Raw genomic sequence first — 53,983 nt, 5'->3', positions numbered from 1 at the left:
CAAGTCACCTGGCAGGGCAGAAGTGGCTGGACAGGTAAACATCACAAAGCTGTTATGGACATCTGGCAAGCAGCATCATTTCATGTCGAAGTAGTACCCAACAGCCTCCACAAGAAACAAACTGAAGAAGCAGCCTCAGTGGTAACCAGAGTCACAATGAAGTAAGTCCAGCCTGAGGGATTGACCCCTAACAAATGATGCACCACACTGCTTGGATTGGAGGTTGGTTGTTGCTGCCAGTCCTCATAGTCAACTGGTCCAGTTTCAAAACCATCCCACTAAAGTACAAAAGAAAGCAAGGCTAAGTTACAATGGGAGTGTGTACACTGCCCGCAATGGAAAGGAGGGCACCACTGGAGCACCCAACTCCGGTGAACAGGGAGCCTGTGCCAGTGGATTCTGTAGGACACTCACTACATATGTCCACTCTACAAAGGCCAAGCAACATAGCAGCTCTACCCTATATATAGAAACAAACACAGGGAGGTGACCAAAATAAAGATTAACCTTGTCCTACCTGATGGAACACAACTTAGAGACTTGGAAATTGAGAACAACATGAGAATAACCAGAGGGGAGGTAGGAGGGGATAATGGGGGGAAAGGGGAGAAGAGTTTGCAGGAACAACTATAAAGGACACATACAGAAAAGCAAAGTGGGGGTGGAATCACAGGAGGGAGATGGGGATGACTGGAGTGGGGGGAGTGGTGGGGGAGAAATACAGCAACTGTACTTGAAAAACAACACAATCAAAAATGAAAAAAAAAATGAACCATTTCATTTTTAATAATGGAGATAATGAGTATTCCGTAAGCAACCAGATGTCAGTACTACACATCTAGAATGTAAAATTAAATCCAGATCTAACCTCTTTGATTCCTGTGTCCTGTCAAATGGTGTCAGCATAGAATAGTCCAGATTTATTGCATGATAATATGAATCCATAAAAAATAAACTCTATTCTCCACATCTTAACTGGAACATGATTAACAAACAAAAAAGCAAACAAAATATAACCAGAGACATTGAAATTAAGAACATTGTAACAATAGTCAGTGGGGAGCAGGGCGGGGACAGTGGGGAGAGGGGTCTATAGGAGCTACTATAAAGGACACAAGCACAAAATCGAGGGGGAGGATGGAAGTTGGGGTGGGAGGTGGGACTGGCTGTGGTGGGGTGGAGGGACGGGGAGAAAATGCAGACAATTGTAACTGAATAAAAGTAAATACATTTAAAGAAATAAACTTTATCATAGTAATTAAAAAATATTAATCAGAACTCTGAAATTATACTTGTTTGCACTTACAAACATTATTTTAGTGTTGTTCAAGAACAGTCGTCTCCACTTTAAGAAATTAGCATTTGCCTTGCTGGTGTAGCTCAGTGGGTGGAGCATGGGCTGTGAATCAAAGGGTGGCCGCTTCACTTCCCAGTCAGGACACATGTGTAGGTTGTGGCACAGGTCCCCAGTGTGGCCATGTGAGAGGCAACCACACATTCATGTTTCTCTCCCTCTCTTACTCCCTCATTCCCTTCTGTCTAAAAATAAATAAATATTTTAAAAAATAAAGTAAAATTTGCATTTGTTAGCAGAGCACTCTCATACTGGATAGTGAGCACCAGTTATATAAAAGGCCACCAGACGAATTGAAACAGACAACTTTATTCCCTCGAGAAGTACGCAGCGGACCTGAAACAGCTACACGTGAGGATGAAGCCAGATCACTCATCTGGGAGACTGTATGAGTTCCTAGGATATGTGATTTTATACAGGTTCATGTGCAGAGGACTTTGGGTTTCTCAAGCTAAGTTGAGATCATTCCAAATAAACCAAAAAAACCCTAGGTCTTGCTAAGGTGTGCAGATATCTTATTTAATGGCCATGCATGGTGAAAGCCTGGGTTGCAAGGAAGCAGCTCTCAGCTGCTCCCAGGAAGTCAGGTGAAGAAGGTACATTTAACTGTGACTGTCAGATGCTGTCTAGTGCTGAAATTGCAGGAGAAGGAACCCACTTCAAGGCTCCTAGGTACAGAAAATAAATGCCACTGCAGCAATATCATAAAGTAGCTTAACTGAACTCTTCAAAAACACACATATCATCTATTGTAATTATTAGAATGGTCCATCAGGTAGAATAAAATATATCAATACTGGAGAATTTTTCACGATTTAATGTCCAAGGACACCAGGGAAAGAAACTTTGAAGCCCATAATTGTACTACATTGCCCAATTACACATTGTTATCCACAAACTTGAGTGGCACTAAAGATGTAAGCATGTTCCAGTATATTCAACTTTATTAATAAAAAATATAAAATCACACATCATCTAAATAAAGAATCACAATACAATTGTGCTACCATTTGTCAACACACGCATTGCAAACATTTGGGGAGTGTTACTGTTCTTGTATTGAATGACCCCATAGTGCAGTTTTCTTTGGTTTTCTTACTGGAGGCTACCTGCTTAGCAAATGGGGACATACAAGAATGTTAGGCACTGAGGGATGAAGTGTCCACATTCCCTCATATATCAGTGATGGCTTTCTAATTGAAACCACATCAACTAAGAATCAACTACGACTACCATGGAGACACACCAGGATTTTAATATATTGACATTTTCTTTAAAGGCAGGTTGAGAAAAGTACTTACAATTTATAATATTCCTATGTCTTACTATAACTCAAAATAGGATGACTTTCATCAAGACATGCAACAAAATTCTGAGTAAGCTAAAACCAGCAACTTCATTTAGATTTCTTCACACATTGTGCATTACAGTAACCTCAATCTTCTATGCTAATGCAATTATCAGTGATTCTCAGCTCATATACAACTGTTCACAGGTTAACGTAGCAACAACCAGCCCACTGATTTCACACACACCAGGAATAAAATCATAGTAGCATCCACTGACAGGAGACTGGACTCAATTTAATATTTCCTTCACAAAGTATTTCAAATGCTGTCAATATACAATAGTTTATATTCTGAGTAATTATATATATCTAGACATCCTACCCTTTACATTTTGAAGCATTCTGAAAAGTAAGGATTGCTGTTTTTAAACTTTGGATGATTGTCTATAGGAAGTATTCTGATTTTGAGCAATATCTGCAACCTATCCTTAACTTTCTACTGTGATTATGATGTTTTGAGATTCTTTTCCAATTACATACATTCCTGATATTTACACCTTGCAAGCCACTTTCAGGTATAAATTCTTGGGCTTATGGGAACTGTGTAATTTCACAAAAGTCATTTGTTCTTTATGATTGTAGAAATCCTCACCACGGTGCATTCCTTGATATACAATGAGACTGCTGGTCCACGTATACCATTTTCTAAAATTTCTCTTTTCATGTTTTTAGTGTGAATTATCATATGCCACATAAGCAGTGAATGTTTAAAAAAAGGTGCTTTAAAACATTGAGTACATTTTGAATATAAGTTAAAATCTTGCCACAATCTCTACATTTGTACAGTTTTTCTCCAGATGGATGTCTCTCCAATTGGGTAAGGCAGCTCTGATGAATAAAAGACTTCTTATATACACTACTTTTATTTATTTATTTATTTATTTATTTATTTATTTATTTATTTATTACACTACTTTTATTCGGTTTCTCTCCAGTACAAATGACCTGGTGTCAAAAAGTTTTGCTGCATAGTCCACATATGTAAGCCTTGTACGCAGTATGAATTCTCTGAAGTTTAGTAATGGTAGGAAGTGGCTAAAGGCTATATCCCATTGAATACATTTAAAAGGCTTCTCTACAGTATAAAGATATTTTATGGTGAATGTTCATTGAGGACTGTTTAAAGCCTTTACCTTGTAGGGTATAGAAGTAGGGTATTCCTGAGTGTGAATTATTGGAAGTTCAGAAAGGTTTGAGGAGTGTAAAAGGGCCTTATCCCATACTCAAAACTAGCAAGGTTTGCCTCCAATATGAATTTTCTGATGGGAAGAAAGTTTACAGGCCTGGTTGAAGGCTTCAGTACATATTTTACATTTATAAGGCTTTATCCCAGTATGAAGATTCTGAGGCTGAGTAAGGTTTGAGGCGGACCTAAAAGCTTTCCCACATTGTGTACATTCATAAGGCTTTTCTCCAGTATGAATTTGCTGATGACGAATAAGGTTTGAGGACTGTGTAAATGCTTTGCCACATTGTGTACATTCATAAGGCTTCTCTCCAGTATGAATTTTCTGATGTTGAGTAAGGTTTGAGGACTGTGTAAATGCTTTCCCACATTGTGTACATTCATAAGGCTTCTCTCCAGTATGAATTTTCTGATGACGAGTAAGGTTTGAGGACTTTGTAAATGCTTTGCCACATTGTGTACATTCATAAGGCTTCTCTCCAGTATGAATTTTCTGATGTTGAGTAAGGCTTGAGGAATGTATGAATGCTTTCCCACATTGTGTACATTCATAAGGCTTCTTTCCAGTATGAATTTTCTGATGTTGAGTAAGGCTTGAGGAATGTGTGAATGCTTTCCCACATTGTGTACATTCATAAGGCTTCTCTCCAGTATGAATTTGCTGATGATGAATAAGGTATGAGGAATGTGTAAATGCTTTCCCACATTGTGTACATTCATAAGGCTTCTCTCCAGTATGAATTTTCTGATGACGAGTAAGGTTTGAGGACTGTGTAAATGCTTTGCCACATTGTGTACATTCATAAGGCTTCTCTCCAGTATGAATTTTCTGATGTTGAGTAAGGCTTGAGGAATGTGTGAATGCTTTCCCACATTGTGTACATTCATAAGGCTTCTCTCCAGTATGAATTTGCTGATGATGAGTAAGGTATGAGGAATGTGTAAATGCTTTCCCACATTGTGTACATTCATAAGGTTTCTCTCCAGTATGAATATTCTGATCCCTAGTAAGTGTTGAGGGCCAGCTAAAGGCTTTGCCACATTGTGTACATTCATAAGGCTTCTCTTCAGTATGAATTTTCCTATGACGAGTAAGGTTTGAGGACAGTGTAAATGCTTTGCCACATTGTGTACATTCATAAAGCTTCTCTCCAGTATGAATTTTCTGATGATTAATAAGTGTTAAGGACTGTGTAAATGTTTTCCCACATTCTGTACATTCATAAGGCTTCTCTCCAGTATGAATTTGCTGATGACGAGTAAGGCTTGAGGAATGTGTAAATGCTTTGCCACATTGTGTGCATTCATAAGGCTTCTCTCCAGTATGAATTTTCTGATGTTGAGTAAGGTTTGAGGACTTTGTAAATGCTTTGCCACATTGTGTACATTCATAAGGCTTCTCTCCAGTATGAACTCTCTGATGGCAAGTAAGGGTTGAGGAGTGTGTAAATGCTTTGCCACATTGAGTACAACTAAAAGGCTTCTCGCCAGTATGAATTATCTGATGTCGTGTTAGTTGTGAGGACCACCTAAATGCTTTCCCACATTCTCGGCACATATAAGGCTGTTCACAAGTAGGAATATTGTGATGCTGGGCAAGATTATAGGACTCTGTACAGGCACTGCCACCTTCACTACCTTGGAAAAATTTCTCCCTTGTATGAATTTTCTGATTATCTCTGAAATTTGAGGACTGGGTAAAAGCTTTAGCACATTCTCTACATTTGTCAGGCTTGTCTCCAGTGTGGATTTTGTGATAATTAGGAAGGGCTGAGGTAATCCAAAATGCTTTTCCACATTCATTACAAATATCAGGATTCTGTCCAGGATAACCTTTTTTATGTAGAGTTACACCTGAAAACCAATGACCTGAGTTACCATAGTCTTTACATCTGTGTTCTTTCCCGGGACATGTTTTGTCAAGTGTGTTTAGGTTGGATATTTGATTGAAGAATTTTATGCATGGTAAATATTTGTAAACTTTCTCGCTGAAAGTAATATTCATTGCTTCAGTGCTATTTGAAGATTGCTTTAAACGTTTGATGTTTTTACTTTGCTGGATTGTCTTCTCCACAATAGGATAAATGTGATGAGTACTCTGATTTGACATTTGGTCAAAGACTTTTCCACCCTTGTACTGGCTGTCTGGAAGCTGACTCTTGTGATGTACATTAGGATTTGACACGTGGGTAAAATTCTTCCAATGTTCCTTCCATTGACTACTTCTGTCCTCATCACATGCACTCTGGTAATCATTGAACACAGAAAGGCCGTCAGTGACATCCATAATTTCATTAAACATGTACCCTTGCTCCCAAATAACAATTCTGTGATCCCTATTACACGATGGTTGTTGTATTAGAACTCACTCCCAAGTTCATGAAAATAGTATACACTGCAAGAAAATATTTTTTATAATAGCGTATAGTATTTCCTAATTGTCAAATTAATCACATTTAACCATATAAATGCATAGGAAATCAATACATTTTACAAATTATTGAATGATAATTCACTCCTACTCTACATTTTAAATATTTCAAATGATTACCCACAGCACAAATTATGAGATTTCCTAGACTTTCCAGACTGCGTTTACAACTGGGGTGTCAGGCGCATTTTTACTGGATCAACACATCAGTGTTGTAGTTGCCTTCCATGGCCTGAAAGTAATTTTAGGGCTGTATAAATGTAACTACTCCTTACCTAGGGGAAAGGAACTTGCAACTGTTGCCAGGTAGAAGTAAGATGCAGAGCCAGATAATACAAGGTGGAGGGCCAGAATTGGCCCACAGGCATGGTTTTCGACATGTGCTTTAGAAGAATACCTACACTTAGAATATTGTATGCAGAGCAAACAAAATATAACCAGAGACATTGAAATTAAGAACAATGTAACAAGACCCACAGGGGAGTGGGGAGGGGACAGTGGGGAGAGGGGTCTACAAGAGCTAGAATAAAGGACACAAGGACAAAATGGTGGGGAGAGTAGAGGTGGGGGAGGGTTGTGAGACTGGCTGGGATGGGGTGGAGGGATGGGGAGAGAATGCAGACAATTGTAACTAAATAAAAAATTAATTAATTAATTAATTAATTTTAAAAAATACTGTTTCAGTCTTCTTACATGGAACCAATGATCTGCAAATGTAACTGACTAAAGTGGAAGTTTCCCCAATATGTACTATTTTACATGTCTTTAGATAAAAATGATTTTATCATGAATAATTTTCCAAAGTTAGGTCTCTCCATTTAAACATCCTTTCTTTACTGTAACACACTTCCTTATCAGTATCAAAGGCACACCTCTCATATCTTACCAGTGTTGCTCTAAAGAATAAATCTTCCATGCTTGAGCTTGGCAAGAAGTCCTGGTTGTCTGCAGGTGACACAGCTGAAAGACACAAAATAAAGGTTCACAGGTATGATATGCACGTCAATGTACATTGAACTGACAAGGAAGCTTTAAACAAATCACATGCTTGAGAACATCAATAAACTTCATATACTTCCAGCAGGACCAGGTGTGGTATTATCTGCAAAAATCACACAAAACAGGAACAACAGTTCCTAACGCTTCGCAACCACTGTGCTCACGTCCCCTGGCACACAACAGCAATTGTACAAGAATACTCCCCATTCCCAGTTGTCTTCTAGACAAATATAGGGTCCAGTGTGTTCGATGATCTCACTGTTTTCCTGCATCTTCAGAATTCAGGTTCCTGTTTTGCAGGACACAGAATGATCACACCAGAACAGCACATGGTGCACACATTAAAGTGCACACTAAAAAGAAGGCTAATAGGGGAAAGACCACAGAAACCACTGGACTGAAGACCAATATCAAGCATAAAAAAATATCATGGGCTTTTAAAAAGAAACAGACAGTATATTAATCTTGAAACTTAAACACAGTAAAAAACACACCCGCAACCCCCTGTGTTTACAAAATTAGAGTTTAAACTAGGGGTGATTGTTATTTCTCTTTCTCTTAACTTGGAGAAAAAGCAAGTTCATAAAGCCTAGTTGTTTACAATTTTGAACCTTAACACATATATCAAGACAGGAAACAGAAAACCAAGGTCAAATCACAAAAACTGAAATGTATCTACAAACCGACACTCCCGGTATTGAAATATATATTAATTTAAATTCACCTTCAACTTGATAAAGAAATGAAAATAACCACCTGAAAATAGAAACATAGGAAAATAAGACAACTACTTAATATGACTACATCTGTGAATGACCAAAATGAAAATGAAAACAGAGAAAACATAAAAATAAGGAAAGCCAACCAATATTTGTTGAATAAGTAACTAAAAGGCTCCATTGTATCATCACCATAGGTATGAATTGTGAACAGGTGATAAGAAAAGATGTTTACTTGTATAGGCAATTAGCATAATACACAACAGAAATAAAACCATCAATGTAGTTAAAAAAAAATAAAATAAGCCAACAGAAAATAGGAAGCTATACAACACAATACTCAAATATAAAAATACATTAAAATACAGAAACATCAATGTGTTGCCACTTCATGTCCCCAATCAGGGGCCAGGCCCTGAAGCCAGGCATGTTCCTTGTCCCAGAAGTGATCCAGCAATCTTGGCTTTAAGGGAAAACATGCTAAATCTCTGAAATGGGCTGTATCTGTCCTCTGCATGCCCTATACCTCTCACTCAGTAACCCAGGAAAAGCAAAAGGACATTTTCTTTCCACATTTTTTTTGTTGTTCAAGTACAGTTGACTCCATTTTCCTCCCATCAGTTCACCCAACCCAGCTATTGGAACTAACCCCCTTGATCCCACCCCATTTGGTTTTGTCCATGTGTCCTTTATATATGTTCCTCAGAAGTCTTACCCCTTTCCCCCCATTATCCCCACCAAACCTCCCTTCTGGTTGCTCTCAGTTTCTTCTTTTTTTTAGTTTTAATTTTTTTTCCAAAAGTGACCCTTTGGCTGGTTTTCGTTTCATTTTCAACTTAACCTATTGGTTTTTTCAAAAACTAAGTTTTGACAATATTGCTTCCTGAACTGAAAACAGTGGAATCCCTAGAATCTTGTTACTAATGTGGCAAAGCGTGTTCTCATTGTGTTTAAAAGATGCACTGTTATTACCACTTTAATTATACTCGTAAAATAAATCTGCATGAGCAGGAATGCCTTTAGCTATGTTGTTGTTTTTTTTTTTTGAAGATGTTCTTTTTTTTAAATTGTTATTCAATTACAGTTGTGTGCCTTTTATCCCCATCCCTCCACCCCACCCCAGCCAAACCAGCCTCCCTCCCCCACCTCCACCCTCCCCCATGGTTTTGTCCATGTGTCCTTTATAGTAGTTCTTATAATCCCCTGTCCTCAGTGTCCCCTCCCCACTCCCCCCGGTCCATTGTTAGATTGTTCTTAACTTCAATGTCTCTGGTTATATTTTGTTTCCTTTTTTTTTTTTTCCCCTATTTATTATGTTCCAGTTAAAGGTGAGATCATATGGTATTTGTCCCTCACCGCCTGGCTTATTTCGCTTAGCATAATGCTCTCCAGTTTCATCCATGCTGTTGCAAAGGGTATAAGCTCCTTCTTTCTCTCTGCTATGTAGAATTCCATTGCGTAAATATACCATAGTTTTTGGATCCACTCGTTTGCTCATGGGCACTTAGGCTGCTTCCAGTACTTGGCTATTGTAAATTGTGCTGCTATGAACATTGGGGTGCACAGATTCTTTTGCATTGGTGTTTCAGGGTTCTTAGGGTATAATCCCAGCAGTGGAATTGCTGGGTCAAAGGGAAGTTCCATGTTTAGTTTTCTGAGGAAATTCCATATTGTTTTCCACAGTGGCCTCACCAGTCTGCATTCCCACCAACAGTGCACTAGGGTTCCCTTTTCTCCGCATCCTCTCCAACATTTGTTTGTGGATTTGTTTATGCTGGCAACTCTGACTGGTGTGAGATGGTACCTCATTGTGGTTTTAATTTGCATCTCTCTGATGGCTAGTGATGCTGAGCATCTTTTCATATGTCTCTGGGCCCTCTGTATGTCTTCCTTGGAGAAGTGTCTGTTCAAGTCCTTTGCCCATTTTTTAATTGGGTTGTTTGTCTTCCTGGAGTGCAGTTGTGTGAGTTCTTTATATATTTTGGACATCAGGCCCTTGTCTGAGGTATCATTGGCAAATATGTTTTCCCATTTGTTGGTTCTCTTTTAATTTGGTGCAGTTTTCTTTAGCCTTGCAGAAGCTTTTTATTTTTATGAGGTCCCATTTGTTTATTCTTTCCTTTACGTCCGTTGCTTTAGGGGACATGTCTGTGAGGATGTTGCTGCGTGGAATGTCTGAGATTTTCTTGCCAATGTTTTCCTCGAGGACTTTTATGGTGTTACAACTTATATATAAGTCTTTTATCCATCTTGAGTTTATTTTTGTGTGTGGCGTAAGTTGGTGATGGAGTTTCATTTTTTTGCACGTAGCTGTCCAGATCTCCCAACACCATCTGTTGAAGAGGCTGTTTTTGCTCCATTTTATGCTCCTGCCTCCTTTGTCAAATCTTAATTGACCGTAAAGACTTGAGTTTATTTCTGGGCTCTCTGTTCTGTTCCATTGGTCTATGTGCCTGTTTCTATGCCAGTACCAGGCTGTTTTGATTACAGTGGCCTTGTAATACAGTTTGATATCAGGTATTGTGATCCCTCCTGCTTTGTTCTTCTTCCTCAAAATTGCTGCAGCTATTCGGGGTCGTTTATGGTCCCATATAAATTTCTGAAATGTTTGTTGTATATCTGTGAAATACGTCATGGGTACTCTAATAGGGATTGCATTGAATCTATAAATTGCTTTGGGTAGTATGGCCATTTTGATGATGTTAATTCTTCCAATCCATGAGCATGGTACATGCTTCCATTTGTTTGTGTCTTCCTTAATTTCTTTCTTCAATGTTGTGTAGTTTTCTGAGTACAGGTCTTTTACCTCATTGGTTAGGTTTATTCCTAGGTACTTGATTTTTCTTGTTGCTATATCAAATGGGATTTTTTTCCTGATTTCTGTTTTTGCAGTTTCCCTTTTTTTCTTGATGAGCCTACTTAAAGGCTTGTCGATTTTATTTATCTTTTCAAAGAACCAGCTCCTGGATTCATTGATACTTAGAGTTGTGCTTTTAGTCTCTAAGTCATTGAACTCTGCTCTGATCTTGGTTATCCCTTCCTTCTGCCTGCTCTGGGCTGTCTTTGTTTTTGTTCCTTCAGTTCTTGTAGGCGTAATGTTAGGTTGTTCCTTAGAAATGTTTCTATCTTTTTAAGGTAGGCCTGTATTGCTATGAACTTCCCTCTCAGGACTGCCTTTGCTGTGTCCCATAGGTTTTGGGTTGTTGTGAGTTCATTTTCATTTGTTTCCAGGAAGTTTTTGATTTCTTCCCTAATCTCGTTCCTGACCCATGGATTGTTTAATAGCATGCCATTCAGTCTCCATGATTTTGAGTGTTTTGGGTTTTTTCCTTTGGGGTTGGCTTCTAGTTTCAGTCCCTTGTGGTCAGAGAAAATGTGATATGATTTCAATTTTCTTGAATTTGTTGAGGCTTGCTTTGTGTCCTATCATGTGGTCTATCTTTGAAAAACTTCCATGTACACCTGAAAAGAATATGCATTTTTCTTCTTTGGGATGAAAAGCTCTATAGATATCAGTTAAGTCCATTTCCTCTAGGGTATTCTTAAGTGACACAATATCCTTGTTGATATTTTGTTTGGAAGACCTGTTCATTTTTGACAGTGGGGTGTTAAAGTCCCCTACTATCATTGTGTTGCTGTCAATATCTTTCTTGAAGTCCTCCAAGATTTTCTTTATGTATTTGGGTGCTCCTATGTTGGGTGCATATATATTTACAATGTTTATGTCTTTTTGGTGGATTCTTCCTTTGAGTACTATGAAGTGACCTTCTGGGTCTCTCTTTATGGCCCTTCTTTGGAAGTCTATTTTGTCTGATATGAGTATTGCTACCCCTACTTTTCTTTCCTGTCTGTGTGCTTGGAAAATTTGTTTTCCGCCCTTCACTTTCAGTCTGTGTAAGTCTTTTGTCCTGAGATGGGTCTCTTGTAGGCAGCATATGTGTGGGTCATGTTTTCTTATCCATTCAGCTGTTCTGTGTCTTTTGATTGGAGCATTTAATCCATTTACGTTTAAGGTTATTATCGATAGGTAGTTATTCATTGCCATGTTTTCCTACCTGTGTTCCTCTGTCTTTCTCTTTTCCTTCCTTTCCTTAAAGCAGTCCCTTTAGCATCTCTTGCAGAGCTGGTTTGCAGGAAGTGTATTCTTTTAGACTTCTTTTGTCTGGGAAACTCTTTATTTGACCTTCTGTCTTGATTGAGAGCCTTGCTGGGTAAAGTAGTCTTGGTTGCAGGCCTCTGGTTCTCATTATTGGAATATTTTTTGCCATTCTCTTCTGACTTGGAGCGTTTCCATTGAGAAGTCAGTTGCTAACCTTATTGGGGCTCCCTTGTATGTTACTTGCTTTTTCTCCCTTGCTGCCTTTAAGATCCTGTCTTTGTCTTGGAAATTTGCCATTTTAATTATGATGTGTCTTGCAGTGGGTCTCTTTGGGTTCCTCTTGCTTGGGACTCTCTGTGTTTCCTGGTTTTGGGTGACTTTCTCTGTCATCAGATTAAGGATATTTTCCATATTTTCCATATTTTCCATATTTTCACTACTTTTTCAAACAGGTTTTCTATCCCTTGCTCTTCTTCTCCTTCTGGTATTCCTATTATATGGATATTTTTACGTTTATATTGTCCCTTATCACCTCTTCATTCTTTCTGAGCCTCTTTTCCTTTTCTTGCTCTTTCTGGGTGTTTTTTCTACTTTGTCCTCCAGCTTGCGTATCTGATCTTCTGCTTCATCAAGTCTGCTTTTCATTCCTTCCACTGTGTTCTTCAATTCAGAAATTGCATTCCTCATTTCCTCTTGGCCCTTGTTGATAGTTTCTATTTCCTTTCTCATGTTGATATAGTTTGCAGTGAGTTCCTTGTAGTTTCCCTGTAGTTTCTGGTACTTCTCTGTGAGCTCAGAGAGCTCAGTGAGCTTCCTGATAACCATTGCTTTGAACTCAGTATCTGATAGTTGACTTGCCTCATTTTCAGTTAGCATTCTTTCTGAGGCTTCCTCCCTTCCTTTCATTTGGGGATTGTTTCTTTGTCTTCCCATTGTTTGTGAGACTCTTCTTGTTAGCCTCTGTTCTTAGATTGATGTATTCTGACTCCCTGGGTTTATGGTATGAACTTCTATGGTAGAATGCCAAAGGGATTCAGTGGTACTGTCTCCTTAATCTCCTGTGCTCACTGGTCTTGAGCTGATGTTTATGGGTGTAACACGGTCTAACTCTGGTCTTTTCAGCACTCCAGGTTTTGTTGTCTCACCATCAGATCTTTCAGTGTCGTCTATCTTTGGTCTCTGATCTTCATATATGCTGGAATACTGTTGGCTGTTCACTCTGCTGCTCAGATCAGCTGGGTATTTCACTGGTGTTGAGGGGAAGTGGACTCTGCTCGCACCATCTCGCCACCATCTTTTCAGTAGTGACAGTCTTGACAGTAAGAAATATGAATCTCTTTCAAGTAATCAACAGAATAGGCAAATGCTGGAAACAACCTAAGTTCCCATCTGTAAATGAATGGATCAAACAACTATGCTACATTCACAAGCATAAGGCATTCCAAAGTGATACAGAGAAGTAGAATGTCTCATGTTGTGGAGGTCCATTGTGTTATGAGAAAATCACTGAGTCCATCCTTTTAGGGTCTTCTTTGAAGTCCCCATTGGGTTAAAAATTATAAGTCATAAAACATGAATACCGCCCCCCAGGTTCCTGGGATTTCTGTGACAAATTCCTGGATCTCAACCACTTCCTTCATGAACCCCATCCATGGCACAAAAACAAAACAAAACAAAAAAAGCTTAAGGTACAATTTATGAGTAACAAGCAGATTTTCCCAGGTCCTTGAATCAATGCAAGAGGAGCCAGACCATGGTGGCCGCCAGAGTCCAAGGGGAGGAGTTTGACACCAAATGCTAATGGGATGACAGAGGCCACTGGAGTAAAAACAGAATTCTGAAGGCATGTAGGACACTGAGACACTGTTGGAGACCAGCTGGTCCTGTATGACAGCAACAGAAATAAATCTGGGCTTTGCAAAATCCTTTGCACTGAAGCACAGCTTCCCAAACAAACTTGAACTTCTTGCTTCCTCTGAGACCTTTGGGTTTCTCACCTGTGACATCTGCATCTCCATTCCCACCTACCTGGGGGGGCAGATACTGACTTTCTTCTGCAAACATCCCAGCGATCCTTCATTTGCTCCAAGAAGGAGACCAGGACTGACTTAGAAACAAGACCTGTGTACAAAATAAATATTATTAGTTTTTGAAGATTCCCCATTTCAAATAAATGTTGTGGTCAGGGAGGAACAGTGCAGGAAAATTTAAATTTTCTAGAAGTTCATTTTCTAAAATGCTGTATCCTGATAGCACCTTAATTGTTCTAACAATATGTAAATTTTTCAGACAATGAGATGCTAGGGACCATAATTCTTGAAGCACTTGTTTTCCACACGAGATCACCACCAAGTTCTCCCTTGTGAGCATGAGTCTGAGTCTGCCATACAAAATCAAGTCCCCAGAAGATGTTAAATAAACAATATTCTGTGGGTCGAGCAGGAACTCTGAGGGAAGTTATCCTCACCCAGGGAGACCAGGTTGCTGTAGTTCTCCAACATCACATCTGAGTACAATTTCTGCTGAGCTTGGTCCAAGCAATCCCACTCCTCCCAAGAGAAGTCTACAGACGCGTCCTTGAAAGTCAAGGATGGCTGGGGGGGGAAAAAGGAGGCACATTTCCCAAGGAGACACCAGCAGAGTTCTCACAGTCATCTAACATGAAAAGTGTTAGAAGTGGGTTTGACCTTGGAGATATCCTGTATCATTTCCTAAGGTCATTATGACCCTCTTACACTCCACTGTATTTTCTAATACTGCAAAAGGAGGATAATACATGCTCACAAATCCACTGCACAGACATCACTTTTCAGGAAAATATACTTTAAAATGAACGAACCGACAGAGGCATATGGATTGTTGAGTTTTGTATTTGTTTCATTCAGAATCAGCTGTGTATACTTCTAAGCTACAAAAGGCATGGTGAGTTGTAAGTGTAAGTAACTTCTTCAGGTTTCACTCAGGCAACAAGAAATATAGTTTTGTTAAAATGCAGATTCTGATTCAGGAGTTGTGGAAGGGGCCTGTGTTACCACATTTTTCACAGGCTCACTTGTTTAAGTATGTTTTATTGATTATGCTATTACAATTGTCCTATTTGTTTCCTCCTTTTATCCCCTTCCACCCTGCAATCACCCTGCTCTGTAATTGCACAACAAAGTTCATGTGCATGGGGCATACAAGTAATTCTATGACCTCTCCATTTCTTATACTCTACTAAATGGCCCCTATTTTGTACCCACCATTTATACTTCCTGTTCCCTGTATCTTCTCCCCCATTCTCCCCTCACCTCCACCCAGCTCATCACCTTCCATATGATCTCCATTTCTGTGATTTTGTTCCTGATCTAGTTGTTTGCTTATTTTGATTTTCTTTTGCATGTTTTTTTTTATAGTTTCAGTTGTTAAAGTTATTTTTAGAGAGTGGGGAGGGAGGGAGGAAGAGAGTCAGAGAAACATCAATGTGTTGCTGCCCTTAGCATGGCCCATACTGGGGACCTGGCCGGCAACCAAGACATGTGCCCTGACAGAGATTTGAACCTGCAACTCTTTGGTTCACAGGATCCTTTATACATCCATAGTAAATCAATACATTTTACAAACTGTTGACTGAAAATTTACTCCTACTCTACATTTTAAACAATTCAAATGATTACCCACACCACAATTATGAGATTTCCCAGATTTTCCAGACTGTCTTCAGAACAGGGGTGTCAAACTATTATCACCAGGGGCCACGTCAACCTCGCAGTTGCCTTCCATAGTCTGAATGTTATTTTAGGACTGTATTAGTGTAACTACTCTTCCACTAGGGGAAAGGAGCTCAGTCCTGTTGCCTGGAAGAAACAAGGTGCTGGGCCAGATGAAATAAGGCGGAGGGCCAGGTTTGGCCCACAGGCATTGTCTGTGCCAACTCTGCTTTACAAGAATACATACACTTACAATAATGTTCTCAGTTTTCCTACATGGAAGCAAGTGATCTACAAATGTACCTGACTAAAGTGGAAGTTTCCCCAAATTTGTACTCTTTTTCATGTCTTTAGATAAAAATGATTTTATCATGAATAATTTTCCAAAGTTAGGTCTCTCCACTTAAACAACCTTTCTTTACTGTCACACACGTCCTTATCAGTATCAAAGGCACACCTCTCATATCTTACCGGTGTTGCTCTAAAGAATAAATCTTCCACGCTTGACCTTTGCAAGAAGTCCTGGTTGTCTGCAGATGACACACCTGAAAGACATAAAATAAAGGTTCACAGGTATGACATGCAGGTCAATGTACATTGAACTTACAGGGATTTTTAAACAAATCACATGCTTGAGAACGTCAATAAACTTTAAATGTTTGCAGCTGGACCAAGTGTGGTATAATGTGCAAAAGTCACATGAAACAGGAACAACAGTCACTCACACTTGGCAACCACTGTGCTCACGACCCCTGGGACAAAACAGCAGTTCTACAAGAAAACTCCTCATTCCCAGTTGTCTTCTAGACAGATAGAGGGTCCAGTGTGTTCGATGATCTCACTGTTTTCCTGCATCTTCAGAATTCAGGTTCCTGTTTTGCAGGACACAGGGTACTTCCACCAGTATACCACACGGTGCAAACATTAAAGTGCACACTAAAAAGAAGGGTAATAGTGGAAACACCACAGAAACCACTGGACTGAAGACCAATATCAAGCATAAAAAAATATCATGGGCTTTTAAAAGGAAACAGACACTCTATTAATCTTGAAACTTACACACACACAAAAACAAAGGCACAACCCCTTGTGTTTACAAAATTAGAGTTTAAACTAGGGGTGATTGTTATTTCTTTTTCCCTTAACTTGGAGAAAAAGCAAGTTCATAAAGCCTAGTTGTTTACAATTCTGAACCTTAACACATATATCAAGACAGGAAACAGAAAACCAAGGTGAAATCCCAAAAAATTGAAATGTATCTACAAACCAACACTCCCAGTATTGAAATATATTAATTTAAATTCACCTTCAACTTGATAAAGAAATGAAAATAACCACGTGGAAATAGAAACATAGGAAAATAAGACAACTACTTAATATGACTACATCTGTAAATGACCAAAATGAAAATGAAAACAGAGAAAACATAAAAATAAGCAAACAGAAAATAGGAATCTATACAACACAATACTCAAATATAAAAATAGATTAAAATACAGAAACATGGATGGTTTGCCACTTCATGTCCCCAACCAGGGCCCAGGCCCAGAACCCAGGCATCTTCCTTGTCCAGAAGTGATCCAGCGATCTTGCCTTTGTGGCAAAACATGCTAAATCTCTGAAACAAGCTGGATCTGTCCTCTGCATGCCCTATACCTCTCACTCAGTGGCCCAGGAAAAGCAAAAGGACAATTTCTTTCCACATTTTTTTCTGTTGTTCAAGTGCAGTTGACTCCATTTTCGTCCCATCAGTCTCCCCACCCCACCTCACCCCCTTGATCCCACACCATTTCCTTTTGTCCATGTGTCCTTCATACATGTTCTTCAGAAGTCTTGCCCCTTTTTCCCCCATTATCCCTACAGACCTCTCTTTTGGTTGCTCTCAGTTTCTTCTTTATTTCAATGTTTCGTGTTATATTTCGCTTGCTCCTTTGTTTTGTTCACTAGTTGCCCCTTATAGGGGAGATCATATGGTATTGGTCTTTCACCTCCTGGCTTATTTCACTTAGCATAACGCTGTATAGATCCATCCGTGCTGTCAAAAGGGTAGGAGCTCCTTCTACCCTAACCCTGAAACACCAACTCAAAAGAACCTACATACTCCAATGTTCATAGCAGCACCATTTACAATAGGCAAATGCTGGAAATAAGCTAAGTGCCCATCAGTAAATGAACGGATCAAAAAACTATGGCAAATGTATGATCATAAGATATTTTGAAGTGAAATACATAAGTACAATGTCTCAAATTGTGGAAGTGCATTGTGCTATGAGAAAATCACTGAGTCTAAAATTTGTAGGGTCTTCTTTGAAACCCCCACAGGGTTAGAAATTATAAGTTAGAAAACATGACTACTGCCCCCGGGGTTCCCAGGATTTATGTGACAAATTCCAGGATCTCACCCACTTCCTTCATGATCTCCATTCATGGCACAAAAAAAAAGGAAAAAAAAAAAAAAAGCTTAGTACAATTTATCAGTAACAAGCACAGAATTTCCCAGGTCCTCACATCAATGCAAGTGGAGCCAGCCATGGTGGCACCCAGAATCCAAGGGGAGGAGTTTGACAACGAATGATATTAGGATGACAGCGGCCACTGGAGTAAAAACAGAATTCTGCAAGCATGTAGGACCCTGGGACAGTGTTGGAGACCACCTGGCCCTTTGTGACTGCAACAGAAATAAACCTGGCCTTTGCGAAATCCTTTGCACTGAAGCACAGTTTCCCAAATCAAACTTTAAGGTCTGGCTTCCTCTGTGACCTATGGGTTTCTCACCTATGATATCGGCATCTCCATTCCCACTTACCTGGGGGGCCAGATAGTGAGATTTTTCTGCAAGCATCCCAGCGCTCCTTCATTTGCTCCAAAAAGGTGACCAGTGCAGGCTTAGAAACAACAAGCCCTGTGTTCAAAATAAATATTATTAGTTTTTAAAGGTTCCCCATTTCCAATCCATGTTGTGCTCAGGTAAAAAGAAGGCAGGAAAATTAATATACTCTACACGATCATGTTCTACAAACTATTTGTGCACAGCACCTTAATTTTTCTAAGAACATGAAAATTTTTGGACAATGAGGTCCTAAGAACTATCATTCCAAAACCTTTATTTTCTACACAAGATAACCTCCAAGTTCTTCCCTGTGAGCATGAAACTCAAAGTCTATCAAACACACTAGAGCCCCCAAAAGATGTTAAAGAAAGGGAACAAATCTTGTGGGTGGAGCGGGAACTCTGAAGGAAGTCTGCCTCACCCAGGGAGACCAGGTTGCTGTAGTTCTCCAACATCACATCAGAGTACAATTTCCGCTGAGCAGGGTCCAGGCAATCCCACTCCTCCCAAGAGAAGTCTACAGACACGTCTTTGAATGTCAAGGATTGCTGAAGAAAAAAAGAGGCACATTTTGCAAAGAGACACCAGCAGCTTTCTCACTGTCATCTAACATGGATAGAGTTACACTGAAAAGAATTACACATGGTTTTGACCTAGGAGATAATCTGCATCATTTTGTAAGGTCCTCATGACCCTCTAACACTCTAATGTATTTTCTAATATTGAGAAAGTATGATAATACATACACACAAATCTACTGCAAAGACATTACTTTTTAGGAACATACACTTTAAAATGAAGGAAGAGACACAGGCATATCGATTGTTGAGTATTGTATTTCTTTTTATTTTGGTGTGGGTTTTTTTATTAGGATTATATATATATTTTTTTTAATTTTTTATTGTTATTCAATTACAGTTGTGTGCCTTTTCTCTCCATCCCTCCACCCAACCCCAGCCAAACCCCCCTCCCTCCCCCACCTCCACCCTTCCCCTTGATTTTGTCCATGTGTCCTTTATAGTAGTTCCTGTATTTCTATCATTCAGAATCAGCTGTGTATACTTCTCAGCTACAAAAGGCATGGTGAGGTGTAAGTGTAAGTAACTTCAGGTTTAATTCAGGCAACAAAAAATGTAGTTTTGGTGAAACGCAGATTCTGATTCAGGAGTTGGGGGAGGGGCCTGTGTTTCCACACTTTTCACAAGCTCACTTGTTTAAGTATGTTTTATTGATTATAGTCCTACAATTGTGCCATTTTTTCTCTCCTTTAAGCCTTCCACCATGGGCCCCCTCTCCCTCCATAATTCCCACACTAAGTTCATGTCTGTGGTCATAGCAATAAATTGTATGACTTCTCCATTTCAAATGTTATTTTGAATCCCCATATATTTTGTACCCACCCTTTAGGCTTATTATTCCCTCTGCCTTCTACCCCACTTTTCCCCTCACACCCACCCTGCTAAGCACCCTCCATATGACCTCCATTTCTGTGATTGTGTTCCTGTTCTAGTTGTTTGCTCATTTTGTTTTTCTCTCAGTTATGTTTTTATAGGTTCAGTTGTTAATAATTGCGAGTTTCTTGTCATTTCACTGTTCTTATTTTTGATTTTCTGTTTGTTAGATTAAGTTCCTTGAGCATTTCATATAAAGGCTTGGCAATGATGAACTCCTTTAACTTGAACTTATCTGGGAAGTACTTGATTTGTCCACCCATTCAAAGTGATAGCTTTGCTGTTTAGATTAATCTTAGATGTAAGTCCGTGCCTTACATGACTTTGAATACTTGATTCTAGCTCCTTGTCTACAAGGTTTCCTTTGAGAAATCAGCTGCTACTATTGAGGGTACCCCTTTGCAGGAAACTCTCCTTTTGTGTTCAGGCCTTTAGGATTCCTTCCTCATCTTCTATATTTGGTAATGGAATTATGATGTGTCATGGTATGTTCCTCCTTGGGTCCAGATTCCTTGGGAGTCTGTTAGCTTCCCTCACTTGCATGTCTATTTCCTTAAACAGACTCGGTAAGTTTTCCTTCATTATTTTTTAAATCAGTTTTCCATTTTGTGCTCTTCCTCTTCTCCTTCTGGTACCCTGAGGATTAGGATGTTGGAAGGTTTAAAGTTGTACCAGAGCTTACACTACCTCTCCTTATTTTAGTGAATTCTTGTTTCTTCATTCTATTCTGGTTGAATGTTTATTTCTCCCTTCTGGTCCACATCATTGAGTACAGGTTTCCTCCTCTCACTGTTGTTCCCCTTATGTGTTTCTGTATTTCACTTTGTACAGCATGCACCATTTCCTTTATTTTGTAGCTCTACTCAATCATTTCTGTGAGCACCCTCATTACCAGTGTTCTGAACTCTGCATCTGATTGGTTGGCTATCTCTTCAGTGCTTAGTGCATTTGTTTTTAATTTTTATTTTTAGAGAGTGGGTAGGGAGAGAGAAAGAGAGTAAGACAAACATCAGTGTGTGCTTGCCTCTTGCATGACCCATACTGGGTACCTGGATGGCAAACCAGGCACATGCCCTGACGGGGAATTGAACAGCATCTCTTTGGTTCACAGGCTGACACTTTACCCACTGGTTAACAGCAGACAGGCATCTTTGCTGTAATGTTGAACTGCTATATCATTTGGGCCAAATTTCTTTGTCTCATTGTACCTCCCATGTTCCAAGGGGTGGAGCCTTAGGTATTTGCCATGGCAGGACAACCCACTTTGCTGTGTTATGGTGCTGTTTGTGGGGGAAGGGTCAGGGAGGGAATAATCCTGCTTGTTCATCTCAGCGCCAGCTTTCAGTCAATTCTCCCTCTACATTCAAGCAAACTGTCCTTTGTGGTTCTAATTCCGTGGAGAGTTGGCTTGTGTACCTCCTGGCATTTGAAGAAACCCTGGAATGGACTCTTGTGTGAGACACAGTATTCCCCACTGCTGCAACCTCTACAGGTTTTCATAGGCAGAAGTTTTATGGCTTTAGTTTCCTGTGCTGGAAGCTTGGATTGTGGTGTCTGTCTCATTTTCCCATTGTTCTCCATGTTTATCTGTAGTACTGCCTGGTCTATCAACTGCTGCCTCACTACCCCCGTGAACCAGCCACTGCCTCACACACTTGGTATGCCACCTGCCGCCTCGCTGCTCATCATCTTCACCCTGACTGCCTGTCTCTGTTCCTCCTATCAGTCTGGATGAATGTTTCTTCTTTAACTGCTTGGTTACCATACAGTGTAATCTTCTGACACTTCTAGTGCTTTGTTGTTTTCAAGCTGGTTGTTATTCTTCTTTTGTTTGTGCTAGGAAGCAAAGCATGTGTACCTATGCCTCCATCTTGGCTGGCACTGAGCAGCTCACTTTTTACTAATGAAGCCATGGTCTCTGGATCATTTAGCATACTTTTGAGCAGGAAAAAACGGAAGACACAGAAAAGAAGTCACATGTGATTTTGAGTTAACCATATTTTATAACATTCACAATTCTTAAGCAGTAGGAAACACAGCAGCCACAATTTTATTTGAAAATTTACTACTTACTTTGAGAATAGGATTATTCTTGATATGAGAATATTATCTGAAACATACAGTAGAAGGGAGACCTTGAGTTTCATTCCAAACTTGAACTACAAGTTTCAATAAAACACAGACAAATACACTTAGAGACCTCATGGATGTTCATTGCTGTGATTGTAACTGACAAGAATGAAAACATCTTAGGAATGAAAAGACAAAATAACTGAATTGTTAATATTTTATGCACACAGTCAGACATACTCGTACATATGGAAAGCAGGTGCAAATGAAAAATAAGCGAGCACCGAATTTCTATAGCAATTTAATCAAGGTTATTTTGTGATTCCGTAAATCTGGTGAATCTCTCTGTGAAACACGCTCTTTGTGTTTTATAAACACAATAAAGAGAAATACACCCATAATGATAGAGAAGCAATTACACCTATTGTTTCTCAAGTGCTTTATTTCTTTGAAAATGTTTCTGTATCATTAGACAGCTAGATCTTACCAACTGAACTGAATTCAACCTGAGTTCATAATATGATTCTTGTAAAATTACCTGAAAATACGAAAGGTTGTCATGTAGAGTATGTCTGTGACATAAGTGTGCAATATAACAAAACTGTACAGTAACAAGGCATCACTGACAAAATCCTTCACGTCAAAAGCCAATAATATCTATGAAATAAATGTAGGGCCTTCATTTTCCAAAGCAAACAGAAGTTAAAAAGACAACAAACGTGTCCAGATGCAATGTGACAGTTTTTTCACATCCCTCAATAATTCCGTCCTACATCTTGTTAATGATAAAAGAAAACTATTAACTCTACACTGAAGAGAGTACCTCAGCCAAGTGACTATCAGGTGACTAGAACAATGGATATTTGCTGAATGATGCACACAGAACACATGTCCTTATCGGTGTGTAACTACTGGCAAAATAATAAATAAGAAAGTCATTATGTGAAAATAATCATTAGTAAATATTTATTTTTTTCAACATCAACCCACAGGTACCTCTCATGTTCAGTACAAGAATCATGTATTTAAATATTAAATAGCAAGACTGTCTTACCAATCCACGGACAAAGTGTACTCTACTGACTCTTCCATTTCAGAACATTCAGAGCGATTCTCACTGGAGAATCTGCATTTCCTTACCTCTGATGTACAGAGGTGATGCTGCAGCCACATCAACTTAAACATTTATTTCCCTTCTCCACCAATACCCGAGCTTCTGAGCCCATCCCAACAAATATATTGCACATGGGTGCCTTCCAAGCTTGATCTGTCACAGAGGGGATGTGCTCAGTGTTTAAAGGTTATTAACTAAAGGCAGCAACTGCTGACCTCGTGCAGCTGAGATAAAGGTAATGCAGAGAAGGCCCTGGGAAAAAGGAGAGAAGTACTGTACATAAACTACTGCCTCTGACAATCATAAACACAAAAGGAAATAAGTACATTAAAACAACCTCACTATCCAAGAACATCAGAGAGAAGAATAAAGGTTGCTGGTTTTTAAGCCAATCATATCAGGAGGATAAGCAAGCACAGCTTCTGACCCAGGACTCATCTTTTACCTGAGAAGCTGCCATGTCCTCCTGGTCCTGCTCCTCCTCTGGATTCTTTTCTCAGGCGACCATATGCTGAGGAGTCAAGTTTGCACTTTGAGAATGTGTCTTCAAACACAGCGCTTTTCTCTACTCCCACCACAATCACTGGCAGACCGAGCTGGAAACAGTGAATACCCCATCCTTTCCTCTCCTTAGACAGCGGGAGGTACAAGAATCTGCTACATGGACACATCACTGAGATTGTTTTCTGTCTTCATGTGCTCTCTCCTCCCACAGATGTCCACAAACTGCTACAGCAATAAGAACGTGGGCTGCTCTCCTGAACCCCACATCCAACAGAGCATTTCCTTATGTCCCCTGAACAAAGCCTGCTCCTCACTCTCACACATGCATTCCAGAGCCCTCCTGCTAATCAGTGGGTTCACCTGAGCATCACCCAGGCACCTCATTCAACAATGATGCCCCACTGGAGAAGTTGACTAACTCATTGGGGGAGCACACAGCTGCTGTCTTTTCTTAGATCTCCTCACCTGATCTAATAACATCCCGAAGGGGTACAATTTAGCCCTAAAAACCATGCAGAACCCATCGGGTTGAAAGCCCTACTTGGCATCTGTAATCTGCTTGCTGCCCCTGCACTCGCTGCCACGACTCCTCTCGTCAAAGCACTCACTCTGTCTGAAGTGCATCGTATTCAATAGGGAGGATATCAAAGGGGGCTTCCAAACATCTGCACCCTGGGGAGCAATTCCCGATCCATGTGCTGCAAACCATCAGGCACACGGATTGTTTGCTCTACCTGACTTATGACTTGAAATGGTGAGGGCTGGCCCGGCTGCCCAGGCCACGTCTCTCAGGAGAAAATCCACAAAAGGAAGGTGGACAAACCTCGGGCGGGGCGGAAGGGCGTCAGAGTTTCGGTGAAAATGCCCCTCCGCGCGCCAGTGAACTGATCAGGGTGTGGGGGCGTCTCACCTGTGCTCTGGACTCACGGCTATTTCAACGGCAGTAGCGACGGTCTGGTTTCTCCTGCAGAGGAATGTGAACTAAGAGATTTAGTAGTGAACCGCATACACCCAAACGAGGAAGATTTGCAGGACAAGCACGGCTCTACCACTACTTCCGGGAGTCTCACGAGTGCACATGCGCAGTTTCTCCAAGCAGCTGGGGTGGGAGTCTGAGCAGAGCACTTCCGGCGATGGGCGGGGTCTGAATACAGGCCTCGGGGTGGGGAAGACATGCCTGGCGCAGCTATGAACAGGTCTTCGGGTTGAGGCCAGGTCTCCTTTCTGCATATTTCTCCTTGGTGATATTCTTCACCTGATCACCCCATTTGACTTAGGAACCATTTTGTACGGCTTTAACATTATTAGAAACTTATGAATTTCTGTCAAAAATTATTATGATACTTCTATAGTAAAATTTCAAGTGCTTGTTTGACACGTTATATTTGTAATTTTTCTTTTACATTTATATTCACTGTAGTTTAATACTTTATGAGTCTCAGTTCAATATGTTACCGTATACATTGATTCCCAGCTGGTGTCGAAGGGAATTGATGGGTGTGGTGGGAAATCCCACAATTTGGTGACCCAAGAGTGTTAGATTTTACTTTGATGGTGGGTAGGATAATATTTGTCCAAATGGGTCATTGAGGAGAAAAAACACTAGGAATGTTTCTCCACAACAGCAGAGGAAAACTGCGTTATTTCTCCATAGAAAACTCTGCTTATCAAAAGAAAAATACGCACATAAATATGCACATAGTGCTATAGGAAGACCAAACATTGTCTGTGCCCCCAGCAATTCTTGATAAATTTTACATGAATTCCAATGATAGATAGGTTTTTTTGAAAGTTTTTCCTATGTATGACTACTCTCACAAATGTATAGAAACATTCGATGAGATTCCTCTGGTTCAAAACCCTTCGTACGGTCCTCCTCACATAACACGTTGTGCGCAAACACAACAATAATACCTCAATATTGTTCCCACTCAGTAGAAAAAGTTGGTACCCATAGTACTCTGGTCCACCACAAAATTGCAGTTTTTCCGGACATAATGTAGTTTTGGGACCTATATCTAGGGGCCAGAGGAAGGAATGATCCTTTTCTTGACATCAGTTGTGCTGAGAATAAATATCTAGCCCTTCTGGTTCCTTGTTCCTGATTGAACCTAATCACTTGTACTATGAACTATGCCTTCCTACTGTACTAAGCAGCTTTGTCCAGCTCCTTTCTACTAATAAATATTTATACTTTCACTGGGTATTTTAAGTAAGTTTCTGAGGTTATAGTGAATGTTCTGATACAACTTTGTGCAACTGTAAACAACACACAGTGTATATGTTGCAAAACAAAACAGCACTTTGTGTGGAACAAGAGAGCTCCCTTTTTTATTACCTACACTCATCATTTTTAGCAATTCCTGACCAGATTTTTAGGTTTATTCCTGGATCCTTTTGCTTCTCAGTTCTCCCTGGAAGAACAAGTATAGTTTCACATCACTAGTATATTGTAATTATAATATGGAATTTCACTGGAGGCATTGAAATTAACTGGACCCTTATTTCAAAGGGCCTGAGGGCCATGTCCTTCATTTAGAGTGTGCCAGGGATTTCTGTTTCAACTTCAAGTGGACTCCCAAATTATTCCCTAATGGTTCAGTTTAGGAGTCAGGGATGGGTCACAGTTCCACTCTTGAAGTCCAGCCTGCAAATCAGTTCCTTCATTTTTGAATTGAGGACTATTGAAACATGGTGTTAAATGCAATGGAAAAATTAAAATCACCTATAAGACAAAAATATTTTGGGGGTGGTTATGGGAACAAATTATAGGTGGAGGACATCAGGTGTCAGTTGCCATGGTAACAGCACTGCAAACCTCACTTTTTCTGGTAAATATGCTGGCTCTGAATATGCATACCAGTCAGGAAGTAATGGCCCAATAGCCTACAGTCATTTGGCAATGGAGATTGTCTCCTTCTTTAAAAACACACCTGCAATCCTGAGATACGTTTTCTTCATCACTCTATTTACTTTTACTTTACTGTGTGCTGCTTGATCTACCCATAGTTGATTCTCTAGCACCTGAGCATACTCAAGTGACACACAAAGAGTCTTCCTTTGACAACCTGTGTTATTCCACTTCTTTCAGTAAACCCAAGTCGTACAGCAACTCTTTTTCTTCTTATCTATAGAGCACTTACTTTGTCTCTTTGTTGTATGTTCCTTTCCATTTCCAAGGAAAAAATGCTATGAAAATGCATTAAATAAAAAATATTTTAATACAGTTCTACATGAACCATCACACATATTGCTTCCTATCCAAATTTTCTTTAATATATTTTTGAATAGATTTTGTTTATATTTAGAGGGGAATTGAGAAAGTAAGAGAGGGATTGTAACATCAGTGTGTAGTTGTGCCTCGAGCCTCCCCTGCAGGGGATCTGGCCTGCAACCCACACACGTGCCGTGACTCAGGATCAAAGTGGTGACCCTGTGGTTTGCAGGCCAGCACTCTATCTACTGAACTACACCAGCCAGGGCCTATCTAATCTTGAAATCATGTTTCATTCCTTGGCAATTTTCTCATTGAGTAAAATTGTGCCTTATGTTTCTAGCCTAAGAAACATGACAGAGCATTATTTTTCCTTCGAGTGGTGGAAAATTACACTATGCAATTTATACACATATTTTACTAACATTTTCAACAACTATGTCCTACAGTGGAACCCATATGGGCATCCCCCACAAAAAAGATACTGAAATGAAGTATCTGAAGGATGAAAATCACGGTCTTTCTATCCAAGAAATCAGCATTTTCAAGAGTAAACATTCATCAGAGTCTTAGGACAAACTCTGAGTCCATTTGTGAACGCCTGACCATTCATACCTTTAAAGTCTTGGTACATCTGCGACCTATTCTGACCATCGAGAGAAACTGGAAATGGAGTTCCTGGATTTCATAGTCTGATACCAGCTGAAGCGTCATACCTTCAGCAGATCACTGCACCCCAGGCCCACCCTGGACAAATCCTAACACCTCTAAACTCTCATCATCTCTATTCTCGGAAGCTATGTGTTTGACCATCAATGGATGTCCAGCCTGTTCTCCGTTATAAGTTTTTTTTAAAATTTATGAACATTGGGGTGCATAGGTTCTTTTGGATTGGTGTTTCAGGGTTCTTAGGGTATAATCCCAGCAGCAGAATTGCTGGGTCAAAGGGCAGTTCCATTTTTAGTTTTCTGAGGAAATTCCATACTATTTTCCACAGTGGCCTCATTTTTTAATGGTAGTATCTTAACCCTCCAGTATATGGCCTCATCAGTTTCAATATGCAAACCAAGTACTGGATGTTTTTCTATTTCTTCCAGTATAGTGCCTACAAGTGGAAATTAAAACTAAAAAGTTTTAGGTGAATATGTGTGAAATTTCTACTTTAGTAAACAGAAAAATACGCTCCCATTGTGTATTGGTCACCACAATGATTTTCCTCAGTTCTCCAAGCTCAGAACAAGTGTTTTATTATTTCTGTTATTCTAAGTGAAATAAGCCAGGTAGTGAAACACAAATACCATATGAACTCACCAATAAGAGGAACCTAAGGAAGAAAACAGACAAAGAGGAAAACAGAGCCAGAGGCATGGGAAGAAGGAAAAGACTGAGAGCAACCAGTGGACAAGGGGAGGGGGTTAAGAGTGAAAACAAGGGGAAGTAACTGGTGAAGGAACATGTATAAGAGACCCAAGGAAATGGAATAGGGTGGAGATTGAGTGTGGACTTGGGAAGGGGGACAGTGCAGTATAGCAATTGGAGAAACACTGGAGAAGTGCAATTGAATAATAATAAAATATTGAGGCATACAACTGTAACTGAATAACAATAAAATATTTAAAAATAATACTAAAAAACTGAAGCCCCCCAAATAATAATTGAAATGCCAAAGCAATGTTTCTTTCTATCTCTGTCCCTTCCTCTCTCTATAAAAACCAATCAATCAATAAAAATTAATAAAAATGTAATAAAAACTGTCTTAGTAGAGTAAACATTATGCAGGGTTAGAAGTCATGGTTAAATTTTATTCATTAAAACAGGAAATCTAAGATATATTGAAAATAAAAAAGTGTACGCCTACATTGCAAACAAATAAGCATACAAAAAGGCACATAGAAATGGGTGGAAGGCGGAAGGATATGAAAATTGTCGGTCCCACATGCCCAATTTTGTGTGGTGCTTAAAAACTGGGAGACATGACTTGGCTACAGAAGTTCCCGCTAAAGTGTGAGGGATCCCAGCGTGACACCAGAACCTCCTGCCCCACATGCACTGGTGGGAAGACAAGTACCCATAAACTCTGGCTGTAGAAACCAGCGAGGGTTTGGTGGAGGGACACAGCAGGTACCGGGAGTCCCATGTGTTCCCATTAAAGGGCCTGAGAACAGACTTACATGGACTCAGTCATTCTCAGCTTCAGCATTGTGGCAGCCATTGGACATGCATCATGCATCATCTGGCATGATGGTGGGAGCTGGAGGGGATACTTTCTCAGACAGGTGTGCTGTGAGAGGTAATTGTTTCTTTTCCTCAAGATCACCCACCACCTCCACAAGACTCAGTAGGATAGCCACCACCTGAGTCCCCTACCACCTGGCTACAGCTCTTAGCTCTGCTCTGCTGATTCCCTGATATTTGCCCCAACAAAACCACAGGCCCACCCAAGCTCTTTCCAGTAGCTTTTCCACATATCCGGCCCGTATCGGATCCTGCTTCAGACTTTCCTAATATCTATCAAATATGCCATGTGACTTTTGCATATTCTGTAACACCTGGTATGTGGCCTTTGGCTTGATGCCATCACCAACAGGCCATTTTTCACAGCTTGACTTCTCCTGGGCACCTCTAAGACAATCTAAAGTGGCATCCACCTGAAGGCCTTTTTGTATGCTATAGCAATTCACCTAGCAGGGCAGAAGTGGCAGGACAGGTAAACATTACAAAGCTAGGACATCTGGCAGGCAGCATCATTTCATGTCAAAGTAACACCCAACAACTTCCACAAGAAACAAAGTGAAGAAGCACCCTAAGTGGTAACCAGAGTCACAATGAAGTAAGTCTAGACTTGAGGGATTGACCCCTGAACAAGTGATGTGCTGCAGTACTTGGCATTGGAAGTTGGTTGTTGCTGCTAGTCCTCATAGTCAACTGGTCCAGTTTCAAAACCATCCCAGTAATGGGAGAGGGGTTTTCAGGAACTACTATAAAGGACACATGGACAAAACCAAGGGGGAGGGTGGAGGAAGGGGATGGAGGTGGGTTTGGCTGGGGTGGAGTGGAGGGGTGGGTAGAAAATGCAGACCACTGTAATTTAACAACAATAAAAAATGTTTAATAAAAAAGAAAAACCCATCCCATTAAAGTACAAAAGAAGCAAGGCTAAGTTACAATGATAGTGTGTACACTGCTGACAATGTAAAGGGGGGCACAACTGGAGCACAGAGCTTGGATGAACAGGGAGCGTGTGCCAGTGGATTCTATAGGACACTAACTACATATGTCCACTCTACAAAGGCCAAGCAACATAGCAGCTCTAACCTATATATAGAAACAAAGACAGGGAGGTGACCACAATCAAGATTAACAACCTTGACCTCCCTGAAAGAACATAACTTAGAGACTAGAAATTAAGAACAACATGACAATAACCAGAGAGGAGGTGGGAGGGGATAATGGGGGAGAAGGGGAGAAGAGTTTTCAGGTACAACTATAAAGGACAAATGCATAAAAGCAAAAAGGGGGGTAGAATCAGGAGAGGGAGATGGGGATGGCTGGGGTGGGGGGAGTGGTGGGGGAGAAATCCAGACAACTGTACTTGAAAAACAACACAATTGAAAATGAAAAAAGAAATGAACAGTTTCATTTTGTAATAAAGAAAGGAGATAATGAATATTCAATAAGCAACTAGATGTCACTACTGCACATCTAGAATCTAAAATTAAATCCAGATCTAACGTTTTTGATTCCTGTCTCCTGTCAAATGGTAACAGTGTAGAATAGGCAAGATATATTGCATGATAATGTGAATCCATAAAAAAATAAACATTCTTCTAGCAATTTAAAAAATATTAATCAGAACTCCAAAATTACACTTGTTTGCACTTAAAAAATTATTTTAGTGTTGTTCAAGAACAGTTTTCTCCACTTTAAGAAATTAGCATTTGCCCTGCTGGTGTAGCTCAGTGGGTGGATCATGGGCTGTGAATCAAAGTGTGGCCGCTTCTCTTCCCAGTCAGGGCACACGCATAGGTTGTGGGACAGGTCGCCAGTGTGGCCATGTGAGAGGCAACCACCCACTGATGTTTCTCTCCACCTCTTACTCGCTCTTTCCCTTCTGTCTAAAATTAAATAAATATTTTAAAAATAAATTAAAAAGATGGCGATGAGATAGGTGGGAGCGGAGTCCACTTCCCCTCAACACCAGTGAAATACCTAGCTGATCTGAGGAGCAGAGCAAACAGCCAACAGTATTCCAGCATATATGGAGATCAGAGACCAAAGATAGAGGACATTGAAAGATCTGACAGAGATGGCGGCAACATAGGTGGGAGTGGAATCCACTTCCCCTCAGCGCCAGGGAAATACCTAGCTGATCTGAGGAGCAGAGCGAACAGCTAACACTACTCCAGCATATACGAAGATTAGAGACCAAAGATAGAGGACATTGAAAGATCTGACGGTAAGAAGAATGCTCAAGGACAATAAGGTCCCCGGGACCCGGGAACGCGTGGTACAAGGGCGGCAGAAGCGCCAGCCCTGGCGCAGGGGCGGCTGCAGGAGTCTTGAGAGAGGGCCAGGCTGCGCTGTGAGCACCCAGGTGCTTGAATGGACCAGGGGAGCTTGAAAAGGAGGAATTTCTCAAAAAGAAAAAGAAAATAGAGACACTCAGGGGCTAGTTAGAGAACTCTCGGTAGTAACCGAGGCCACTGGCGCCCCTCCCCCTCTGCCCCTGGACTGCGAGCGGGGGGGATAAACAGCCCTGGAGTGACGGCGCTCACCTGAGGTCCGGTCCCGCGTGCGCGCAGATTAGCAAACGGGGCCCATACATGAAACCCCGGAGGGGCGCCCACACCTGAAACCTCCGAGATCATTTGCAGCTGAGGCTAGCTGCTCCACCCACAGGCCCAAAACCTCGGAACCGAGTGCTGTGTGATTCAGTCCCAGGGCGGCCCCGCCCGCTCGAGAGACTCAAGCCAAGGGCGGCTGGATGGGGCCCCCATGCATAGAACCTCAGGCGCGGCGGGTTGCGTGCTCACCAAGCGCAGGGCCGGCTGGGTGCGCGTTTTCCAAACACAAAGCTGCTGGCAAGTGTACTAACTCCAGAGTCCCAAGCCCGGGCGGCTCGATTGGTCGGCCAGCGGCGCGCTCAGGGCACAAAATACGTCACAAACCCAAAGCGGCTGGATTCCCCGGCTGCGCGCGCACGCGTACCAAGCCAAGGTGGCTGGAGCCGCCTCTTGCGTGTCCCAAGAACAAAGCTGCCTGAGTGGCTGATCAACGGCCTGATTGACTGCCAGGGACCACACCTACAAAACAGCGAAGAGTGTGACCCAGGAAGGGAGAAAAGTGAAACCAATCCTTCCAACCACCCCCTCCCGTTGCACAGACAGGACACCAGCAGATATAACCTGACCGGTTTAAAGCCAACAGAAGATTTTTTTTCTTTTTTTTTTTAATCTTTTTTCTTTTTTTTCCTTTCCCCCTGAATTCCTTCTTCCTCTCTCCTTTTTTTCTTTTTTTTCATTCCTACTTCCTCCCATCCTTTACCATTTTTATGTCTTCTTCCTGCCTTCTTTTATCTATTTCTATGTTTTAATTTTTGTTAAAATTCCTTCTTATCTTGCCTCCGATCTTTCTTTATTCCTTCTTCCCTCCTTCCTTCCTTTCCTCCTTTCCTATTTCCTTTTTCCCTCCTTCCCATCTTTGTTTTGGTTTTTTTTTGTGTTTTTGTGTGTGTGTGTGTGTTTTTTTTCTTTCTCCCCCCCTTCCTCTTTTTCCCACAGGTGCGACAACAAAACCTGGAGTGCTGAAAAGACTAGAGTTAGACCGTGTTAAACACATAAACGTCAGCTCAAGACCAGTGAGCACAGGAGATTAAGGAGACAGCACCACCGAATCCCATTGGCACTCTACCATAGAAGTTCATAGCATAAACCCAGGGAGCCAGAATAGATCAACATAAGAAGCAGAGGCTAAAAGGAAGAGTCTCACAAACAATGGGAAGACAAAGAAACAATTCCCAAATGAAAGGAAAGGAGGAAGTCTCAGAAAGAATACTAACCGAAAAAGAGGCAACTCAACTATCAGATACTGAGTTCAAAGCAATGGTCATCAGGAAGCTCACTGAGCTCTCTGAGCTCAAAGAGAACTACCAGAAACTACAAGGAAACTACAATGAACTCACTGCAAACTATATCAACATGAAAAAGGAAATAGAAAATATCAACAAGAGCCAAGAGGAAATGAAGAATACAATTTCTGAATTGAAGAACACAGTAGAAGGAATGAAAAGCAGACTTGATGAAGCAGAGGTTCGGATCAGAGAGCTGGAGGATAAAGTAGAAAAAAACACCCAGAAGGAGCAAGAAAAAGAAAAGAGGCTCAGAAAGAATGATGAGGCAATAAGGGAAATGCAGGACAACATGAAACATAACAATATCCGTATAGTAGGAATACCAGAAGGAGAAGAAGAAGAGCAAGGGATAGAAAACCTGTTTGAAAAAGTAATGATAGAAAATTTCCCTAATCTAAGGAGAGAAAAAATCACCCAAATCCAGAAATCACAGAGAGTCCCAAGCAAGAGGAACCCAAGGAGACCCACTGCAAGACACATCATAATTAAAATGGCAAATTTCCAAGACAAAGACAGGATCTTAAAGGCAGCAAGGGAGAAAAAGGAAGTAACATACAAGGGAGCCCCAATAAGGTTAGCAACTGACTTCTCAATGGAAACGCTCCAAGCCAGAAGAGAATGGCAAAAAATATTCCAAGTACTGAGAACCAGAGGTCTGCAACCAAGACTACTTTACCCAGCAAGGCTCTCAATTAAGATAGAAGACCAAATAAAGAGTTTCCCAGACAAAAGAAGTCTAAAAGAATACAGCTCCACCAAACCAGCTCTGGAAGAGATGCTAAAGGGACTGCTTTAAGGAAAGGAAGGAAAAGAGAAAGACAGAGGAACACAGGTAGGAAAACATGGCAATGAATAACTACCTATCGATAATAACCTTAAACGTAAATGGATTAAATGCTCCAATCAAAAGACACAGAACAGCTGAATGGATAAGAAAACATGACCCACACATATGCTGCCTACAAGAAACCCATCTCAGGACAAAAGACTTACACAGACTGAAAGTGAAGGACTGGAAACAAATTTTCCAAGCAAAGGGACAGGAAAAAAAAGCAGGGGTAACAATACTCATATCAGACAAAATAGACTTCCAAAGAAGGGCCATAAAGAGAGACCCAGAAGGTCACTTCATAATACTCAAAGGAAGAATCCACCAAGAAGACATAAACATTATAAATATATATGCACCCAACATAGGAGCACCCAAATACATAAAGAAAATCTTGGAGGATTTCAAGAAAGATATTGACAGCAAAACAATTATAGTAGGGGATTTTAACACCCCACTATCAAAAATGGACAGGTCTTCCAAACAAAAGATCAACAAAGATATTGTGTCACTTAACAATACCCTAGAGGAAATGGACTTAACTGATATATACAGAGCTTTTCATCCCAAAGGAGCAAAATACACATTCTTTTCAAGTGTCCATGGAACTTTTTCAAAGATAGACCACATGATAGGACACAAAGCAACCCTCAACAAATTCAAGAAAATTGAAATCATATCAAGCATCTTCTCTGACCACAAGGGTATGAAACTAGAAACCAACCCCAAGGGTAAAAACCCAAAACACTCAAAAACATGGAGACTGAATAGCATGCTATTAAACAATGAATGGGTCAAGAACGAGATTAGGGAAGAAATCAAAAACTTCCTGGAAACAAATGAAAATGAACTCACAACAACCCAAAACCTATGGGACACAGCAAAGGCAGTCCTGAGAGGGAAGTTCATAGCAATACAGGCCTACCTTAAGAAGTTAGAAACAGTTCACACAAACAACCTAACACTACGCCTACAAGTACTGAAGGAACAACAACAAAGACAGCCCAGAGCAAGCAGAAGGAAGGAAATAACCAAGATCAGAGCAGAACTAAATGACATAGAGACTAAAAGCACAATTGTAAGGATCAATGAATCCAGAAGCTGGTTCTTTGAAAAGATAAACAAAATCGACAAGCCTTTAAGTAGGCTTACCAAGAAGAAAAGAGAGAGGATCCAAATAAACAGAATTAGAAATGAAAGTGGAGAGATTACAAATGATACCACAGAAATACAAAGGATCGTAAGAAATTACTATGAAGACCTATATGCTAAGAAATTTGAAAACCTAGATGAAATGGACACATTTCTAGAAAAATATAATCTTCCAAAACTGACTGAAGAAGAAGCAGAAAACCTGAACAGACCAATATCAGCAAAGGAAATTGAAGCAGTCATCAAGAAACTCCCATCACACAAAAGCCCTGGACCAGATGGCTTCACAGGAGATTTCTACAAAGCATTTAAGGAATAACTAACCCCTATCCTTCACAGACTATTCGAAAAAATCCAAACTGATGGAAGACTCCCAAACTCTTTTTATGAAGCCAACATCATCCTAATCCCAAAACCAGATAAAGACACAACGAAGAAAGAAAACTTCAGGCCAATATCGCTGATGAACATAGATGCTAAAATTCTCAACAAAATATTAGCAAACCGCATCCAGCAATATATTAAAAAGATCATCCACCATGACCAAGTGGGATTCATCCCAGGGATGCAAGGATGGTACAATATTCGCAAATCAATAAACATAATACATCACATCAACAACAGCAAAGACAAAAATCACATGATCATATCAATAGATGCGGAAAAAGCGTTCGATAAGATACAGCATCCATTTCTGATAAAAACACTCAGCAAAGTGGGAATAAAGGGAGCAGTCCTCAACATAATTAAGGCCATATATGAGAGACCTACAGCCAACATCATACTCAATGGACAAAAACTTAGAGCTTTCCCACTAAGATCAGGAACAAGACAAGGATGCCCTCTCTCACCATTCCTATTCAACATAGTATTGGAAGTCCTAGCCACAGCAATCAGACAAGAAAAAGAAATGAAAGGCATCCAAATTGGAAAGGAGGAAATGAAACTGTCACTGTTTGCAGATGACATGATAGTGTACATGGAAAACCCTATAGACTCCACCAAAAAACTACTCGACCTAATAAATGAATTTGGCAAAACAGCTGGATACAGAGTCAATACTCAGAAATCAAAGGCATTCCTGTACACCAACAATGAAACTGCAAAAACAGATATCAGGAAAAAAATCCCATTTGATATAGCAACAAGAAAAATAAATTACCTAGGAATCAACCTAACCTAGGAGGTAAAAGACCTGTACTCAGAAAACTACACAACACTGAAGAAAGAAATTAAGGAAGACACAAACAAATGGAAGCATGTACCATGCTCATGGATTGGAAGAATTAACATCATCGAAATGGCCATACTACCCAAAGCAATTTATAGATTCAATGCAATCCCTATTAGAGTACCCATGACATATTTCACAGATGTAGAACAAACATTTCAGAAATCTATATGGAACTATAAACAACCCCTAATAGCTGTAGCAATTTTGAGAAAGAAGAACAAAGCAGGAGGGATCACAATACCTGATATCAAACTGTATTACAAGGCCACTGTAATCAAAACAGCCTGGTACTGGCATAAAAACAGGCACATAGACCGATGGAACAGAACAGAGAGCCCAGAAATAAACTCAAGTCTTTACGGTCAATTAATATTTGACAAAGGACGCAGGAGCATAAAATGGAGCAAAAACAGCCTCTTCAACAGATGGTGTTGGGAGATCTGGACAGCTACATGAAAAAAAATGAAACTCGATCACCAACTTATGCCATACACAAAAATAAACTCACGATGGATAAAAGACTTAAACATAAGTTGTAACACCATAAAAGTCCTTGAGGAAAATATTGGCAGGAAAATCTCGGACATTCCATGTAGCAACATCGTCACAGACATGTCCCCTAAAGCATGGGACATAAAGGAAAGAATAAAGAAATGGGACCTCATCAAAATAAAAAGCTTCTGCATGGCTAATGATGACAGCACCAAATTACAAAGAGAACCAACAGTATGGGAAAACATATTTGCCGATGATACCTCAGACAAGGGCCTGATCTCCAAAATATATAAAGAACTCACACGACTCCACTCCAGGAAGACAAACAACCCAATTAAAAAATGGGCAAAGGACTTGAATAGACCCTTCACCAAGGAAGACATACAGAGGGCCAAGAGGCATATGAAAAGATGCTCACCATCACTAACCATTAGAGAGATGCAAATCAAAACCACAATGAGGTACCATCTCACACCAGTCAGAATGGCCAACATAAACAAATCCACAAACAAATGTTGGAGAGGATGTGGAGAAAAGGGAACCCTAGTGCACTGTTGGTGGGAATGCAGACTGGTGAGGCCACTGTGGAAAAGAGTATGGAATTTCCTCAGAAAACTAAAAATGGAACTGCCCTTTGACCCAGCAATTCCGCTGCTGGGATTATACCCTAAGAACCCTGAAACACCAATCCAAAAGAACCTATGCACCCCAATGTTCATAGCAGCACAATTTACAATACCCAAGTACTGGAAGCAACCTAAGTGTCCATCAGCAAACGAGTGGATCCAAAAACTATGGTATATTTACACAATGGAATTCTACGCAGCAGAGAGAAAGGAGGAGCTTATACCCTTTGTAACAGCATGGATGGAACTGGAGAGTATTATGTTAAGTGAAATAAGCCAGGCGGTGAGGGACAAATACCATATGATCTCACCTTTAACTGGAACATAATAAATAGAAAAAAAAAAAGGCAACAAAATATAACCGGAGACACTGAAGTTAAGAACAATCTAACAATGGACAGGGGGGAGTGGGGAGGGGACACTGAGGACAAGGAATTACAGGAACTACTATAAAGGACACATGGACAAAACCAAGGGGGAGGGGGGAGGAGGGGGAGGGAGGGCATTTCGGCTGGTGTGGGGTGGAGGGATGGGCAGAAAGGCACACAACTGTAATTGAATAACAATAAAAAAAAAAGAACATAAAAAAAAACATAGGTAAAGGCATTCCTTCTCACACAGATTATTTTACAAGTATAATTAAAGTGGTAATAACAGTGCATCTTTTAAACACAATGAGAATACGCTTTGCCACATTAGTAACAAGATTCTAGGGATTCCACTGTTTTCAGTTCAGGAAACAATATTGTCAACACTTAGTTTTTGATTAAACCAATAGGTTAAGTTGAAAATGAAACGAAAACCAGCCAAAGGGTTACTTTTGGGGAAAAAAAATTGAAATTAAAAAAAAAAGAAGAAACTGAGAGCAACCAGAAGGGACGTTTGGTGGGCATATTGGGGGGAAAGGGGCAAGACTTCTGACGAACATATATAAAGGACACATGGAGAAAACCAAATTGGGTGGGATCAAGGGGGTGAGTTCCAATAGCTGGGTTGGGGGAACTGATGGGAGGAAAATGGAGTCAACTGTACTTGAACAACAAAAAAAATGTGGAAAGAAAATGTCCTTTTGCTTTTCCTGGGTTACTGAGTGAGAGGTATAGGGCATGCAGAGGACAGATACAGCCCATTTCAGAGATTTAGCATGTTTTCCCTTAAAGCCAAGATTGCTGGATCACTTCTGGGACAAGGAACATGCCTGGCTTCAGGGCCTGGCCCCTGATTGGGGACATGAAGTGGCAACACATTGATGTTTCTGTATTTTAATGTATTTTTATATTTGAGGATTGTGTTGTATAGCTTCCCATTTTCTGTTGGCTTATTTTATTTTTTTAATTGTAATGATGGTTTTATTTCTGTTGTGTTTTATGCTACTTACCTATACAAGTAAACATCTCTTCTTATGACCTGTTCACAATTCATACCTATGGTGATGATACAATGGAGCCTTTTAGTTACTTATTCAACAAATATTGGTTGGCTTTCCTTATTTTTATGTTTTCTCTGTTTTCATTTTCATTTTGGTCATTCACAGATGTAGTCACATTAAGTAGTTGTCTTATTTTCCTATGTTTCTATTCTCAGGTGGTTATTTTCATTTCTTTATCAAGTTGAAGGTGAATTTAAATTAATATATTTCAATACCAGGAGTGTCGGTTTGTAGATACATTTCAGTTTTTGTGATTTGACCTTGGTTTTCTGTTTCCTGTCTTGATATATGTGTTAAGGTTCAGAATTGTAAACAACTAGGCTTTATGAACTTGCTTTTTCTCCAAGTTAAGAGAAAGAGAAATAACAATCACCCCTAGTTTAAACTCTAATTTTGTAAACACAGGGGGTTGTGGGTTTGGTTTTTTCTGTGTTTAAGTTTCAAGACTAATATAGTGTCTGTTTCTTTTTAAAAGCCCATGATATTTTTTTATGCTTGATATTGGTCTTCAGTCCAGTGGTTTCTGTGGTCTTTCCCCTATTAGACTTATTTTTAGTGTGCACTTTAATGTGTGCACCGTGTGCTGTTCTGGTGTGAGCACTCTGTGTCCTGCAAAACAGGAACCTGTATTCTGAAGATGCAGGAAAACAGTGAGATCATCGAACACACTGGACCCTCTATCTGTCTAGAAGGAACTGGGAATGAGGAGTTTTCTTGTAGAATTGCTGTTGTGTGCCAGGGGACGTGAGCACAGTGGTTGCGAAGCGTTAGCAACTTTTGTTCCTGTTTCATGGGATTTTTGCATATAATACCACACCTGGTCCTGCTGCAAGTATTTGAAGTTTATTGATGTTCTCCAGCATGTGATTTGTTTAAAAATCCCTGTAAGTTCAATGCACATTGATGTGCATATCATACCTGTGAACCTTTATTTTGTGTCTTTCAGCTGTGTCATCTGCAGACAACCAGGACTTCTTGCCAAGGTCAAGCATGGAAGATTTATTCTTTAGAGCAACACTGGTAAGATATGAGAGGTGTGCCTTTGATACTGATAAGGAAGTGTGTTACAGTAAAGAAAGGATGTTTAAATGGAGAGACCTAACTTTGGAAAATTATTCATGATAAAATCATTTTTATCTAAAGACATGTAAAATAGTACATATTGGGGAAACTTCCACTTTAGTCAGTTACATTTGCAGATCATTGGTTCCATGTAGGAAGACTGAAACAGTATTTTTTTTAATTAATTAATTAATTAATTAATTAATTTTTTATTTAGTCACAATTGTCTGCATTTTCTCCCCATCCCTCCACCCCATCCCAGCCAGTCTCACAACCCTCCCCCACCTCTACTCTCCCCACCATTTTGTCCTTGTGTCCTTTATTCTAGCCCTTGTAGACCCCTCTCCCCACTGTCCCCTCCCCACTCCCCTGTGGGTCTTGTTACATTGTTCTTAATTTCAATGTCTCTGGTTATATTTTGTTTGCTCTGCATACAATATTCTAAGTGTAGGTATTCTTCTAAAGCACATGTCGAAAACCATGCCTGTGGGCCAATTCTGGCCCTCCACCTTGTATTATCTGGCTCTGCATCTTACTTCTACCTGGCAACAGTTGCAAGTTCCTTTCCCCTAGGTAAGGAGTAGTTACATTTATACAGCCCTAAAATTACTTTCAGGCCATGGAAGGCAACTACAACACTGATGTGTTGATCCAGTAAATATGTGCCTGACACCCCTGTTCTAAACGCAGTCTGGAAAGTCTAGGAAATCTCATAATTTGTGCTGTGGGTAATCATTTGAAATATTTAAAATGTAGAGTAGGAGTGAATTTTCATTCAATAATTTGTAAAATGTATTGATTTCCTGTGCATTTATAAGGTTAAAAGTGATGAATTTGACAATTAGGAAATATTATACGCTATTATAAAAAATATTTTTTTGCAGTGTATACTATTTTCATGAACTTGGGAGTGAGTTCTAATACAATAACCATGGTGTAATAGGGATGACAGAATTGTTATTTGGGAGCAAGGGTACATGTTTAATGAAATTAGGGATGTCACTAATGGCCTTTCTGTTTTCAAGGATTACCAGAGTGCATGTGATGAGGACGGAAGTAGTCAAGGCAATGAACATTGGAAGAATTTTACCCACGTGTCAAATCCTAATGTACATCACAAGAGTCAGCTTCCCAACAGCCAGTACAAAGGTGGAAAAGGCTTTGAACAAATGTCAAATCACAGTGCTCATCATGTTTATCCTATTGTGGAGAAGACAATCCAGCAAAGTAAAAACATCAAACGTTTAAAGCAATCTTCAAATAGCACTGAAGCAATGAATATTACTGTCAGCGAGAAAGTTTACAAATATTTACCATGCATAAAATTCTTCAATCAAATATCCAATCTAAACGCTCTTGACAAAACATGTCCCGGGAAAGAACACAGATGTAAAGACTATGGTAAATCAGGTCATTGGTTTTCAGGTGTAACTCTACATAAAAAAGGTTATCCTGGACAGAATCCTGATATTTGTAATGAATGTGGAAAAGCATTTTGGATTACATCAACCCTTCCCAATCATCACAAAATTCACACTGGAGACAAGCCTGACAAATGTAGAGAATGTGCAAAAGCTTTTACCCAGTCCTCAAATTTCAGAGATAATCAGAAAATTCATACAAGAGAGAAATTTTTCCAAGGTAGTGAAGGTGGCAGTGCCTGTACAGAGTCCTATAATCTTGCCCAGCATCACAATATTACTACTTGTGAACAGCCTTATATGTGCCGAGAATGTGGGAAAGCATTTAGGTGGTCCTCACAACTTACACGACATCAGATAATTCATACTGGTGAGAAGCCTTTTAATTGTACTCAATGTGGCAGAGCATTTACACACTCCTTAACCCTTACTTGCCATCAGAGAGTTCATACTGGAGAGAAGTCTTATAAATGTCCACAATGGGGCAAAGGCTTCAGGTACTTGAGAACAATTACTGAACATCAGAAAATTCATACTAGAGAGAAGCTTTATGAATGTACACAATGTGGGAAAGCATTTACACAGTCCTCAAAACTTACTAGACATCAGAGAATTCATACTGGAGAGAATCCTTATGAATGTACACAATGTGGGAAAGCATTTACACAGTCCTCAACACTTACTAGTCATCAGAAAATTCATACTGAAGAGAAGCCTTATGAATGCACACAATGTGGGAAAGCATTTACACATTCCTCAAACCTTACTCAACATCAGAAAATTCACACTGGAGAGAAGCCTTATGAATGTACACAATGTGGCAAAGCATTTACACAGTCCTCAAAACTTATTAGACATCAGAGAATTCATACTGGAGAGAAACCTTATGAATGTACACAATGTGGCAAAGCATTTACACAGTCCTCAGACCTTACTCGTCATCAGCAAATTCATACTGGAGAGAAGCCTTATGAATGCACACAATGTGGCACAGCATTTACACAGTCTTCCACACTAACTAGTCATCAGAAAATTCATACTGGAGAGAAGCCATATGAATGTACACAATGTGGCAAAGCCTTTAGGTGGACCTCAGCCCTTACACAGCATCAGAATCTTCATACTGGGATAAAGCCTTATAAATGTAAAATATGTACTGAAGCCTTCAACCAGGCCTGTAAACTTTCTTCCCATCAGAAAATTCATACTGGAACCAAACCTTGTTAGTTTTGAGTATGGGATAAGGCCCTTTTACAGCCCTCAAACCTTTCTGAACTTCCAATAATTCACAATCAGGAATACCCTACTTCTATACCCTACAAGGTAAAGGCTTTAAACAGTCCTCAATGAACATTCACCATAAAATATCTTTATACTGTAGAGAAGCCTTTTAAATGTATTTGATGGGATATAGCCTTTAGCCACTTCCTACCATTACTAAACTTCAGAGAATTCATACTGCGTACAAGGCTTACGTATGTGGACTATGCAGCAAAACTTTTTGACACCAGGTCATCTGTAGTGGAGAGAAACCGAATAAAAGTAGTGTAATAAATAAATAAATAAATAAATAAATAAACAAATAAAAGTAGTGTATATAACAAGTCTTTTTTTTTTTATTGTTATTTAATTACAGTTGTATGCCTTTTCTCCCCATCCCTTCACCCCACCCCAGGTGAACCCACTTCCCTCCCCCCTCTCCACCCTCCCCCTTGGATTTGTTCATCTGTCCTTTATAGTAGTTCCTGTAATCCCCTCTACCCACTGTCCCCGCCCCCACCCCCCACCCCCTCCCTTGCTATTGTTACATTGTTCTTAACTTCAATGTCTCTGGTTATATTTTGTTTGCTTTTTCCTTCTATTGCTTATGTTCCAGTTAAAGGTGAGATCATATGGTATTTGTCCCTCACTTCCTGGCTTATTTCACTTAGCATAATGCTCTCCAGTTTCATCCATGCTGTTGCAAAGGGTATAAGCTCCTTCTTTCTCTCTGCTGCGTAGAATTTCATTGTGTAAATATACCATAGTTTTTGGATCCACTCGTTTGCTGATGGGCACTTCGGTTGCTTCCAGTACTTGGCTATTGTAAATTGTGCTGCTATGAACATTGGGGTGCACAGATTCTTTTGGATTGGTGTTTCAGTGTTCTTAGGGTATAATCCCAGCAGCGGAATTACTGGGTCAAAGGGCAGTTCCATTTTTAGTTTTCTGAGGAAATTCCATACTCTTTTCCACAGTGGCCTCACCAGTCTGCATTCCCACCAACAGTGCACTAGGGTTCCCTTTTCTCCACATCCTCTCCAACATTTGTTTGTGGATTTGTTTATGTTGGCCATTCTGACTGGTGTGAGATGATACCTCATTGTGGTTTTAATTTGCATCTCTCTGATGGCTAGTGATGCTGAGCATCTTTTCATATGTCTCTGGGCCCTCTGTATGTCTTCCTTGGAGAAGTGTCTGTTCAAGTCCTTTGCCCACTTTTTAATTGGGTTGTTTGTCTTCCTGGAGTGGAGTCGTGTGAGTTCTTTATATATTTTGGAGATCAGGCCCTTGTCTGAGGTATCATCGGCAAATATGTTTTCCCATACTGTTGGTTCTCTTTGTAATTTGGTGCTGTTTTCTTTAGCCATGCAGAAGCTTTTTATTTTGATGAGGTCCCATTTGTTTATTCTTTCCTTTATGTCCCTTGCTTTAGGGGATGTGTCTGTGAGGATGTTGCTGCGTGGAATGTCTGAGATTTTCCTGCCAATGTTTTCCTCAAGGACTTTTATGGTGTTACGGCTTATATTTAAGTCTTTTATCCATCTTGAGTTTATTTTCGTGTATGGCGTAAGTTGGTGATCGAGTTTCATTTTTTTGCACGTAGCTGTCCAGATCTCCCAACACCATCTGTTGAAGAGACTGTTTTTGCTCCATTTTATGCTCCTGCCTCCTTTGTCAAATATTAATTGATCGTATAGATTTGAGTTTATTTCTGGGCTCTCTATTCTGTTCCATTGGTCTATGTGCCTGTTTTTATGCCAGTACCAGGCTGTTTTGATTACTGTGGCCTTGTAATACAGTTTGATATCAGGTATTGTGATCCCTCCTGCTTTGTCCTTCTTTCTCAAAATTGCTGCTGCTATTCGAGGTCGTTTATGGTTCCATGTGAATTTCTGCAATGTTTGTTCTATATCTGTGAAATATGTCATGGGTACTCTAATAGGGATTGCATTGAATCTATAAATTGCTTTGGGTAGTATGGCCATTTTGATGATGTTAATTCTTCCAATCCATGAACATGGTAAATGCTTCCATTTGTTTGTATCTTCCTTAATTTTTTCTTCAGTGTTGTGTATTTTTCTGAGTACAGGTCTTTTACCTCCTTGGTTAGGTTTATTCCTAGGTACTTTATTTTTCTTGCTGCTATATCGAATGGGATTTTTTTCCTGATTTGTGTTTCTGCAGTTTCATTGTTGGTGTACAGGAATGCCTTTGATTTCTGGGTATTGACTCTGTATCCAGCTATTTTGCCAAATTAATTTATTACGTCGAGTAGTTTTTGAGTGGAGTCTATAGGGTTTTCCATGTACACTATCATGTCGTCTGCAAACAGTGACAGTTTCATTTCCTCCTTTCCAATTTGGATGCCTTTTATTGCTTTCTCTTGTCTGATTGCTGTGGCTAGGACTTCCAATACTATGTTGAATAGGAGTGGTGAGAGAGGGCATCCTTGTCTTGTTCCTGATCTTAGTGGGAAAGCTCTAAGTTTTTGTCCATTGAATGTGATGTTGGCTGTAGGTCTCTCATATATGGCCTTAATTATGTTGAGGACTGCTCCCTTTATTCCCACTTTGCTGAGTGTTTTTATCAGAAATGGATGCTGTATCTTATCGAACGCTTTTTCCGCATCTATTGATATGATCATGTGATTTTTGTCTTTGCTGTTGTTGATGTGATGTATTATGTTTATTGATTTGCGAATATTGTACCATCCTTGCATCCCTGGGATGAATCCCACTTGGTCATGGTGGATGATCTTTTTAATATATTGCTGGATGCGGTTTGCTAATATTTTGTTGAGAATTTTAGCGTCTATGTTCATCAGCGATATTGGCCTGAAGTTTTCTTTCTTCGTTGTGTCTTTATCTGGTTTTGGGATTAGGATGATGTTGGCTTCATAAAAAGAGTTTGGGAGTCTTCCATCAGTTTGGATTTTTTCGAATAGTCTGTGAAGGATAGGGGTTAGTTATTCCTTAAATGCTTTGTAGAAATCTCCTGTGAAACCATCTGGTCCAGGGCTTTTGTGTGATGGGAGTTTCTTGATGACTGCTTCAATTTCCTTTGCTGATATTGGTCTGTTCAGGTTTTCTGCTTCTTCTTCATTCAGTTTTGGAAGATTATATTTTTCTAGAAATGTGTCCATTTCATCTGGGTTTTCAAATTTCTTAGCGTATAGGTCTTCATAGTAATTTCTTACGATCCTTTGTATTTCTGTGGTATCATTTGTAATCTCTCCACTTTCATTTCTAATTCTGTTTATTTGGATCCTCTCTCTTTTCTTCTTGATAAGCCTACTTAAAGGCTTGTCGATTTTGTTTATCTTTTCAAAGAACCAGCTTCTGGATTCATTGATCCTTACAATTGTGCTTTTAGTCTCTATGTCATTTAGTTCTGCTCTGATCTTGGTTATTTCCTTCCTTCTGCTTGCTCTGGGCTGTCTTTGTTGTTGTTCCTCCAGTTCTTGTAGGCGTAGGGTTAGGTTGTTTGTGTGAACTGTTTCTAACTTCTTAAGGTAGGCCTGTATTGCTATGAACTTCCCTCTCAGGACTGCCTTTGCTGTGTCCCATAGGTTTTGGGTTGTTGTGAGTTCGTTTTCATTTGTTTCCAGGAAGTTTTTGATTTCTTCCCTAATCTCGTTCTTGACCCATTCATTGTTTAATAGCATGCTATTCAGTCTCCATGATTTTGAGTGTTTTGGGTTTTTACCCTTGGGGTTGGTTTCTAGTTTCAGTCCCTTGTGGTCAGAGAAGATGCTTGATATGATTTCAATTTTCTTGAATTTGTTGAGGGTTGCTTTGTGTCCTATCATGTGGTCTATCTTTGAAAAAGTTCCATGGACACTTGAAAAGAATGTGTATTTTGCTTCTTTGGGATGAAAAGCTCTGTATATATCAGTTAAGTCCATTTCCTCTAGGGTATTGTTAAGTGACACAATATCTTTGTTAATATTTTGTTTGGAAGACCTGTCCATTTTTGATAGTGGGGTGTTAAAATCCCCTACTATAATTGTGTTGCTGTCAATATCTTTCTTGAAATCCTCCAAGATTTTCCTTATATATTTGGGTGCTCATATGTTGGGTGCATATATATTTATAATGTTTATGTCTTCTTGGTGGATTCTTCCTTTGAGTATTATGAAGTGACCTTCTGGGTCTCTCTTTATGGCCCTTCTTTGGAAGTCTATTTTATCTGATATGAGTATTGCTACCCCTGCTTTTTTTTCCTGTCCGTTTGCTTGGAAAATTTGTTTCCAGCCCTTCAGTTTCAGTCTGTGTAAGTCTTTTGTCCTGAGATGGGTTTCTTGTAGGCAGCATATGTGTGGGTCATGTTTTCTTATCCATTCAGCTGTTCTATGTCTTTTGATTGGAGCATTTAATCCATTTACATTTAAGGTTATTATCGATAGGTAGTTATTCATTGCCATTATTTCCTACCTGTGTTCCTCTGTCTTTCTCTTTTCCTTCCTTTCCTTAAAGCAGTCCCTTTAGCATCTCTTCCAGAGCTGGTTTGGTGGAGCTGTATTCTTTTAGACTTCTTTTGTCTGGGAAGCTCTTTATTTGGTCTTCTATCTTGATTGAGAGCCTTGCTGGGTAAAGTAGTCTTGGTTGGAGGCCTCTGGTTCTCATTACTTGGAATATTTTTTGCCATTCTCTTCTGGCTTGGAGCGTTTCCATTGAGAAGTCAGTTGCTAACCTTATTGGGGCTCCCTTGTATGTTACTTCCTTTTTCTCCCTTGCTGCCTTTAAGATCCTGTCTTTGTCTTGGAAATTTGCCATTTTAATTATGATGTGTCTTGCGGTGGGTCTCCTTGGGTTCCTCTTGCTTGGGACTCTCTGTGATTCCTGGATTTGGGTGACTTTTTCTCTCCTCAGATTAGGGAAATTTTCCATCATTACTTTTTCAAACAGGTTTTCTATCCCTTGCTCTTCTTCTTCTCCTTCTGGTATTCCTACTATACGGATATTGTTACGTTTCATGTTGTCCTGCATTTCCCTTATTGCCTCTTCATTCTTTCTGAGCCTCTTTTCCTTTTCTTGCTCATTCTGGGTGTTTTTTTCTACTTTATCCTCCAGCTCGCTGATCCGATCCTCTGCTTCATCAAGTCTGCTTTTCATTCCTTCTACTGTGTTCTTCAATTCAGAAATTGTATTCTTCATTTCCTCTTGGCTCTTGTTGATAGTTTCTATTTCCTTTTTCATGTTGATATAGTTTGCAGTGAGTTCATTGTAGTTTCCTTGTAGTTTCTGGTAGTTCTCTTTGAGCTCAGAGAGCTCAGTGAGCTTCCTGATGACCATTGCTTTGAACTCAGTATCTGATAGTTGACTTGCCTCTTTTTTGGTTAGTATTCTTTCTGAGACATCCTCCTTTCCTTTCATTTGGGAATTGTTTCTTTGTCTTCCCATTGTTTGTGAGGCTCTTCTTGTTGGCCTCTGCTTCTTAAATTGCTTTGTTCTGAATCCCTGGGTTTATGATATGAACTTCTATGGTAGAATGCCAATGGGATTCGGTGGTGCTGTCTCCTTACTCTCCTGTGCTCGCTGGTCTTGAGCTGACGTTTATGTGTTTAACACAGTCTAACTCTAGTCTTTTCAGCACTCCAGGTTTTGTTGTCGCACCTGTGGGAAAAATAGAAAGGGGGGGAGAAAGAAAAGGAAAAAAGAAAAAAAAAAAAAGAAAAGAAAAGAAGAAAAAAAACCAAAGATGGGAAGGAGGGAAAAAGGAAATAGGAAAGGAGGAAAGGAAGGAAGGAGGGAAGAAGGATTAAAGAAAAATCGGAGGCAAGATAAGAAGGAATTTTAACAAAAATTAAAACATAGAAATAGATAAAAGAAGGCAGGAAGAAGACATAAAAATGGTAAAGGATGGGAGGAAGAAGGAATGAAAGAAAAAAAAGAGAGAGAGTGGAAGAAGGAGTTCAGGGGGAAAGGAAAAGGAAAAAAAAAAAAGGGGAAAAAAAAATCTTCTGTTGGCTTTAAACCGTTCAGGTTATTTCTGCTGTTGTCCTGTCTGTGCAACGGGAGGGGGTGGTTGGAAGGATTGGTTTCACTTTTCTTCCTTCCTGGGTCACACTCTTCACTGTTTTGTAGGTGTGGTCCCTGGCAGGCAATCAGGCCGTTGATTAGCCAATCCAGCAGCTTTGTTCTTGGGACACGCGAGAGGCCGATCCAGCCGCTTTGGCTCGGGACGAGAGGCGTGCGCGCGTAGCAGGGGAATCCAGCCCCTTCAGGTTTGTGACGTTATTTGGGCTCTGAGCGCGCAGCCGGCCGACCGATCGAGCCGCCCAGGCTAGGGAGGCTGGCGAGCCGCAAGCTGCTGGTTCAGCCGCCTCGGTGTTACGACACTCGCCAGCCTCTTCGTGCTTGGGAAACGCGCATCCAGCCGGCCCTACGCTTGGTGAGCGCGCAGCCCGCTGCCGAGCCAGAGGCTCTATGCTTGGGGGCCCGATCCAGCTGCCCGGGGCTTGAGACTCTCGGGTGGGCGGGGCCGCCCTGGGACCGAATCACGCGTTACTCGGTTCCGAGGTTTTGGGCCTGTGGGTGGAGCAGCTAGCCTCTGCTCCAAATGATCTCGGAGGTTTCAGGTGTGGGCGCCCCTCCGGGGTTTCATGTATGGGCCCCGTTCGCTAATCTGCGCGCGCGCGACCGCACGCAACCGGACCTCAGGTGAGCGCCGGTGCTGTTTATCCCGCGTTCCGCGTTCACAGTCCAGGGGCGAAGGGGGGAGGGGCGCCAGGGGCCTCGGCCACCACCGAGAGTTCTCTAACTAGCCCCTGGTGCCTCTATTTTCTTTTTCTTTTTGAGAGATTCCTCCTTTTCAAGCCCCCCTGGTCCAATCAAGCACCTGGCTGCTCACAGCGCAGCCTGGCCCTCTCCCAAGACTCCTGCAGTAGCCCCTGCACCAGGGCTGGCGCCTCTGCCGCCCTTGTACCGCACGGTCCCGGTTCCCGGGGACCTTATTGTCCTTGAGCACTCTTCTTACCGTCAGATCTTTCAATGTCCTCTATCTTTGGTCTCTGATCTTCGTATATGCTGGAATACTGTTGGCTGTTCGCTCTGCTCCTCAGATCAGCTAGGTATTTCCCTGGCGTTGCGGGGAAGTGGATTCCGCTCCCACCTATGTTGCCGCCATCTTCCCCTAAACCTCACAAGTCTTTTATTCATCAGAGCTGCCTTACCCAATTGGAGAGACATCCATCTGGAGAAAAACTGTACAAATGTAGAGATTGTGGCAAGATTTTAACTTACATTCAAAATGTACTCAATGTTTTAAAGCACCTTTTTTTAAATATTCACTGCTTATGCGGCATATGATAATTCACACTATAAAAAACATGAATAGGGAAATTGTAGAAAATTGTATACGTGGATCAGCAGCCTCATTATATATCAAGGAATGCACCGTGGTGAGGATTTCTACAATCATAAAGAACAAACGACTTTTGTGAAATTACAGTTACCAAAGCCCAAGAATTTGTACCTGAAAGTGGCTTGCAAGGTGTAAAAATCAGGAATGTATGTAATTGGAAAAGAGTCTCAAAACATCATAATCACATTAGAAAGTTAAGGATAGGTTTCAGATATTGCTCTAAATCAGAATACTTCCTATAGAGAATCATCCAAAGTTTAAAAACAGCAATCCTTACTTTTCAGAATGCTTCAAAATGTCAAGGGAAAGGATGTCTAGATATAAGTAATTACTCAGAATATAAACTATTGTATATTGACAGCATTTGAAATACTTTGTGAAGGAAATATTAAATTGAGTCCAGTCTCCTGTCAGTGGATGCTACTATGATTTTATTCCTGGTGTGTGTGAAATCAGTGGGCTGATTGTTGCTTCGTTAACCTGTGAACAGTTGTATATGAGCTGAGCATCACTGATAATTGCATTAGCATAGAAGATTGAGGTTACTGTAATGCACAATGTGTGAAGAAATCTAAATGAAGTTGCTGGTTTTAGCTTACTCAGAATTTTGTTGCATGTCTTGATGAAAGTCATCCTATTTTGAGTTATAGTAAGACATAGGAACATTATAAATTGTAAGTACTTTTGTCACCATGCCTTTAAAAAAATGTCAATATATTAAAATCCTGGTGTGTCTCCATGGTAGTCGTAGTTGATTCTTAGTTGATGTGGTTTCAATTAGAAAGCCATCACTGATATGTGATGGAATTTGGACACTTCATCCCTCAGTGCCTAACATTCTTGTTTGTCCCCATTTGCTAAGCAGGTAGCCTCCAGTAAGAAAACCAAAGAAAATTGCACTATGGGGTCATTCAATACAAGAACAGTAACACTCCCCAAAAGTTTGCAATGTGTGTGTTGACAAATGGTAGCACAATTGTATTGTGATCCTTTATTTAGATGATGTGTGATTTTATATTTTTTATTAATAAAGTTGAATATACTGGAACATGTTTACGTCTTTAGTGCCACTCAAGTTTGTGGATAACAATGTGTAATTGGGCAATGTAGTACAATTATGGGCTTCAAAGTTTCTTTCCCTGGTGTCCTTGGACATTAAATCGTGAAAAATTCTCCAGTATTGATATATTTTATTCTACCTGATGTACCATTCTAATAATTACAATAGATGATATGTGTGTTTTTGAAGAGTTCAGCTAAGCTACTTTATGATATTGCTGCAGTGGCATTTATTTTCTGTACCTAGGAGCCTTGAAGTGGGTTCCTTCTCCTGCAATTTCAGCACTAGACAGCATCTGACAGAGTCACAGTTCAATGTACCTTCTTCACCTGACTTCCTGGAAGCAGCTGAGAGCTGCTTCCTTGCAACCCAGGCTTTCACCATGCATGGCCATTACATAAGATATCTGCACACCTTAGCAAGACCTAGGGTTTATTTGGTATATTTGGAATGATCTCAACTTAGCTTGAGAAACCCAAAGTCCTCTGCACATGAACCTGTATAAAATCACATATCCTAGGAACTCATACAGTCTCCCAGATGAGTGATCTGGCTTCATCCTCACGTGTAGCTGTTTCAGGTCCGCTGCGTACTTCTCAAGGGAATAAAGTTGTCTGTTTCAATTCGTCTGGTGGCCTTTTATATAACTGGTGCTCACTATCCAGTATGAGAGTGCTCTACTAACAAATGCAAATTTTACTTTATTTTTTAAAAATATTTATTTATTTTTAGACAGAAGGGAATGAGGGAGTAAGAGAGGGAGAGAAACATCAACGTGTGGTTGCCTCTCACATGGCCACACTGGGGACCTGTGCCACACAACCTACACATGTGTCCTGACTGGGAAGTGAAGCGGCCACCCTTTGATTCACAGCCCATGCTCCACCCACTGAGCTACACCAGCAAGGCAAATGCTAATTTCTTAAAGTGGAGACAACTGTTCTTGAACAACACTAAAATAATGTTTGTAAGTGCAAACAAGTATAATTTCAGAGTTCTGATTAATATTTTTTAATTACTACGGTAAAATTTATTTCTTTAAATGTATTTACTTTTATTCAGTTACAATTGTCTGCATTTTCTCCCCGTCCCTCCACCCCACCACAGCCAGTCCCACCTCCCACGCCCACCTCCACCCTCCCCCTCGATTTTGTCCTTGTGTCCTTTATAGTAGCTCCTATAGACCCCTCTCCCCACTATCCCCGCCCTGCTCCCCACTGACTATTGTTACAATGTTCTTAATTTCAATGTCTCTGGTTATATTTTGTTTGCTTTTTTCTTTGTTAATCATGTTCCAGTTAAGATGTGGAGAATAGAGTTTATTTTTTATGGATTCACATTATCATGCAATAAATCTGTACTATTCTATGCTGACACCATTTGACAGGACACGGGAATCAAAGAGGTTAGATCTGGATTTAATTTTAGATTCTACATGTGTAGTACTGACATCTGGTTGCTTACGGAATACTCATTATCTCCATTATTAAAAAATGAAACTGTTCATTTCCTTTTTCATTTTTGATTGTGTTGTTTTCAAGTACAGTTGCTGTATTTCTCCCCCACCACTCGCCCCACCCCAGTCATCCCCATCTACCTCCTGTGATTCCACCCCCACTTTGCTTTTCTGTATGTGTCCTTTATAGTTGTTCCTGCAAACTCTTCTCCCCTTCCCCCCTATTACCCCCTCCCACCTCCCCTCCGGTTATTCTCATGTTGTTCTCAATTTCCAAGTCTCTATGTTCTGTTCCATCAGGTAGGAAAAGGTTAATCATTATTTTGGTCACCTCCCTGTGTTTGTTTCTATATATAGGGTAGAGCTGCTATGTTGCTTGGCCTTTGTAGAGTGGACATATGTAGTGAGTGTCCTACACAATCCACGGTCACCGGCTCCCTGTTCACCGGAGTTGGGTGCTCCAGTGGTGCCCTCCTTTCCATTGCGGGCAGTGTACACACTCCCAGTGTAACTTAGCCTTGCTTTCTTTTGTACTTTAGTGGGATGGTTTTGAAACTGGACCAGATGAGTATGAGGACTGGCAGCAGCAACCAACCTCCAATCCGAGCACTGTGGCCCATCACTTGCTCAGGGGTCCATCCCTCAAGGCTGGACTTACTTCAGTGTGACTCTGGTTACCACTGAGGCTGCTTCTTCAGTTTGCTTCTTGTGGAGGTTGTTGGGTGTTAATTTGACATGAAATCATGCTGCCTGCCAGATGTCCTAGCTTTGTGATCTTTACCTGTCCTGCCACTTCTGCCCTGCCAGGTGACTTGCTATAACATACAAAAAGGCCTTCAGGTAGATGCCACTTTAGATTGTCTTAGAGATGCCCAGGAGAAGTCAAGCTGTGAAAAAAGGCCTGCTGGTGATGGCATCAAGCCAAAGGCCACATACCAGGTGTTACAGAATATGCAAAAGTCACATGGCATATTTGATAGATATTAGGAAAGTCTGAAGCAGGATCTGATACAGGTCAGATATGTGGAAAAGCTACTGGAAAGAGATTGGGTGGGCCTGTGGTTTTGGTGGGGCAAATATCAGGGAATCAGCAGAGCAGAGCTAAGAGCTGTAGCCAGGTGGTAGGGGACTCAGGTGTGGTGGCTATCCTAGTGAGTCTTGTGGAGGTGGTGGGTGATCTTGAGGAAAAGAAACAATTACCTCTCACAGCACATCTGTCTGAGAAAGTATCCCCTCCAGCTCCCACCATCATGCCAGACCATTCATTTCCTCTCTGCATCTCCATTGCTGCCACAATGCCGAAGCTGAGAATGACTGAGTCCATCTAAGTCTGTTCTCAGGCCCTTTAATGGGAACACATGGGACTCCCGGTACCTGCTGTGTCCCTGCACCAAACCCTCGCTTGTTTCTACAGCCAGAGTTTATGGGTACTTGTCTTCCCACCAGTGCATGT

The 53,983-nt window shown here is 40.5% G+C and overlaps 2 protein-coding genes across 2 annotated transcripts; one reads left to right on the top strand and one right to left on the bottom strand.

Moving 5' to 3' along the window:
• Window positions 1-3,931: 3,931 nt before the first annotated feature.
• LOC128780152 (zinc finger protein 420-like) lies at window positions 3,932-27,722 on the bottom strand. Its single transcript, XM_071220496.1, has 7 exons — window positions 27,624-27,722; window positions 19,077-19,203; window positions 18,601-18,727; window positions 16,721-16,761; window positions 16,297-16,370; window positions 14,604-14,730; window positions 3,932-5,742 (listed from the first exon to the last, which is right to left on the bottom strand). The coding sequence occupies exons 1-7, from the start codon at window positions 27,720-27,722 to the stop codon at window positions 3,932-3,934; spliced, it is 2,406 nt and encodes an 801-aa protein (XP_071076597.1).
• Window positions 27,723-40,942: 13,220 nt separating this feature from the next.
• LOC112322342 (zinc finger protein 345-like) lies at window positions 40,943-42,613 on the top strand. The gene has a single exon (XM_071220501.1). The coding sequence runs from the start codon at window positions 40,943-40,945 to the stop codon at window positions 42,611-42,613; it is 1,671 nt and encodes a 556-aa protein (XP_071076602.1).
• Window positions 42,614-53,983: the final 11,370 nt, after the last annotated feature.

Source organism: Desmodus rotundus, unplaced genomic scaffold (genome assembly GCF_022682495.2).
Source record: "Desmodus rotundus isolate HL8 unplaced genomic scaffold, HLdesRot8A.1 manual_scaffold_57, whole genome shotgun sequence".
Lineage (NCBI taxonomy): Eukaryota > Metazoa > Chordata > Mammalia > Chiroptera > Phyllostomidae > Desmodus > Desmodus rotundus.
The sequence above is the reverse complement of the archived record's forward strand: the minus strand, read 5'-3'. Positions and strand labels throughout refer to the sequence as shown.

Bases quoted from the DNA above. Each gene is read 5' to 3' on its own strand.
- LOC128780152 (XM_071220496.1), bottom strand. From the start codon at position 27,722: ATGACGCTTCAGCTGGTATCAGACTATGAAATCCAGGAACTCCATTTC. The intron at 18,728-19,076 runs GTGAGGCAGACT...TTTTGAACACAG, and splicing joins CAGCAACCTGGTCTCCCTGG to GGCTTGTTGTTTCTAAGCCT. The intron at 14,731-16,296 runs GTAAGATATGAG...TTCCCCCCCCAG, and splicing joins TATTCTTTAGAGCAACACCG to CCATCCTTGACTTTCAAGGA.
- LOC112322342 (XM_071220501.1), top strand. From the start codon at position 40,943: ATGTTTAATGAAATTAGGGATGTCACTAATGGCCTTTCTGTTTTCAAG.